At 35.5% G+C, this 72,089-nt stretch overlaps 2 protein-coding genes across 3 annotated transcripts; one reads left to right on the top strand and one right to left on the bottom strand.

Moving 5' to 3' along the window:
* The first annotated feature begins 14,791 nt into the window (after window positions 1-14,791).
* LOC306873772 (calcium uptake protein 3, mitochondrial-like) lies at window positions 14,792-63,839 on the top strand. Of its 2 annotated transcripts, none has more exons than XM_079423254.1 (14): window positions 14,792-14,975; window positions 16,274-16,354; window positions 40,350-40,426; window positions 41,599-41,630; window positions 41,783-41,861; window positions 45,897-45,944; window positions 47,501-47,583; window positions 47,686-47,757; window positions 55,748-55,842; window positions 56,018-56,189; window positions 59,852-59,960; window positions 60,101-60,258; window positions 60,622-60,690; window positions 61,047-63,839. In XM_079423254.1, the coding sequence occupies exons 3-13, from the start codon at window positions 40,378-40,380 to the stop codon at window positions 60,688-60,690; spliced, it is 966 nt and encodes a 321-aa protein (XP_079279380.1). In that variant the 5' UTR covers window positions 14,792-14,975; window positions 16,274-16,354; window positions 40,350-40,377; the 3' UTR covers window positions 61,047-63,839. The 2 variants fall into 2 exon arrangements, with proteins under 2 accessions (XP_079279380.1, XP_079279379.1); XM_079423253.1 differs by having other exon boundaries at window positions 14,797-14,975; window positions 40,279-40,426; window positions 61,047-63,838.
* LOC306873773 (fibroblast growth factor 20-like) lies at window positions 35,187-36,495 on the bottom strand (the record flags this gene model as incomplete). The annotated part of the gene is made up of 3 exons (XM_079423255.1): window positions 35,187-35,432; window positions 35,636-35,739; window positions 36,219-36,495. The coding sequence occupies 3 exons, from the start codon at window positions 36,493-36,495 to the stop codon at window positions 35,187-35,189; spliced, it is 627 nt and encodes a 208-aa protein (XP_079279381.1).
* Window positions 63,840-72,089: the final 8,250 nt, after the last annotated feature.

Raw genomic sequence — 72,089 nt, 5'->3', positions numbered from 1 at the left:
TGAAAAGAAACAAAAGTTGTTGGTGTTTTATTGCATCTAGTGTTCATTTTACCTGGAAACTGCAAAAAAAGTATGTATAGGTACATGTTTGCTGTTTTGTAGAAATGCAGGCAGAGTCACATATTTCCAATAAGCCTGGGTTGTCTAAAACATATGTTAGTTACCAGGTAAGCTGGTCTGTTTAGCAAGAAAGTGTATTGTAAGTTGTTTCACGAAAAGCATCTATGGTAAAATAGCAACTTCTTATCAGCTACATATCAGCCACTAACAACTCCTTGAAATGCATCATCTCAGTATTTTTCTGAATATTTGTTATTTCACCTTCTCTCGCCTTTGATTGTGTCTATTCCTCTCTAACCTGCAGCGCTTGGAATCCACCACAGTAAAATTACCCAAACATCTTGCCTCTCCATGCCCTCGGGGTACTTTGTTCTTGCCCAGCACTGACTGCTTTGATGGGTGTTTCAAAGGCCAGTGGGAATGAGCCAGATGTCCACAATGCTGGAATCTTTCAGTGGTCTCCTTGCCGATCCACTTTCCTGTGGTTCTGCTCACCACACAAACACCTACCACTCTCCGCCTGGCAGCTGTGGCATGGTCACACTCGGCCTTCTCTCCTCATTAGATTTCATGCCAGCTCACTGCTCTCATGTTATAACGTTAGCTAATTTATGTTGACCTGGGGGTTGTTGACTTTCAGACTCCCTATTTTGCCTCTGGGTCATTTGATTACACGCTACTTTCTGTTTCCAGGTCATTAAATTAAGGTATGTTGACACATCAGAGCAGCACTATAATATCTTGCCGGGCTAATACAATCTACACAACTCCATCAGCTACCACTCAGCGCACTTCTGCTTACTCCTGAAATTCTGCCACATCCCATCAATGTTTCTTGTTTGTTCATGTTGTACATTTAGGCCATTCAATTTGGTTGAGAGATATTCCCACTTGATATCTATGACTTCTGACCATGTAGCACTTTCTTGTCAGATGCTTGTATAAAGAAACAAAATAACAATGCTATACTTAGTTTTTCAGGTTTACAATTATCAACTGAAAATAAAAAAAAAATTGCACATCTGGCACTAAATGTTTGTTAAACAAGTTTTAGCACTTCTATGTTTTTCTATATATATCGACTGAGGCTAGTTTCTGATTTTTGTACTCATGCACTCCACTTGTACTTACTTTGCACCCCTAAAAGACAAATAATCAAGTGTTTTTTTCAGAAGCAAACTCAGGGCCTGGGGAATGACTTTAGCACCAAGCTGGATTTGTGGATAAGACCAGTGGATTTCAGTATTGCTTATTTGGATAAGTAAAAGGCTGCATCATGCAATGTTCCATTCAAAGTCAGATGTGGCATATTTCCAAATTCCAACCTTATTTTCTGCTGGCTGATGTTCAGGAGATGATGTATAATGAAACAAAATGGTTAGCATGGTTATGGTTATGCATGTAATTTGCTTAAAAGTGAAAGTTTATTAAAAATATATATATCTGTAGTTAATGTTCATGTGACCTCATACACTTAAATTTGTGCAAAACTATAAGACTGTGTCCACCAAAGCATTTTTTCCTGAGGGAGTTGCACATATTTGAAAATGCCAGCAGAGTGGCTTTCACCCTGTGTGCTTGGCATTATTTTCTGGTTGCTGAGAGCTAAAAAAAATGGATAAAATCTTTGGGTAAAGTGGTGCTCTCAGCACCGTCACTTTTTACCCTGCTGTCTAATCACAGTGGAGGAGGGGTGGGACAAATAACACCGGCCTCACATTCTGCTTGTACAATGATGAGACTACAATGAAGAATAAATAAATATTGCTGGTCTCTGAGTATCCATAGCTGGGTGTTTTCAAAAGAGCACCTGACTTTTTCACCTGGTGGACCTAATTGGCGGTACACAATGGTTCTTTCTCGAAAAACAAATAAATAAATACACATAAGTTTGCTTTCTTCTGTGGTTACGTTGCCCAGGGCTCGCAAAATTTCAAAATCCCTGGTAGCCCTTTGGGCAGGTACTCTTCAGATTTTGGTAGCCCGAAAATGTATTTAACTAGCCCAAATAAAAAATACCCTTTTTTTTATATAGAAAATCTGATAAGTCTAAATGTCAATCAAATTAAAAATCAATTTAAGGCAGTTTATGAAACTTTTTAAGAGCTGCACAAGTAAAATGAGCACTGGGTTGGACAATGTCTATCTATGGTAACATTTTAAGCCATAAAATGACTTGATTTACAGTTCAGATTCAAGTTTTCAACCAAAAAAAATCGTTTAAAATGTAATTTCAGCTTTTAAACCGTTTTTATGAAAAGAGACAAGTCAAACATATTATTCTATTTAGGGGTGCTCCAAACAGGATTTTTGAGGCTGATCACCAATCACCGATCACAGAAAGCAGTATCTGCCGATCCGATCACCGATACCGATCTTTTTAAAGCCTTATTTTTTATTATGTAGATTTGTTCATAGTGATGATCCAATCAATATTTTAGACATTTATTCAGGGTCTGAAATTAATTTTTGAAAATGAATTCCCCTCTTAGGTGACTTGTGAGGGGGATTTTTTTTAATTTAAGGGGTGGAGGGGGGCATTTTTTAGACATTTTTCAAAAATATATATTTGTCTCACCTAAATGTTGCATTTTTGCTTTGACAATCGTGCAATTGTTGCACAATAGTTTGCACACAGCATAAGCCTGATTTCATGAGTTGTATGTGAGGTGGCCTACACCAGATTCACACATACTCCGTTTGCAGAGTGTATGCGGTCCATAAGCAGCACGGACTCTCATTGTGCTTTAACACAGGAGTCTGCAACTGATCCATGGCTGTTTACTGCAAACATAACATTTACCCATTATTTTGATTTCAAATCCAAACATTGTTACTGGAAATGCTTTTTCAGCATTGTGATTCTTTTTTACACAGTCCAGTACAATCTTTCATAGATGTGTTTAAACACAATAAATATAGGAAACACATTATTCAATGCTTTTTACTTTTGCATTTACTTCTAGACTGATATAAGTTGCTCAAGCAATTGGTAAAACATTTAAACTACTTTTCTTACATTATCACAAACATTCTAAATTAAAGCTTACCATTGACAGAAACAGTCAGCTCTTCTGCCTTTTCTTTAGCATTTAAATCTTTATGACAAGCAGTCCTGCGGTTCATAAAGAGCTTTGTTTTCCTATACCTATCTATTATTGCCTTGGTTATCTAAAAGTGCTCTTTTCCTTTGACATAAAGAAGCATATAGCACCTGTATTTGGTAAATAAACTTGCATTTGGTTTTTAAATGTAAAGTCTATGAATACACTTTTACTCTGTCTATTCAGGAATATTCTGATACGATGGGGTAAAAATGGTTGATTTTTGTGTGGCACTGCACTAGTCAGTCTTATTGACAGAAACAGCCTTGGCATCGCTTTGAGTCAGACTCATTTAAATTGTAAAAAGAACAACTAATGCAATGATAAAATATGTGCATTTTCTCTGACCGTTTTTTTCTCAAGGCCATCCAGCAAACTATTATAACATAGAAGCAAAATAGGAATAGTCAAGATAAGTTATAAATAAATACTCAAAATGCAATTCATTCATAGAGCTGTCAACAACATCATGAGCTGGCAGTTAAGAATTGTGGGTTTTTGAGCTCATATTACAAAAGTTAATAATCTAAATGTACCTTTTCTTGCAGTATCCATAGATTATATCTAGAGTGTTTTTAGTCTTGAGTGAAGTCATTTGCATTGCATGATGTTACAGCCTGCTAGTTTTCCTCAGAACTCTGTAAAAATGAGCAGAAGAAAGAGTCATGCCCTCAGAGCGGTCAGGAACAGTCACCTCACATTATGCAACAAATTACACTGATTGTGTATGAAATCTGTCACCTGTAATGAAGCCAGTTAAAATGTGATAAAATGCACCATGCAGCTTTCTGTGTTGTAGCTGCAAAGAGACACTGAAGCTGTTTACACCATGAAGAAGAAGAACTTTATTTTTTATTTTCATGTATTTATATTTTTTACGAGATTTTGTTTCGATAACTTCGAAAGTTTTGAAAATCCAAAAGAGCAGATATTTATTGGAACTGAGCATCCAAGAGATATAGTTCATTAATCTTTTTTTTTTTTTTTTTGACAAAGTATGCTCATGTAGAAAGCTTTCAGTGTGCAAAGGTGTCTCTTCTCAGTAACTTTTAATTCAACTACTTTCCAAAACTTAATAGAAACATGTATACTTTCCTCCTCGTAGCCATAAAACTGTCAAAAGTACTTTCCAAATCAAGAACAACCAGCATGTGGCGTGAAATATTGTTCCTCGGAGCCCTGCCTAATGTGCTTGTGCAATTTCAAACTTCGAGAAACTTTTGTGATCAAATTTTACTTCCAAATCATAATCCCACGCTGAAGAACCATGTTAGGGTTGTTTTGAGTCTCGGAGCATCGCAGTGTGACCGCCGCAACTATATCACATATACAGCTTTCATGTTGTAACATGAAAATCTCTTGGCTTTGGCAGATGCATATGCAAAAGCAAAGCCACATCCTCCTACCCAACCCCATAAGAGCAGGGCATAAAGGCATTATTTCAGAGGGGGGAGGATATTTTCTCAAAATAAAAGCAATTGAAGAAGCCAGCCCAGGAAATATAAAGAGGTAAAACTTCCTGGCTTCTCCATTATAATGTCTAGGGAATGCGAGGGTATTATTTTTCTGTTTAAAGCTAGAATGGGAGTGAAGTGCATTGTCGTCTGTTTATATGTAGGATTCTTCACAGTCGCCTGTATTTAAGACAAATATGTGAGAGGATACCGCCCCAGTGCATACTGGGACTGATGTCTGTTGTGTTGTCACTCATTCAGTCTTGTCGTTTATCTCTTCTTTTTCTATCTCTGTCTCTCTCTGTCTTCTACCTCACGTTTTTTTTCATATTATTTGGTTCACTGAGCCTTTAAATGAATACATCTATGTGGAAGTAACTCTTGCAGACATGCCAATGGTTTACACACACACACAAAAAAAAAAAAATCTTTTGAAAAGACTATGGAAAGTTCAGTGAATGATTCAGTTCCCCCTTTCGTGCTCATGGTATATTGGCAGGTAGTCACTTGACATCAACCCTGTGTGGTATTCACAAACGTTTCATTTTCAGTATAATGGTGCCACCTACCTCCTAATAGGAAAACGATATTTTAAATATAATAATATTTTACAATAATACTTTTTACTGTATTTCTTGATCAAATAAATGCAGAATTAATGAGCATAAAAGACTTATTTAAAAAAACAAAACAAAAGAAACTACTGACCCCTGTCTTTTGAATGGTAGTTTATATCAAAATTATAACTTATTGTAGTATAATTTTAATTGCTGGATGCTGTCAAAATGGTCAGGACCTCTGATGTTAGACAGGCCAAAATCCTTGTTTTATGGGAGATACAGAAATGCTTTTAAATGTATTTAGACAGCATTTTTGCATCTAATGTTTTTAAAAAGGGAAATAAATGTACTATATGGAAAGGGCGATATACACTCCTGCAAGCCTCAAAAGTATCTTATACAGTAACGAACATTCTGAAATACACGTGAATGAGTGATATTTCATAAATTATACTTGGGAGTTGTAAAACATAGTCATCATTTGACAGCTGAATGCACAGTGCTGATAACTCATAGCACAACTGGCTGAAAAGCTCAAATAGATTTTCTGTTAAAAATGTTGATAAAACTTATATGAAAAGCACATTGAATTTATAATTTAACGTTCTTTAGGAAGATCTTTAGGGAGTCTCTTATGCTCAGGCTTCATTTTTTTAATCAACAGTACAGCAAAAACATTAATGTTGTGAAATATTACCACAATTTTACAGAAAATCAAAATTTTCAGCAGCCATTACTCCAGTCTTTAATGTCACGTGATACTTCAGATTTTTTTCTTATATGCTGTTGGGTGCTCAAGAAACATTTCTTATTATCATCATCATTAGTGTTGATAGTTGTGTTGCCCAATATTTTTGTGGAAACTGTGATGCATTGTTTTCAGGGGTCTGTAAATTAAAGGTTTAAAATAACAGCATTTATTTAAAATATAAATGTTATGTAACATTACAAATGTCTTTTTTATCCCATTTGATCAATTTAATGCATCCTTGTTGAATAAAAGTATTAATTTCTTTCAAGTAAATTATTTTGAATGGTACAGTCGTTATAAAGTCTGACGCAACTGAACACACTCATGGCTTAAATGAACTGAAAACTGCTAACAAGCTTTGTGACTTGTGACTTTGATTCAATTTTTAGTCGGTCCAATTCAATTATTTTGATCAAATCAGCTCAGACAGCCAGTCTTCTCCATGTGAAACAAATGTGAGTCATTTTTCACCCTCTCTTTCTTACGTTCTCTGGAAGTTTCATAATTTGTATCCAGGATGTGTGCTGCAGGCTGTGCTCCTGCCTTCCTGCACACTTGGACTTGACTACACAGTATACTGTTCCAGAGATGAGTTCTACCGTAGATAGAGGAGATAGAGAGGAAGAGATTGAGAGTATCAGGCTATTTTCACAGCACCATCTGTCTCTTGTCAGAAACTCCTCGATCGTCTACTGTGCTCACATACAACCTTCACTACAAGAAGAGAAAGAGAGAGAGACTCTGCTGCCATGCAAGATAAATGTCTTTTTCCTGAGTTTCTGTGACCCACTTGAAAGTAATCACTTCCCCCACTATCTCTGCCTGTTTCTTGTCTGGGATGAAACATTTAATCATCACAATTGTAGTAAACAGAGGTGTTGCCGGTCAGCACTCTAATACAATCAACCAGCACTGAACTGTACAGGGAACAACACAAAGGATTTCATGTGCTATGTTTAAAGATTTTTATTTTTATTTTTTTTACTCTTTGCAAAGAAAGCAGGGTGGCAATAAAAGTTTAGAAAGCACTAGGAAAGTACTGATATTACAGAATAAAAGCGGCAGATATGTGAACCTGTAGCTCAGAGAGAAGTCAAGCTGTCACTGTAACCATGGAGCACTTTGTTTTTTAGCCTTGATATTGATATTTATTATTATTTTTAACAGCCAATTAGTTTTTTTAGTCCAAGTTAATGTAACTGAATTTACTAAATTTAGAAGAGAGAAGGACATAAATATCAGCCATAACTGGATTTATTTTAGATTGAAGATTTATTTTATTGCAGATTATTAATTTATTTTTTTCCACTATCTAAAGTTAACATTTTTAAAGCAAAGCATGCATCTTTAGTTAATTTTTTGCATTTAAAGCTGCTTCTTAAAATACACACACACACAATTATATACACACACATTTTAATTTTAAGGGTTTCTCTATATCTATTTGTTTATTTAGTCCAATATGGCCACACACACACACACACAAAACAACAACAACAGCAGAAAACAACATAGAGAATATGATAGAGGGGCAAAAAGTGTGGAGGGGCAAAATTGCTGTTAGCCCTTCCTCCCTGTCCCAGCCTCAGATTTTTCAGTTTTTGTATTATCAAAGCATTATTATCATGAAGGTTTCAGGGCAGGTTAAATATTTAGTAATCTCTCTTCCTCTGTATCTCTTTCTGTGCTGTATGTATTGTGTAACTCCAGTCACTAACAGATAGCCCCTTTACGTTTGACTCATTTGAGAGGTAACACTTCCCAAAGTCATGATTCCTGACAGCAAGACAGAGAGAGAGAGCCACTGGATCAATATTACCTGTGAAACTGTAGTATTGGTTTTCACCCCCACATCAGTGGCTCTATAACACTAGTCTGGCTACAGCTTCCCTGTAGGATTTGTAACAAGTTTCCAGCTGTGTGTCCTATCCTTTCCCAGACAGACATTGTTTGACAGACATTGTTACTGTGTTAGCACTCTCTGTCTGATCTTAGTGGCAGTATTCTTAAGGACTCCTGTACATCTTTAATATTTTATACTTTTTTCCCTCCCTTTCTTAGCTGCCATGAACACATTTCGTATTCTCTCACATTTATCTTTTATACCTGCTGAGCATATATGTGTGTGTGTACATGGTTTGATGTAAGGAGCCTTTTTCCATTTCCATAGTTGCAACTTATGCACTAACGCATGCCATGTGTTAAATTTGGCATGAACAACATGTCAAGTTGCAATTCCACCTCCACAAAAGAGTACAGTAAAAGACAGAGACAGTTTGTATGTGTGTGTGTGTGTGTGTGTGTGAGAGAGAGAGAGAGAGAGAGAGAGAGAGAGAGAGAGAGAGATGCATGAGAATCCATAAACTAGATGGACTGTTTAGTCCATAATAATTTCACATCAAGGCCCGGTTTTACAGACGGCTTAGACTAAGCCAGGATTAGGCCATTGTTCAATTATGACATTCAAGTCATTTTTATAAATGTGCCTTAGAAAAAAAAAACATTACTGGTGTGCATCTAAAGACAAAACAATGGCACTGATATGGTTTAAGATCAGTCATTGCAAGTTTATTTCAGTTGAAGCAGCTCAGACTTACATTTTAGTCTAGGACTAGGCTTAAGCCTTGTTTTTGAAACCGGGGGCAAATGTTTTCCTACTAAAATTATAATAAATAAAAAATAGTTCACAATAATTGATCATTTTTAAAATATTTGTAAATAGGTTACTTTCACTGTATCTCCTTATGTAATGCACCCGTTGTTTTGCCTTTGGATGTTTTTCTTTATTTTCCATAGCAGCTATGTCAGATTGTTTAGTCCAATTCGCAGAAAATCCTTCCCACTAAAACAATAATACAATAAAATAATAAATAAAAAAACAAGTTATTATTATAATTATTATTATAAGGCAAAACCAATTCACAGACAATAACTTTCCTACTAAACTAAACTAAAATAAAATAATAAATAGTTGTTGTTGTTGTTAGTTTAAAACATATTATATTTATTCATGTTACATTCACTGCATCTCCTTATGTAATGCACTTGTTTTGCCTTTGGATGCTTTTGCCTTTTATTTTTGATTAGGGAAATTTTCCATAGCAGCTTTAATTTATTTTCCATAGCAGTTATTGTTTGTAAAATCCTATTTTTATTCAGTAAAGTTGATCCAATTTTAATATCACTAAGGCTGCAGTTTGGTTTTATCCACAGGCGGGATCTTGCTCAGAGTAAAATTGTCTATCCTGACAGAAACACCTTTGATTACAGGAAAGCCAGGTGCACGTAGAGAGGTATTAAAAAAACCTTGTGATGCTGGCAGACGGCGTGACCCCTTAAGGGTGTGAGACACGTCAAATGATGAGGCTGTCGCATAAAAGTGCAGAGTCAGGGTAACACTGATGCATTATGGGGGTGTTGGTAGGCTGCACACGTATAGAGCGGGCATTAAAATTGTATTAGGGTTGAAAGTGTCCCCTACCCCTAAATTCAGATGGAAATGTATTTGCCCATGCAGTATAAAAGTCACTGACGCTAGGTGAAGTATTTAACACTGTATTGTCACCTGAGATCTGCCTCACTGTCATTAAACTATATGAAAAAGTATGCAAAAGTATCATTTTACAAATTAATCCTTTTATTTTTTACTGAATTCAGGTGATTGTGTGCATCACGTGCTTTTTGAATTAATTTCTAACTTTTATTTTATTTTTGTACATTTATTTAATACATAAATACAAAACCTGATATTTTTACACCTGTAATCAATTTTATGGGTCTTCATAACATGGTGACCAGGTATTCACCAATGAGAACCCCAACAGGACAGACTCAATGGTATCGAGCCATGCAAACAGAAATTCAACCAGAGCAAGAAGCATATGTGGAAAAGTATGCCAGAACCTGCATGGCCTGAAGATACATCAAGCAATGATGAATAATGTTGGGGCAGTTGTGGCCTAATGTTAGAGAGTTGGACTTGTAACCCAAAGGTCATGGGTTCGAGTCGCTGTACTGTCAGGGATTGTAGGTGGGGGAGTGAATGACCAGCGCTCTCTTCCACCTTCAATACCACGACTGAGGCGAGACCCTTGAACATGGCTCCCTGGGCACCACAGCACAAATGGTGTGATTGTTCATGTGGTATGTGTTTGTTCACTATTGAATTATAGACAAGTTGGTTGTTATAGACAAGATGGCACCGCACACGGCAGCCACGGGGCTTCGCTCTCCAGTTGTTTAGTGTTTTTGGTAGTTTTTCCTGTTTTGTTGTTTTGCAAAACGATCAGTTTCACCAGGGATGAACTGCTGAACATTCCCGTAATTAGTTTTTTTTGCATATGAGCCCAGGGCTGACTCTACGCCACTGATCCAATGACCCCAAGATACATCACTGATGATGTGTCCCTGTGCATAATGCATAATGATGTTTCAGCTATGAATGTTTTTTGGGATTTACAGTATATTGGAACAGAATATTATATGTTTTAAATGTTGTAATTTTATTTATAAACTTAAACGTATTAATTATAGTACATTTATAACATAAATATTTATTTATTTATTTTCAATTTCATTCTTTTTTAATGAAAATGATTATACCTAGGTTATAATAAGCAATTTAATTACATTTAATTCCCATTGAGATGTAGGATGACAGTGTGCCCCAGCAGGTTGTCAAGGGTCAAATGTAGAATCAGTGGAAAATTCAGTAGCTTGTTTGTAGCCAAGACTTTAAGGAATGGACGTATGCAGAAATTATCTTTCAAAAGTAAACCTGTTATTCAGATACAATATATTAATATTTATAATCCTAGATTGTATTATTATTATTTTTATAATTTATATTAAATTAAATTTTGGTGATGAGTTTTAGGCTCCAGGTCTGCATTTGAAGTCACACCAGAGGTGTTCAGCTGAGATTAGGACTTTGCTTTATGCCGACCAGTCAAGTTCTTCCACACTGACTGAATCAATCATTTCTTTTTGAACCTCGCCTTATACACAGAGGCACTGTTATGTTAGAATAGAAAAGGGCCCTGTCCAAACTGTTGCTATAAAATTAGAAGCTCACAATTCCCTAGAATACCATTATATGCTTAAACATTAAGATTTGTACTCATGGAAATGACTAAAGTAGTCAAACGTGTTCATTAGAAGGGGGTGACCCAATACTTTTTGCAATATATTGTAGTTTTCATTAGGAAAAAAAATATAGTAGCTGTAATTTGTTGGATAGTCCATTTATTCCTACTTTAAACAATAATAAATCAAATAAAACTAATAAATAAAAAATACAATGCTGCCCTCTGTTGATCCAAAGACATAACTACAGTTATGTAGTTATGTAGCTCCAGTACTGAAATCTGAAATCACAGCCTCCTGACAGCAGATGTGCCTAAAAGTAACTGTTTCCTGCTTTATAAGCCATTTATCGGCAGATGAATTATTTTCCTTCACCCTACTCCTCATTCATAACTTTGTAGATTATTTTTTGTCAAACCACCAGATGGCAACAAAGTCCTTCCAAAGAACTTTTACTTCTTGTAAATGTACATCACATTATATGCAAAACTCACATCTCACATTTCAGTGCGAGGTCAAAGTGCCACAAAGACACCAAATGCACTCATATACACATAACCGAACACATTCACTACCTTATTATGTGTAAATGCATTTAACGTAAGGATTTTTGGTCTAATTCAATTTAGAAAATAGCCTCAGTTTGGCATTCCTTGTCTGATAAATAACCCTGTCAGAAACACGTTTTTCTATTTACATAACAGGTTTTGGAAAATATTTGTGTCTTTCTGTTTTCAGTGAGGAATTGTTATACTAAACTTACGGTAGTGGGAAGAAACGCCCCCCTTAAGGATTGTGCAAGTTTCTTATTGTGAAACAAAAGTTAAATTTGTTCAGAAAAGTTATCATAGTTTTAGTGACAATGACATAAATTATAAAAAGTTTTCATGTTATTAGATTTTTAACAAAAAATGTATTTGTACCAAGGGGCGTTTAACCCCACCTATGGGACAAAATGCCCCCCAGTCTGACAAAGCAATTTGCTTTAAACCTTTACAGCAAAATCAGAGTACAGGCAGCTCTAGCTTAAAATGTAAAAAGAACATAATCAATAATTATGAATTGCAAAATTATAATAACCTATTTGAAAAAAAAAAAAAATAGCTGATGATAACTGGTTGGATAATTAGCTACCTGATGCTAACTTGAGGTAATTTTTAACTATAAAGTCCAAGTATTTTTAGTCAACCAATTATTTAGAATACATTTGATGGAAAAACAAAGGATTTGATGTTCAGGAGAGAATAACTACAGTAATTGCCCATTGACCCCCTATAGGGGCGTTTTACCCCACAGACAATTTTTTGTGTCATTCTGAAAATATAATTATATTTTTATTAAATAACACATACTCCCTATCTACAGGCCATACTGTTCTCATATCATATATAACAGTGGTTTTCTACAAAACAACAAGCTTTAAAAAAAAACATTCTTACTGCTGAAAATTATATAATTTACTGTGAAATCCGTTTTCTTTCCAGTACATCACCAGTGTAAGCTTCATGGTGAAAACTTCTACATCACTCTTGTCAACGTAGACCATAGTTACAATAAAAATGTATCTTGACATGATCTTATGTTTATTTTGGGAAAAACAGTAGGGGGGCTTTTCCCCCACTCTACCCTACATACTTCTGCTATATGGATAGTAGGCCTGTCCTGCCACCTGCTGTTTTGGATGATTACAAATTATCATGATACTGTAATTTAGTGTCACTCGTGACAATCCTTCTTACATACTTTTCCAATCACTACTGACATTATTATTATGATTAAAAATTTATAACAGCTTATTTATTAATCATCTTTTTAGTGCCTTTTAAAACAAATATGCTAACAGTACAACTATATCTCCTCTAACAGGAACAAATCGATTCAATATCTCTTATTATCTTTAAACCTGTCCAAGACTGCATGTCTATGGTAACGTATCAAATTGCTGAGATGTAATGAGGCAGCGGGGTCACAGAAAGGAGTGGATGAAGTGTAAAATGGGAGGAACGCGAAAGAGGGAGGACATGGGTAGTTAGGTAGCTCTTCCCTCCCTCATTTACTGTTCAGTAATTGAGCAGAACAATGGCCTGTTTTAGAAAGGTGGCTGACCTGTTCTCAACTTACTTGCAATATACAAACACTGTCTAATATGAACACACACAAAACCCAAGTTAAAGTGTCATTTTTTTTCTCAGTATGAGAGACTGGTTCAGAGCTGGAAAAGGCAAAGGCATTCATCTTTATAATGGAAAACGACAGGCAAGGGCAATACAGAAAGAAAGATCTCTGGCAGACAGTGTGGTCATCATTATCTTCTTTTCCAGGGTGTTATGTCTCTGTATTTCTGTCTATGAGCTTTTATGCTTTCTCTTGAAGTGAAGTTTTTGTTTTAGTTTTTTTCACAAATTCAAATTTTAGTTTTGTTAAAATTAATTAAAATAGTAAGATAATATTGACAATAATTTTTAAGGATTACAATGAGAATATAGACATGCCTACCATTTTTAGTAATGCTGATCTGTTTAAATAATAATAAGAAGAATAAAGAAGAGAAGGCAAAAATGTATCCCATATTGACAAATTTATTTGTAAGTTTTGAATTTGTATTATGCATGATAATTTTCTTTATTTTTATATTTAGATTACATTTACCAACACTTAACCTAATGTGACCTAATTCTCACTTAGAATTGATTAACTGTAATCTGTAACATGATTATCAGTTTTTCATATACATTGACATATACTGTACATTCATATTCATATTCATATTCATATACATGTACATTATAATGTTGTGAAGCCTGAATTTTTTTTTTTTTTTCTTTGCTTCTTTTTTAAGAAAAGTTAAATTTCCAGCTTTTTATTGTCTCCCAGAGTTTTAATATCTGTACAAATTTAAGTGAAGTGACATATGGCGTATGGTGACCCATACTCAGAATTTGTGCTCTGCATTTAACCCATCCAACGTGTACACACACACACACACACACACACACACACACACACACACACACACACACATGTTGGGTTTCCATGTTTTATGGGGACATCCCATAGGCGTAATGGTTTTTATACTGTACAATCTGTATGTGCTATTGCCCTACACCAACCCTACACCTAAACTTAGCCCTCACAGGAAACATGCTGCATTTTTAGATTTTCAAAAAACTTTATGCTGTATGATTTATAAGCTTGTTTCCTCATGGGGACCAAAAAATGTCCCCACAAGATTAAGATTTACTGGTATTACTATCCTTGTGGGGACATTTGGTCCCCAGGACGTGATGAATACCAGGTGCACACACACACACACACACACACACACACACACACACACACACACACACACACACACACACACACACACACACACACACACACACACACACACACCTTTTATTTATTTATTTTTTTTAGAAGAAAGTAAGTCATAGGTTTGGAATGACATGAGGGTGAGTAAATTATACATTTTTGTGCTACTGTCCCTTTTAAGAAGATTGAATTTAGTTTAAAACACTTGTATGGTCTTTTTTCTCTCTTATTCTTCATCTCTCTGTACCAGTCCTTTATCTGATGTCCCTAATCATCATAATTGTTATCTAATGATTCTGTTATCTAACTGTTATCTCATTCTTTCATTCTCTCACCCAGTCCTTCTCTGCCTGATTGATTTCTATCGCTTGACCTCAAGACAATGTAACAAATCCAATATACGGGCACCTCCTTGGACAGCCATATGCCACCCACTGGAGGTCAGAGGGGTCCTTGTGAGCCAGCACACATTCTGTCAGTGTTCCCAGACTCAGTGAGGGGCCTCACTGCATCCCAGTGCTCAGGCAGGACAATAACTGCTCCTGAGGGACATATCAAGGGCGGGAGTCTCCTGGCCCACCCAGAAAATCAGACCTTACTGTACAATATGGTGGGGAGGAACAGGAAATGTCTGCAAAAGTTTGCTGAGGTATGTGTTCACAGGAGGTGAACGAGGTGTCAAGGTCTGTTGAAAGAGAAAGGAATGGCTGGGTTAAAGAATTAGTTCATCCGAAATTTAAACTAATAATTCTCACTGTTGTTCCAAACCCATATGACTTACTTTATTCTGAGGAATATAAAAGTTTTATTGTTATTTTATTTATTTATTTAATTATTTATAGTATTGTAGAATGTTCATTTAAGAAATTACATGAGGCTGACAGAATTTTTATTTTTTGGGAACTGCTTTTTTAAGATGCAGGGTCAAGAAGACTAGATCGGTTTGGAAGTAAAGGTTTGGCTGGTTAGCATTGTTCAGATAGTAGTTGTTGTAACTAAACCATACTGTGGGCAAAATGCATCTTTCTCCATTAATCATATAAAAAAAAAAAGATTTTGAACAATGCTGGCAACCAAACAGTGGGCCCTCTTTATATTAGGTGGCCTTAACTACTATGTACTTACATTAAAATGAATCATTTGATACAGTGCACTTATTGTGGATGTACATGTTTTTACATTGTACTTATATTTTATAAATACCTGCATGTAATTGCATCTGGAATTACATTTTTAGTTTCACTGTTGACCCATTACTTGCACCTTAACCCACCCTTAAACCTATCCATACCACCAGACCTGTCACTAACCTTACCCGCATCCCACCTCAATAGCAGCAAAAGTGTGTTGCAATACAATATGAACACAATAAGTGCATTGTACTTATTTTTTTATGTAAGTGCATAGTAGTTAAGACCGCCTAAAATAAAGTGGGACCCAAAGAGTTTTGGTTCCCATTGATTTCCATTATGGATGTAAAATACAATGGAAGCCAGTGTTAAAACTGTTTGAATATCAGTGTTCTTCAAAATATCTTATTGTGTGTTCTGCATAAAAAAAGAGTCATATAGCTTTGGAACGACATGAAGATGAGTAAAACTTAGATAAAGTAAGACTATCCCTTTAAGCTGAAGTACTTAAATGAAAAACTAAAATAAATGTAAGAATAAGAATAGGGGAAAAATAAATGTACAAAAATATAATTAAAAAATAATACAAATAACAAAAGCACATAGCAATATAACTGGAAGTTAAAATTAAAATGAAAACAGAACATTTAAATAGCTAATTAAAAACTGTAATAGTAATTGTCAATAAAATGACACCGCCATTGTTGACCCTTGAAAAGTAGCAAATTCTTTCACCAGCAACATATAAGTTCATGTTAATTTAATATTTATTAATGCTGTATTGTTGCTTTGACAGTGTCTGATTTGTTTCTTTCAGGTTCAGGTTCTTGTGGTCAACAGCCAATCAACACTGGCCATTACAGCTAAAAGAACTGGAACTGAGCAGCTATGTGAAGAGGTAAGAAAATTCAGTGGCATGCAGGAATATGCCTAATACCTTACAGAGCAGAAAAAAATGTATATGTGACATCAGGAGCAAGAGTAGCAGCAGCTGAGGGAAATGGAAAGAATGTGAATGTGCAACTAAGTGCAAGTGTATAAGGCTGGTTTCACACTGTGAAATACTGCAGTGGATCAGCAGATGTCTTTCTTCAGATTTGTCCCTGAAGAGGTTCCAGGCTCCCATCTTCTGTCTCACATGTACACACTCTCACGCACACACTTACAAATGCTCTCAGTATGCCTCATTGGAAATCACTGGCATTGATCCAGCCTGATCAATAGAGACACAGAGCTACTGCTGCTCAAAAGGTTTTACTAATACACTCCACGCCAGCCATGACCTACACACACACACAAACAGACACAGTGTTAGTACACTCACCCGCTGCGTTTATATCAGGGGTGTTGTAGTCCCTGCAAGCTTGAAGTGAATTGCTTTTAATAAATAGTGTGTTAATATATATTATAAGTATTGGTTGATAGTTGAGTGTAACTTTTTCCAGGCCAAGAAATTCTGCACAGAAAGACAGAGCGGGTGCTATTGATTAAAATTACTATATTCTTGCTTAAAATTAACTCAATGTTCAATGAATGATCATTTATTCATATCAATTATTTATGAATAAATAATAATTATATAATAAACTTTTTTTTTAATTGCTTATTAATAAATGTTCACCTTTTGATTATTGCTGATGCCTCTAGTATTATGTGTCTGATTTTTAATTTACAACCTATTTTGGGTTCATTTTAAGCCAGCCATATTCATTTTTCAACAATAGTTGAAGGTTCGGTTAAACATAGGTTTGTTCATATTTTACCCAGCATTTTTGGAGTCTACATATTGCATAAAACTGGGTTGCATTTTATTGCAATATTAAAATGTTTGTGGTCATTTTGGAAAGAAAATACTTTTATTTAGCAAGAATGCATTAAATTAATCAAAATTACAGTTAAATTATTCATAATGTTACAAAATAATTGTTGTTCTTTTGAACTTTCTTCTCTTTCTAATATTTAAACTCAATTGTTTTCAATAATAATAATAATAATTAAATGTAAAGACATTTTTCTTAAATGCCAAATCAGCATGTTAGAATGATCATTTGACACTAAAGATTGGAGTAATGGCTGCTGAAAATTCAGATTTGCCATCACAGGAATAAATTATATTTTTACATAAACTGAAATAGAAAACAGTTATTTTAAATTGTAATAATATTTCACTATATTACTCTTTATGCTGTATTTTTGATCAAATGTGTGCAGTACCGCTCCCAAACTTTTAAACTGTGTCCTTTATAATGCTTGCATTTAAAAAACCATAACAATGGAGTATGAATTTATATTGAACTAAAATATGACAAGATGAATATGTTTCTTCCAAACTATTTTATTTCTATACTGTTATCAAATGTACTTTTAAATTATTCTTTAACCAGTTTGACCAGCACTTAAAAATATTAAATGGACTTCTGTGGTGCCATCAGCCAATCAGATGTCATGATGTAAATTTCCTGCATTTACAGAGTGATTAGTCACATGACATCTTCAGATATGGTGATTGGCTACAAAAATCATGTACTCTTCATGTGCCAACCGAACAATTGCCATTGCGATGTATGGGAATGTTAATGGATAATTTTCTGTAGGTATTATAGACCTGCTCGATTTACTATCTACTATTCCTACTAACCCACAGCGTGGCAGCACTGAAGAGTATGAGATCAGCTCCAGTTTATTATGTGTGTGTGTGTGTGTGTGTGTGATCCTCTGACAGAGATTTACATCTCTAGTTCATCTGTTTGTATCTTCCATCAAAGAGCCTCATCATGTTGGCCTGTGGGAGAGAGAGATTACCAGCATGCAAGTGTGTAAGAGCGAGCAAGCGAGAGAGAGAAAATCACTAGCCTGTGGCTAAAAGCAAACCTCTTCAGTAATGACAATCCACAACTTCCATTTCTATTCTGAGTCATAATGTGTGTAAGTGAGTGTCTGTGTCCCTGTACATCTGTATGTGTGTGATATGGGTGTGCGTGTGTGTGTGTGTGTGTGTGTGTGTGTGTGTGTGTGTGTGTGTGTGTGATGATGGCTGTAGCCAGGTGGGTGGGCAGTCGAGGCTCTCTGAGAGCACACTCAGCCCAGCTGTTGATGTGATCCTGGCTCTCTTTGAAGTGCGGCTATCGCCCGCCCAGCGCACACCCTCATCCACACACACATACACACACTCACCGGAGAAACTTCCAGACCTCTCCATGCCAGTCAAAGCACTAATAGCTGTTTTGACGTTATGTGCAGGTTTGCATGTGCATGCATGTGTGTTTCTGTGAATTTGTGAGTCATGTTTCTGTGTAAAGGATAAATTAGCTCAGGGGTTTTTAATATGTGGTCTGGGAACTAAATTGATATTGGATAAAATATCAAAGTTTGCAGTCAAGTGAGATATTTTGGTATCTTTGTGCTGATACCGAAAGATCTTACTTTTCAAACTTAATTTTCCTAGATTCTCTATATTAATTGTATATCTCTATTCTTACTGTGAAATTACATACAAATGGGTGTTTTTGCATGAAAATATATATCTGCATCATATTCTAGCAAAGGGTTTTCCACAACGGAGAGGCCCTTGCATGGATTTGATATTAAACTTTGGCAGAAATAAGACAGAAATAATGTCTTAACTTGATGAGAGAGGTTTTATTTCTTATCTTCACCTAGCAGATGTTAAAATGGGCAACATAGAAATCCCAAAAACTGATTTTGAATATTTGGGCTTTGGGCTTGAAAATTATTTGTGAAACTTTGGCCAATATGAAACCTTTTTTCTTAATAAATAAGTAAGTAAGTAAAAGAATAAAGACCCATTTGCCAGATGTGCATTATTACAAAGACAGCATGTTAGCTTTTATTTGTCATTGCATTCAAGTCAAATTAGATGTTTTTGCTAACTGATTTTAGAAAAACGTTTTTTGATCCAGTTAAAGTATTTGTACAGGACTGTTCATAAATAGCAATATATCTAAATCAGCTTTACAGAAAATAGTGGCATACAACATATAGAAAGCAAGTCCTTAGTTAAATAAATAAATAAATACATATATAGTTATAGTTTATAGATAGTTTTGTACATATTCTACAGTTCAAAAGTTTGGGGTCAGAATGTTTTTTTTTTTAAAGTAATACTGGCAGTAATTGACAGTAAAGACATTATTAATGTTACAAAAGATTTTTATTTCATATAAATGCTGTTCTTTTGCTATTTTCATATAAGAATCCTAAAATCATGCTTTCCACAAAAATGTTAAGATGATAATAATAAATGTTTCTTGAACACCAAATCGACATTCAGCTTTGCCATCAAATGAATAAACCATTCTTGAAAATGCATTATAATAAAACGGTTAAAAAATATTTGACAATATTTCAGTTTTTACTGTATTTTTTATTAAATCAATTAAATCAATGCAGCCTTGGTGAGCATAAGAGACTTTAAAAAAGTATTAAATGTACAATGAACATTTAGACAAATATTTTTGAGAAAACTATATGCATATAGTTTGAAATCCCTTAATTTAATAATCTGTTTAGAGATACACTGTGACTCCTGTCAATGAGTGGAAGATGTGTTCAGGTCAGCGGTGTGTGTAGTCTGTCCATTCATGTTGCTTTATGTATGCATGCATGTTTTTGTGCACATAATTGTGCTCCTAGTGTGTCCTTATTCCCATTTCCATCAACTGTATCTGCTGCTGAAATCTCTCCATACCTTCCACGCATTAGGGTCTTATCATGTTACCATGCACTTCCAAAAACTCTCTTATCTGCCTCTCTAATTCGCCACTAGCAATGCATGCTAATGTAGCTTTAAAAAGCTCTTCTCTGAGCCGACATGATACCTTGCCTTACCTGGGCCCCCTGGCTCCCATCTGCCAGTGGTTCCCAGCCTTCGTAACCCCGGTGAAGAGGCCTTTTGTTGGGTCGATAAACCCGTCATTGTCTCCCATCCCTCTGATTTGTAAACCACCGGGGGTATCAGCATTCAGTCGCCCCTCATCATCCACAACAACCAGGGTTCCCTTGTTACCTCTACTTCTTTTTCACATTCACCTGTTCCCTCAAGAGTTCTTAGTCAGACAGTGATGATGGGATAGAAGGAGAGAAAAATGTCTTTCACAGGACTTACGATAAGTACCAAATGGTATACCATAGTATTCCAACTACCTCATTACCATGATTACTTCTCTTCAACAAACTGCACAATTTGAGGTGTCATTCTTTGCTATAACCAAAATATGGCAGTTATGCATCAGTCTTGAACACTTAGGGCTAAGGATTTTGACAAACCTATAACTGTAATTATGAGTAATAATTAGGATGGTAGTACATCCCCTTTTTTTCCAATTGATGGGATTAACAGAAGCAGTCAAAGCAATGCAAATACAAACAGATATAACGTATTGGGACTGTAGAGAGTGTGTAAAACACAGACAAACCCCAGATATTTTAGACAATTTAGAAATCCCGCGGGACATTTTTGGAGGAAAAAAAGAATGTATTGTCACCCTAGCAATAATAGTGTCTAAATTCTGTGCATTGTAGCCAAAATAGGTAGTAGCTAATTGCTGATTGTTATGATTGTTAAGGATCAAGTCAGAGCCAAAGTTCTAGCTTTCTCTTAGTTTGCATTAGCTTGCTATTGGTTAGCTTTTACAATGCTGAGGAATTGTGGGAAGTCGTTGATATAATTATGTTAGGTTTTTATAGCATGCAGGTGGCACCAGGAACACTTCAAAAAGAATACATTCTTCTCTCTAGACTTTGAATTACACATCGCAACAACTTGGGAAATGAGTTTTGTAAGGATGTGTGACCTTGGCTTGTCTATTGACTTGCATCTGAAATAACAGAACCTTGAACAAATAACAGAACCCTTACTAAATTTCATCTCATGACCTTAATGGGCTTTAATTCACTGATTCTCAATTTGTGTCTGTTTTTGGATTGTGGTAGTAGAATAATAAAATGCAGCTCGCTTATAGTTATAAAATATTAAATAGGCTTATAAAATGCTTCCGATATCTGTTTTTATATCCAGTGACAAACAATTTTCGGGCCAACATTCACCAGTATGGAAAAATTATTTACATATCATTCCAATTTTGTGACTTGCTCACAAAATGTTTCAATTTTATTTCCGTATAATAATATGTGAAATTAATAACATGGCTGTTATTTTCCTCTTTAGACTGTGACATGTTAAACATTTTGTATATTGCTGAATAAACTTATTCTGGTGCAATGATTTTGGAATATGTTTTGGTGCAAATGCAGTTCACCAGTGTGGTAAATTATTTACATATAATTCCAGATTGTTACATTTTATTTCCATATTCAACTATAACATATATAACTGTTCAGTAATATGGCTTTTATATATTCATGTACAATATTATTTTGGTGCAATTATTTTGGAGCATATTTTGGTGCAAATGCAGTTCATGGCAATCTTAATATTATTATTTGTGTACTTTTTTGTATGTTAAACTACTTAGTTAAATTCTTAACCTGACATAGACTGTTGTTTTCCATTTTAGCCAGTCATGTTAAACATTTTATATTGAACAAACTTAATGATAATTTGATACAAAATCAGTTGGTGGTAAATTGAAACAATAATGCATTTCCTTTTTTAGCATTTTTGTTTGCTTGCATAAACTGTGTTGTGTTTGGTGACACTTAAAAAAAACATGTCATAGCTGATTCTATTTCTGCCTTTTAAGATTTTGGTAATTCGTTCTTAAAATCAATCAATTCACTTTTAATTTACACCCTCCGTTTGACCTCAAAGGGCCCCGTTGATGTCCTTGCTAGGTCAAAATTCACAATGCATCACAGGCCCATCGAACTTTGCAATCTCAATTCTTCAAAGCAAATAAATCCATACGCGTAACCAAGACTGATCACTTTTGGCACATCACCCATATGCCTACTTCTGGAGGAGCCCCATTGGGCATAGACTGTCAGTAAGACAGATGTGTTTAACAATCTTTTCCTTTTGTGAGTGACTAGTACACTAATGTTTGGAGGACATTTGACACTGTCTGAGTTTTGCTCACTCAGCATTATAGTTATTGGGCTGAACAGGTTCTGCTCATTGGCATGAAGCATGCCGGACGTCTCTCAAGAGTGCGTCAGATTGGCGTTTATGCCCTTGGGTGACTGTTATTGATAGATGCCTTGTCCAAAGGAATTAAATATTAACGATTTCAAATTGGAACTGCATGCGTGTGTGTTTTCAGCCGATGAATTTCTTGTTACCTATAAAGCAATCCCCACCCTCCAGTAGCATCTACAAATTTCCATCAGCGTGGCGTGTACTTTTGTATCTTTCCATTAGAGCGGCTCTGTATGTAGTAAAAGGTATACATATTCCCTTGTTCTGCTCATCCTCAGGCTTTGATTTATGTGTGTGTTTAAATTGAGATCTTTAAAACCACTGTGTGTCATTACAGTTTGTTTTAAGATCTGCAGCTCTCCAGGGCACCAGGAATTTCCCTTTAGACACTAATGTACCTCCTTCTCCCTCCCTACAATCCTTTCTATCTCTCTCTCTCTCTCTCTTGCTCTCTTCTTCTGAATGTGTGTACTGGCATAGCGGTTTGGCAGGCTGCTGTCTTCCTGTGTCTGTTTGCGGTGTGATTTGTTTGTGTCTGCGTGAGCAAGGGTGCATGCATGTGTATAAGATTCTCGCAACATGCCGAGACCATGCCGAGGAATGTTATCCATTCGAGTCAATAATTCGTAGCCATGCACACAGAAAGCTGACATCATTGCTCCTGTGAGACAAAAATGTGTTATTTGCTAGGTTGTTTGAACGCTTGAACTTTGTTGTTGGAATGCTTGAACTTCTTGAATTTTTCACTTAGTTTGACCAGTGGCAAAAAGTCTGGTCCCCATTGTGGCTTTTTTTTTTTAAGAAGAAGACCACTTGATTGGCATGGAAACTGGCCAATCACAGATTATTTTGTTTTTAGGTGCCATATAAAGGCAGGGTTTATATGAAATACATATCACAATTAAATAGGCACAAAAATTATGGATTTTATGTGAACATTCTATTTAAAAATATATCTAAAAAATATTTTATATATTTTTTTTACAATTATATTTGTATAATTTAGATAGATAGATAGATAGATAGATAGATAGATAGATAGATAGATAGATAGATAGATAGATAGATAGATAGATAGATAGATAGATAGATAGATAGATAGATAGATAGATAGATCCAAATATTCCTTTCAAACACTGTTAAAAATTGTGGAGAAATTAATGTACGCATTGCAAATCTAGTGATTAGTTTTTCTGAAAAGAACTTAGCATTACAAGCCAACAAATAAAAATGTGTGCCAGCCAATCAAAAAAGACCTGGTGATTTTAGCCAGCATTGGCGTTTTTTTTTTTTATTTTGCATTTTGCGTTTTGAATTTTGTATCAGACAGTCAGTGAACTGGCTGTGGGTGTGCCATGTGAGGCTGAGACCTCGGCGTACTTCACTTCAAAAACTGTCTGCGTATCTCTGCAGTCTCTCAATATCGCTGTCCTTTTTTCTCATCTCAATTTTGATCTTTCTTTTCTTAACCCCATCTTTGGTCTTTGTCTCCCTAGAGTTCTGTATCTTTCTCTCACCCGCATCCTGTCACCTCTTCACTGCTTGTCTGTCTCGGCGGCCACATCTCTCTTTGATATCCGAGACCAGCGAGTCTCCTGCACAAACAAAGGCCTTCTTTGTGTGTTTGTATCTGTGTATTCGCACTCCTGTCCTTCTTGCTGTTCGTCTGCAAGTACGGTCCAAACCCATGCTGAGACGTAGCGGTCCAAAATCGCTTCATAATCTCTAAACTGTATGGGTAAACTGCTACCGAATGAGATTGGGATCTGAAAGCGTAGAGGAGTGTGAAGGAGGTCAGACCACACCACTGTGTGTGTGGGTTTGTGTGTGGCATAAAAAAAAAGTATCTTGAATATGATACACTGATTGGCATTGGCATATTGTGAATCATAATTCATTACATTTGATACAGATAATGACTCATTAAAAAGAATGTAATTTAGCACTAACAGAGGATGGTTTGTGTTGCAGTTTAACAGCAAAATCAACCAACACACACACATGCAGGAATAATGGCCAGAAATATACTTTATACTACATGAGTATGCAAAAGAAGACACAAATGCTTGGCAAGTTCTCGCATTACAGTTGGCATAGAATTGATGTCAAATACCTGTGTGATTAAACCATATATGTCATTATTATAGCTATAATAACTAGACTCTCTTCAAACCAAAACATGCCTGTCGTTGATGGGAAAAAGAAGACCATTAATGTCCACTATAGCATCCCTTGCTGCAACATATACCTGGATTGCATAATAATTGTGATCTGTTTCGTTTTGGGAAGGGAAAAAATAGGTAAAATTGAGCTTGGCTGCATCAAAATTGCATCTGTTGCAGAGTTATTTTGAAACTGAATTTGTAATTTGAAAGCAGTGTGACTAAATGGAGAAGAAATTGAATGTTGTGTTCTGAAGTCTTCTGTTTCTTTGTTAGATTTTTTTCTTTTTTAACTTCAGAAAAATGTGATAGTAAAATTGCTCAGAAATTACTAGTAAAATTCACAAATAATAGCAAAAAATCCAGAAATAAAATTCATGGTTTCTTCAAAAATATTAAGCTGCACAACTGTTTTCAGCATTGATTTAAATAATAATAATAATAATAATAAATTGAGCACCAAATCAGCATAATTTAATGATTTCTGAAGACTGTGACACTGAAGACTGGAGTAATGATGCTGAAAATTCAGCTTTGTTGTGAATTGATTACAACACATTAAAATAGTTATAACATATTTAAAATTGTTGTATTTCCCAATATTTATGTTTATGCAGTTGTTAAATGCAGACTATTTGTTAAAAGTCCTATTGCCAATCGAGTCCAAATCATTTCATGAAATGAAAGATGTTAAATAATTGTAACACTAATGTTGTTTAGAAAATGAATCCCATATGCTGTATGTACTTCCAAAGCTGGTACCTTAACAAAACATATCTGATAATAAGTATGAAAGACCTACATTTGAGCCATTTAATTTTCCTTTAGGTGCATGCTACACAAAACAACGCCAGAATAATCGATAGGTGTTCAGCCTTCCCTGTGTGTGAATGATGCAGAGAGAGAGGAGGAGGAAAACACATTGCTTTGATTGTCTTGTTTGATCTGAAGTGGTCTCACATGGGTTCACACAAGCACTCTCTCTCTCTTTCTTTCTCTCTGTCATACACACACACACACACAAGTTCTCTTCCCCGGGGCTAAAGGTTGTGCAGGGTGGAGGTGGAGTAGTAATGCTCAGCTGTTTGCTTCCTCTCAGATAGACATGTTTGTTTTCACACAGCAGGGCTCAGAATGAAAAGACCTGTACTTGTCAGAGCAAATATAACGTTTATCCAGTCTGCCCTTGTGCACACACACACACACACACACACGCACGCACACAGGTACTCACGCATGCCAGCACACAAGCACAAACTCACACTTTGTTTCTCACAGTAGTTTGAGTCCAGGGATGTGTACAGTGGCGTCCAAATATCTGAGTGTGTGTTGAAAATCTAGGGTGCAAAATTTAATTTAGATCTGGACATAAACAGAACATTTAAAACTATTTATAGGTCACTAATGTAAGTAAATTAGCATGTAAAATTATTTGTATAGACCGTCAGATGTTCTTGCTTCTATTGAAGCACAAATGCTCTTTGGGTCATTCTCAAATCATGCTAGATATAACATGTTCATCAGGTTTTACAGAAACTTGTTAAGTTCAAGCAGCTCAAGTGCTGCATTTATTACAGCAAAATAAGAAGAAACTAAATGCTCATTCAGAAATTTATGTTAATAATTATGTAACATGTCACGACTGACCAATTAGAATCAAGTATTCTGTGGAGATGTGCAATAAACACTTTTAACATATTTTGAATAATGTTTTTTTTAATATTTATATGTATTAAATATACAAATATGTATTAAATATAAATGTAAACACACTTTTGGTATGTTAAATATATTTATAAAATATATTAATATTCTATATGTTCTATATATCTATATTCTATATATCTATCTATCCATAGTGCCATGTGCATCAAGAGAGACAGAGCGTGTGAGAGACGTTTCTCCACCTGGCTCTTTGCAATGCCTTTGGAATGAGATGACAACATCAAATAGGGATGGCCACTGCATAGCTGTCAGGGCAAGAGAATGGAAAGTGTGGCACTTACTCAGGTTTATGTGTGTTTGTGTAGGAAATACACTCGATGAGCTAATGTGTGTGTATGTCAAAACATATGCATACAAAGGGTTTGTGATTTAGGAGATTTGCACACTTTTCTATCACACTCATCATCACTTATGGGTCTGAGATATGTGACATGCAGAAACACAAGCGTGCACTCGCGCACACACACACACACACACACACACAATCAGTGATATCTTTGTTGCTTATCACAAGATCTAATTGTGAATGATCCTTGGTTTTCCCAACCAGGGATTTTCCTCTCTTTGCTGCGGCTTTTTTGAGCATGTGTGTATGTGTATGTCTGTGTGTAAGTAAAAAGTGGCTGCACGCCGCACCACCAGGCGCTTTTGAAGTGCACACACTCACACACGCAAACCGCATAAAAATCTGAACCAGATAATGTTTGTTCTCCGACAGGTTACAGCAGCCCCTTACGGTACATGTTGTTTCCCTTTGCACTCGCTGACACATACACACACACCTTTTTAAAGAAGTGATGACACACCATGGCAGGAGAGGGGAAAAATAGAGAAGACAGAGCACTTCTTTATCATTATTTTCTTTGTTCAGAATGAGTTGTTTTCCCATGTCGGCCATCACTGTTACAGTACTTGAGCAATGCCTGTCCACTCGAACCTTCCGTTATTACTATATTTTAAGCAAATTTTGCCCATCCCAGTAATGTTAGATAATAAAGGTTCACCAGATGTGGGCCACAATTATTGTTGTTTTGTATAAAGTGAGAAAGAAAGCCATGAACAGGAAGAGTTGCCTGTGTCAGTTGTGTTTCTACAGGCTTGCTGAGACTCGCTCTCCACCCCTTCCCCTCCTCTTGCTTGCTCACGCGCTCTCTGATTGTCTGATTGATCTCAGCACTGTCTGCACAAGCATTCAGTGCTGACTTTGGGGCCATCCACACATGTTCTTCAAAAACAGCTAGATGCAGCGCAGCAGAATAGAACACGATGCAGGGTGGCGGCAGATGTTTTTAAACCTTATTAAGCTTTAAGCTCCCTGTACAAAGAAAGTTGTTCCTTGCAGTTAAATTGTACTTTTTTAACAACCCTAGAATAAATTATTTTCATAGTTATTGCTTTTTGTGTATGTCATAGGTCAAAGAAATATCTACCAGCTGAGTTGTGTAAGCTATTTGTAATGCCTGATCAAGCAATATTTTTTTTAAAGAAGTTAATACATTCATTCAGCAAGTATGCATTAAATTGATCAAAAGTGACAATAAAGGTAGTTATAATGTTACAAAAGGTTTCTATTTCAAATGATTGTTGTTCTTTTGAACTTTCTATTCATCAAAGAATCGTATTAAAAATGTATCACAGTTTCTACAAAAATAATAAGCAGCACAACAAGTAAGAGATGTTTCTTGAGCACCAAATCGGCATATTAGAATGATTTCTGAAGGACCATGTGACACTGAAGACTGGAGTAATGGCTGCTGAAAATATATAAAAAATAAATATATTTTTAGAAATATGTTGTATATAAGAAAAATATGTTAAAAATAGATAACAGATCATTTAAATTGTCATAACCTTTCACAATATTACTATTTTAACAATTTTGATCAAATAAACAAAGACACCTCTCTTAAAAATTTTTTTTTTCAAAAATCTTACCAGGTTACAATCATTTGAAGTGTATACAAATTTATTCTTGAGCATTTGCATAGGGTTCTGGAGGGAGTAGTTCACTAAAAAATGAAAAAAAAAATGGTCATCATTTACTCACCCACTTTCTGTTCCAAACCTGTATGAGTTTGTCGAACATAAAAGAGGATATTTTGAAAAATGATGGTAATCAGACGGTCCTCATTGCCTTCCATATTTCTTTCCCTACTATGGAATGGGAACCAACAACTGTTTGGTTTTTCAAAATATCTTATTTTGTGTTCAACATAAGAAAGAAACTTATAGAGGTTTGGAACAACATGAGGGTGAGTAAATGACTAAATTTTAATTTTTTGGGTGAACTATCCCTTTAAACCCCACAATCTTTTTTTCACACAATCTTAAATACATGATGCTCATTGTGTGAGATGCTTAAAAACAGCAATATGCAATGCAATGGGCACAGACCTCCATCTGACTGTATTATGTCAACAGGCCCTTGCAGCTTTCGTCACATGTGTGCATGCGCATGCGGGTTGTTGTCGCTTCTTCAGATTTGCTTCTTGATCTCACTATGGTGATAAACTGCAGACCAGGAGAAGTAAAACGATAAAGACAGAGAAAGTAGAAAAAAGCAGAAAGAAAAAAGAACAGCTTTTTTTTAGTTATTTAAAAAAGTCTCCATTTACTCTCCATTTAATCTCATTTGTGTCCAGAAGAAACCACTGAGATCTTAAAGCAATCCCATCTGTGATTTTTCTTTCCTGTGGGTACAAGTATGTAAAATTGATCCGATAATTGTAAGGAGAAGGAAGACAACATTCTCTTTTAGTTAAAATCGTTACACAGAATTAAAGGCAGATAGTCACATAGCAGTTGTCTAATGTCTCAATTCAGTCATTTGAAGGACTTACAGATGATATACTCATATACTTATGAAAATTCAGAAAAAACTGTTAATCAGTAACTGTGTGTGTATATGTGTAAAATATGTATAGATATAATTGAACTACAAGGGGAAGCATATGCTCAACTCATGCAGTCTCATACACAGACACACATCCACATGTAGAGACACACTGCAGCAGCTTTGAGATAGTGCAGCAGTGAAAGTGTACTGTCTGCAATCAATATATCCTTACAAGCCATCACTCAGTGGGGAGCGTGTGTGTGTGTGTGTGTGTGTGTGTAAGAGTGGGAGAAAGACAGAGAGAGAGAGAGAGAGAGAGATGAGTTCAATATTCTTCAGTCCCCCTCCACTCTAACTAATTACTTTCACACTCTCTGTGTGTGTGTGTGTGTGTGTGTGTGTGTGTGCATGCACATCAGAAGCTGAGACAGGTGCCTAAGGACACTTCTTATGAGACTGTTTATTTTGCTTTGTGTGAGCTTCAATTTTTCAGGTTGTTTACTGTGATCAGAGGGGAGGAGTGAATAGGGGGACGCTACAGAATATAAATACCAGCATTCATTGTATAAATCCTCTTTTGTCCTCTACTCATCCTAAATGAAACTACTTTCATTCTTCCGTGAAACACAAAAGGAGACATTTAGCAAAATGTTTATGCTGCTCTTTTTCATTGGTGTGTGGGACTACAGCTCCAAAACAGACTAAATGATTCAATTACCACACAAGAAGTGTTAATTTAGTATATTATAGTATTTATTACTATTTTGAATAAACTGTTTGTTTGTTTTTTTGTTGTTTTTTTAGTAATTTTGTAATGTTATGTGCGTTTGTCTTATAAGTTTTTAGTTGTTTTTTTTATATTATTTTTTTTATCTTTAATTTGTTTATTTCAGTAATTTTTACAGTTTTAGTTGTAGTTTTAAACAATAACCATATTGTACAAATGGTCCATATGAGTTATGTGCTACATTCCAAATCTTCTGAAACCATACAATAATTTTATGTAATGAACTGACTGAATCTTTCCCTATGCTGTAACTCTAGCAACATATTTGCTTATGTTGTTCATATCAAAACTGGTGTAACGCATGTTGCCATTGTTTGAATATATTATCTTTCTTTATTTTGAGGAAGAAAAAAGTCTGTTTGAAACTAAATGAAGGTGAGTAAATAACTGAATTTTCATTTTTCATCTTTTCTGTTAAATAGACAGCAGTAGAATGGAGCACTTTACGTTCTCCTCAGCACTTCTTTTTCCTGCTCCTCAGCTGCAGCGTTTTATCCCATTAAGAATATAAGAGTGAACTGTAGGCCAGATCTGCTGCATTGACACAAGGCATGTTCTCAATAAGTCATGCAAATTAGAGGATCGTCTTTTGGGAGCGTGCTGTCAATCAACCTGAACCCCAAGGCAATACTCAATCTCTCTCTCCTCACAAAGCTTAAAGAGGAGTTCAGGATGGGGAGCACAGACTTAGTCTTACTCATCCATCATGCTAAAGCTGGCACTGTCACAGCCAACTTCCTCTCTTTGGATAAATGAAACTTCGTTATGTAGGTCTCTAAACATTTTGGATTAAATTTGTCTTCAAGGCAAAATATTAAGATGTGAATTCTTGATGAAAATTTTCAGTAGAAAATGACTCAAAGCATTTTAAATTAATGCAGATTGATTTAAACACTGCATATTAGGAAGAGGTGTAATCATTAAAATAGAAGTGTGTGCAGAAAAGAATAGCAAAAGGTACCATGGTTTTACTGTTTTTTGGGGGGGGAATCTATACTAAACCCATGTTTTTGGGACATGATATGGTAGTGTTTTTTTTTTGTTGTTGTTGTTTTTTTAAGTACTATATTTCCAGCTTGACTTTGTGGATATTTAGCATGGTAATGACCTTTTAGTACATTACATGCATACAGAGAAACAAGACAATAATTATTTAATGAGACAAAGAACATAGTGATTTAACATGTATCTTGTCTTTGCGTGTGTGTGTGTGTGTGTGTGTGTGTGTGTGTGTGTGTGTGTGTGTGTGTGTGATGAATTAGATGAATTAGTGGTTCAGATAATACCATCTTGGAAGATATGAAGGCACAAACAGTGATTATGTTAACACTGAACACTTATAATGAGCTTGTCAACCTCAAACATTTACAATCATTGTGGCAGAAAGAGGAACTCACTCATTTGTTTAATTTTTTTTTTTTACTTTCTCTCTGTAGTGTGCTTTCTTCGAAAACATTATCATAGCTCAGAATTTGCTCTTTCAAAGCTCAAGAGGCATATTGGAGATCTCAATAACATTGCACTTAACATGGCAACCTTTTAGATTTTTCACCTGAAATTTAGTAAATGTAAGACTGTGTGACTGGAGGCTTGCAGGTGTCTTTGCACTTTGTGACATTTTTCAGAAACACATATGAAATCTTTTTCTCAGGAGAAGAATCTGAGAAGCACAAGATTTAAGCAGAAGTCTCTATCTGATAATCATGTTGCTGTCTGGGAGATATATTCGAAAGAGTAAAGTTGTCTGAACATTATTTATGTTATGTTTATTTTCTTACTCATATTTTTAACACTAAATTCATGGTACTGGATGTTTATCCAGACTGAGATTATGCTTAAGAAAGTGTCTTCAAATTCCCAAATGTTAAAATGGCTCTAAAAAAAATAAAAGCTTGATTCTTCCACATTGCATATACGAGACAAAAATTTACAAACAAAAATGTTCTGTATTCCCATTTCTGTGTTTACAATTGGAAAAAGTACCTAGCAGAAGTACAATTCCCTCAAGCATCCACAATCTGACACTTCTCTCATTATCAGTGGTGTGTGTGTGTGTGTGTGTGTGTGTACCTTTGACGAGCCGCATGAACACCTGTGCAGTTTTTACCTGAGCCACAAAGACATGCAGGTGAAAGATCAGTCACTTCAACACCTGTCTTAGAACAACACATGTGTTGTAACTATCCTAACACACACACACACACACATTCTCACAAACATAGATATGTGACTACATAGTGTCTCTCTCTCTCTCTCTCTCTCTCTCTCTCTCTCAATTCAAGTGTGCTTTATTGGCATGACAAAAACTACACATTTGTATTGCCAAAGCAATTGAAGCTGGACTGCTTACAAAGTGCACATACGTATTAGCAGAAAGAAAAATAATAATAATAATGTATAAAAGTATTTAGCATGTAGTGCAAAATGAATTACTAATGTATGTAAGTATATAAAAAATTCTCTCTCTCTCTCTCTCTCTCTCTCTCTCTCTATGAGGTGAAAATAATGAAAAGTAGATCTGTCGATCTGGCCACTTCAACCTCACCACATCCTTTAGCTGTAGCAGTGTTTCTGCTTGGGGGAAACCCCCTGTGTGTGTGTGTGTGTGTGTGTGTGTGTGTGTGTGTGTTTATGTGGTTTATGAGGACACAAATTTGTATAATGACATGGGTATGACAGAGGTATTACAATATGAAGGTGGTTTATGAGGACACTGCCTATGTCCCCGTAATTCAAAATGCTTAAAAAAAATACTAAATGGTGTTTTTTTGAAAATCTAAAAATGCACAAAGTCTCCTGTGAGGGCTAAGTTTAGGTGTAGGGTTGGTGTAGGGCAATAGCACACACAGTTTGTTCAGCATAAAAACCATTACGCCTATGGAGAGTCCCCGTAAACCACAAAACCCAACATGTGTGTGTGTGTGTGTGTGTGTGTGTGTGTGTGTGTTGTAAGCTGGGGTGTGTGCAGGCAGACTGACTCTGTTAGGAGAACCCCTGGCTCATCATCACAGAGATTTAGAGATCACACAACATACAGAGCTTGCTGATATGCCTGCGCACACAAATAGAAATATCATCCCACCCCCCAAAAAGGGGAAAAGACACACAGTTCAGACACTCCTACCCTACAAAATGTCAGTTATGTAAGCTGTACAGTTATGCTGTGAACTTTTACACAGGACAAACTCTCTCCTTTTATTTCTCTGTCACATTGCTATTCAACATTTAAAAAAAACAAAAAAAACAATGCTGAGATACACTCAACAACTAAGTGAAACAAGGTAACCTCTAACTGATTCCTTAAAGGGATAGTTCTATCATGAAAATTCTGTCATGATTTGTTCATCCTCATGTCATTTTGTTTAATACGAAATTTTGCATTTGATTTATTCAAGTTATTATAGAACCTCAAAGATTATAGGCTACATTTGCCACAATTGTTAGCACTGTTGTGTTTTAGAGTTAGTGATGTCTGGCTGAACATCTTCACCCTTTATTCAAACATTTATTATTAGGGACTTTGTAAGCATGTTGCATGGTTGTGCTTGAACTGTAAAACTAATCTATGCACACAGTTGTTTCATTTGTAATAATAACACAATGAAACATGGCAAATTGTGTCATCCAAAGAAATTACTCACAACACATGGAAAACTTATGTTGTCAAAAGCAAGGAAGAACCAACAAAATATGAATAACTGATTATATTTTTTGCATTCAATGTATGTTTTTTCCTGTCAGCTTTGTTTTTCAGTGCATTTTCATTACATTCCATGATAAGATGTAGTTTGTAGTTATATACATATTTACATATTTAACAAAGTTAGTTTTTTAAATATTTAAATATTTTGATCTGATATATGATCTTGTAGGATCATTAAAAGCAAAAATGATGAGAAATAGCCTCTCCAGATATCACTTTTGGCCACTACTGTTTTTTAACGTATACCAATCAAACATTTGGGGTTGATTTTTATTTATTTATTTTTATTTTTAAAAAAATTGGTGAAATTTTTTGCTCAAGAAACCATTATTTTTATTATTATTATTATTATTATTCATGTTAAAAACAGTTGTTGTGCTTAATAAATTTGTGGAAACCGTGATACATTTTTTCCAGGATTCTTGATGAATAGAAATCAAAGGAACAGGATTTATTTGAAATACTTTTGCAACATAATAATTTTGATCAGTTTAATGCATCCTTGCTGAACAGAAGTATGAATTTCTTAAAAAAATGTAAATGGTAGTGTATGTTTTCTACCATTTTTTTGCTGTTTTGAATTCAAATGTGCATAAATTGCATCATTTTAGTGTTCCAGCTGACCCCAGTAATCCACTTGTATTTGACACTTATTTACACTTATTTAGAGAGTGCATTTTAATTTGTAGCATTTAAACAGGAAAATATTATATCTATATATATATACATTATATACAATATATAAGTGAGAGAGTTTGCAAACAAAATACATCCGGAAAATTAACAACTCATAAGAAAATACTTTCTTCAGTAGTTCTATCTCTAGAAGTCATGTCTCTATAGTGATAGAAATTAAAGCTCTCATGACGTCCTGTTACATCTTGCATATATTCTTGTAAAAATATTATTTTAAAATAAATAAATATATAAAATAAATATCTTTAAAAAACATAAATTAAAGGACCTAAAGAGAAATGTTTGGAGGAGTTTGTCTACTGCTTGTCCATGCCAGTGTTTGGAAGAGTATGAAATCTCAAAAGCATTTCAGAGAATTCCTTCGGAAGCCTTCTAGAATTTTCAGTAGTAGTAGTAGATGTCCATCATGCTCTGGCAAGAAGTACACCAGCGCTCTCTTTTAATCCAAAATCCCTTGTGTCCTACTGACAGCAGGTGTGAGTGGATCCAAAACAGTGTTCTGTTCTCCAAGAACTATCCAGACCTTTGATTCCTGCCACTCCAACCAAGGGCTTTCCATCTCCTGCTAATGCTCCAACCTTGGCCCGAAAAAGAGGGCCTTTTTTCCCCCCATCTGCACTGCTTTCTCCTGAGACAGGTTCGTCCGAGGGGGATAAAGAGCATGCAGGTGCTTTTTTGGGGTTTGGGTTTGATGTTCAGTGGTTTCAGCTGTGACCTAGTATCTCCTTGTACAGCTCAGGAACCTGCTCTGGATCCACAGGCCGAGGCAAGAAATGCGTGAAGCGCTGGTGCCTCCGAGAGCGAGCTCCATCTCGAGACGTCCCGTCTTTGTTGAGGGCTACGTAATAATGGGATCCTCGCTCACCATGCCGATACAGGTTAGAAGAGTAAGTGTTGTACCAGTTCTCCTCAAACTGCTCCCTGAACACACACTCTGCTGTCAGCTTTTCCTAAGAGAAAAAGAGGCAAGGCAAGGGTTAATCACACTGCAAATGGAAGAATAAACTGTGTCCAAAGGCTATTTGAAATTACACCATAAATCCCTCTCTCAGTTTATAGCACGACCAGGCTATGAAGGAAATTAATTGTTGCATTATTCAAAATAATATACAGTTGACACAGTACCAGTAAGAAGAAAATGTGCTATACTTACAGATCCATACAGTTCGCCCTTGTTGTTCATTCCCAGATACAGTCCACTATCCACACCACGGATGCTCACCATCCCCACAGCGAGGCTAATGAATTCCAATATACCTGTGAGAAAAGCACAGCTGTTAGTTCCCAGTTGAGACAGCAGGACAAGCACCTGCAATAGTGGCATCAAACTGCCCTATACTTAATTCATGACGTCTTTCACACTTAATCACTGTGTTTTGCTATATTATAATGTTATTCGAGCACAGTGTGACAGTTAGGTTTATGAAAATAATAATAATCACTGTCGCCATGATATTATCACATTTTACATTAAAGTGCAATTACATAATACCAATAGTCAGCAATTTCATTATTAAATTATTTATAATGCATATAATATGTTTTTAATTTGATTTCAGAGTTTACCATTAAAATCATCAGATCTGGTCAATCTCTTTACTTAAGAGAACTACATGTGCAATTGTGTTGTGGATATGCTTTTAAATACACAGTGTTGTGTGGTTTTTATTATTATTATAGTGTGTTAGCAGTATAGACTATATAATAATAATGAAACAACGATGAATAATACTTACCAAATCTGCTGTGGTCTTTCCTCGTGCCTTGCACCGAACCGTCCGGTAATATCTCGAGGTGGTAGCCGGTCCTGCAGTAGAGCTGCCGCCGGCGGAGGATCCCTTTCAGATGCGTCAGGTCCGGTAAAGTGCTGCGTGACAGGCGCTCGGCGGAGACTAGGTGCTTGTTCATCGGAGCACCGGAGTCCCCGGGGGGCGTGAGGACAAAATGAGACCCGTGCGCAAAGCTTTCCAAGCCGTGAGAGAAGCTGCCCACCAGCTCGCCGACTGCACCCATCACCGACACTCGAAGAAAAGTTGCCTTGAGGAGAACCCCTGTGGTTTCTCTTTCCCTAGTGCTTGCGGCTTTGACAGTCAATGCGTGTTTACATCCGATTCTCTCTCTCTCTCTCTTCTGGTTTTAGCACATGCTCTCTCGACCTTCCAGGCTACTCCCCTTTGCTCCGGTCCCCTGTGTATCCAGTACTCTCTCTTACGCACTCCAGCACACAAGCTTATGCGTCTTCTCTCCTCTTGTGCTCTCTGGATGTGACTGGCTCTGCTCTGAGACACCAGCCTAAATATGGGCCTTATGTAAATGCCCTCTTGACATATGCTAATTGAGTCCTTTATAGATGACTGTTTGAAACGTAACTCCTTGATCGTTTGATCCTCTTCTTCGGTCTTCTTTGATGATCGGTTTCATCTGCATCCACGCGTTTAATCCATTGATGTATTATGATAAAAGTACAGAAAGCAACATTGTGGAGATCAGTGTACAAATCTTTGCAACGAGGAAAAGAAAAGTGCAGTTGGATAAAGAAGAGGGATGCGCGCTGTGTACCGATCCGTTCCGTTCCCCGGGGTTTACGCGCACTGACGCGCTCTGGCGAATCTCTAGTGTGAAGCAGGTGGAAGCCAAGGAGGAAAAAAAGGAAAAGAAAGGGGGCGGTGCTCGTTAGAGAACGAGAGAGAGAGGGGGAGAGAGAGAGAGAGCGAGACAAGACTTCAAGGTGCGTTGTACGTCGTTAGTAGTTTATGCCAAAAAGTGTCTTCTTCTTTATTTACGATTTGGTTTATACACTGAAAAAATGGTTTAGTAGAAACGATTTTCTCTCAGAAATTGCCAGTGAATTTATTTAACAATTAATTACAAAGAAACGGCCAGGTACTAGAATTGTAAAATATTAAGTTAAAGACTGAAAGTTTTTTTCTTGTGAAACATAGCTTAATTTATTTACATAGATTTAAACTTTCGCTTGGATCCCTTAGCCAGGTGTAAATTTATACGACCTAAAAAGCGTGCATGTAACTGGATTTAAAAGAATAAAGGAAAAGTCAAAACAACCTGCACATCTGTGCAAACGCCACCACTCCACTGTCAAATCTGACTGATGTCAAAGTGCCTTTGAACAGTTCCAGCATAACATGAGTTGAGATGAAGTATCAAAGATATCAGAGATCAAAGATTCATTACGCACAAAAGCAGGGTCATTAACACAAAGGAAACGAACTGTTTGATGGCAAATCGTTGATACTATGAGTGATTGATATAGAAATTTTCCAGCCCAACAGCTAAGAACATGCCTCAAAGTAGAAAGATCATTTGAAAGATAACTTAGGTATGGATTTGATGTTACCTTATTCATTTAAAAAAAAAAAAAAGATGCGCAATCGACCGCGCTATTATACAAGTCTCTGGAGACCATGTATTTTTGTTCATCGTATAATGTTTATTGTTTTCATTAATTCATCCATCTATCAATCCATTCATTCATTCATTCATTTATGTATGTACTGTATGTATGTGTGTATTTATTTATTATGTTTATTATAACATATTTAGTAATAATATAACATGATACAATCGGCTATAATAAAATTTTATACGGTGCACTAAACAGTATAATCATCTAGAAACATTTAAGTGCCAAACCCCTTCTTTGCTATGTCTCTGGAGGATAGATCACTTCCACGTATTCTCTCAAGGGGCACGTTCTCCCACGTCGTTCCCCACTTCCCGCTCATTAGTATTTATGATCTCCAAAAATACCTTAAACCAAAATCAATGTGGTCAGCTAGAGCAGGATCAATCCACAGGCGCAGCGGATCGATCCATTACAATAGACATGTCAGTTATGTGCCAGATTTCGTGGTGACATTGACAGTTTGCTGCATGGGTAAACTTAAAACAAGTCATAGCAATTTGGTGTTTTTCGTTAAAGCACCACATAGGCTCTGATCAGACTTTGGGGTCAAAGCAGATGTGCGCATTTGACTTCAAATGACTGTACTGTAATTAATTTGCGTAATAACACTACAATAGTTATTGAACTATGTGTGAATAGATGTTACAATTGTCTGAAAATGAGAAGGTTAAAACGAGTATGGTTGCAATATCTATAATATATAAAATTTATACCTATAACTTCATTTAAAACGCATACTTATATTGTTTTGTCTTCTTTTGAGGGGTTCAAATCTGGTTGTTTGACCCGCCCCCATAATTATAGACATCCATGTGCGTTGGAAACCGCTTTGATTTATTCAGAGTGAGCAAACGTGTACATTTTCCATGTAAATTCATTGGACTCGCTGTTTCTCTGGTTTGGGTAATCCCGGTGAGGGAGCAGCACATCTCGCGATGAATGAATGAGAACTCGAGAATCTTGCACAAATTCTGTCATACCAGCAATAATGGCCGCTGTGCGCAGACTAGGAGTCATATTTAGGAGTTTGTCGCTGTCGTCAGCTACACGGAATGCGCTTTTTCGTTCTCCGGTAAAGGAGAACCGATGCATACGCCGAGGAATAGCGGTTGCTGTTGGCGTTGCGGCCGGAGGAGCGGTGTTGTATTATTATTATTCAGAAATGTGCGTATTCAGAGGGAGGAAAGCCCCGATAAATGGGATAAGATGTCGGGCTCTGCTGCCTTCACTACCCGCTGTAGCCGCCAAGGAGAAGGTATGACTGTTCCCTCTGTTCTCAGTGCCACGTAACACTGCTTCCTATTAGTCCTTTTTTCCTGGCGTCAAATTTATGCAACTGCTAGTCAGACCGGGATTGTGCACTGTTATTAGGCTTTCATGTTGTAGAGTTTGGTGAATTGTTGCGCACACAAACAGTCTTAACGCTTAGATGACAATGCGCGTTTGTGTGATGCTGCAGCAAGAAGAAGGCGCTTTCCTCAGTCATGGTGCTGAAATGACTGCGCGCGCGTTTCAGATCACATATCCGAGCGTCACGGTTGGATAAAACAGCTATGTACCTATCTATCTGTGCTGTATCATAGAGGCCTGTCAAACAGTAATCTGCACCCTATCAGCGTTGAGCTGTCATGTCTAAGTATAGAATTCTTTGGCACGTGCATATAAACATATTTTTGGAATTTTTGTTCCTTTGGCAGACAGTCAGGTTTGGTTTCCATGAGCTGCCAGATGTTTTGGTCTGACTTTTCCACTTAGTAACTAAATGTTTTCCTGATTGGTGTGGAAACGTTGCAGTTCAAGTTCTTTCATTCCCTGTGTGCGTGTTACCACGTTAAATAAAACTATAATAAAAACAAGTATTTTATGGCATGATTCCATAGAGATTTTCATATTTTGAATGAACAAAAAATTTATGTTACTACAAATTAAATTCAAAATACTTAAATACATACTTATTTTATGCTTATGTGTATAAAAAGTTATTTTAAAATTATTTCAATTTCATTTTGTAGTATTAAATACAATCTAAATGTATTTTAATATCTACATCTTAAATTAAATATTTTGATTCAGTTATCAATCTGTGCCATATAGCAATAATGTGTACCCACAAGTGTACCAGTAAAATCTTCAGTTTCATTCAATAAAAGGGCATAACAATTACAAATGATGCCTTTTATTGACCTTTTGATGTCTTTCAGAGATATTATCCATTCAACCTGACTGAACAAAGACAGTTTCACTACAATTAGTAATTAGCCATTCAACACTAAACTTTTAGTTTGGGATTCATGAATTTAAAGAGATAAAGACAATGGCTTTGAAAAACAGAAATATTAACAAATTGTATTGCTGGTCATTGGTTCTTACAGGCTCCACTGTTTGATTTTGATGAAAGTGACGTGTACATGTCGTCTCATGAGCATCGTTTCCGTCTCTTCAGCTCAGTGGAGTATGAGGGACAGCTGTACATGACTCCTCAGAACTTCATCGAGTCGGTCACCATGAGCGAACCCCGCGGTGAGTCACATGTTATTTTCTGATGTGAACATGTGCTCCATCTAAATCCTAAAATTATATTTCAAACAGCAGCAGACTGCAAAGCTGTAATAAAATCTGATTAGATTAATTTACTTCAAATTGCAAAATGACTAAACATGATTATTTGGGCCAGTAATTTCATATCTTTCTTTATGGAAGTACTTGATGGTTTTTGAATCAACTAATGTGGTCCTCTCAAACCGTTTAATCTAACGTGTTACAAATAGACTTACCTCAGATCATTGTGTTTGTACATTTACTTCATTTAGAAGACACTTTTATTCAGCGACTTACACATGAGCAAGAAAGACATGGCTAGGTGCCCTTTTACTTAGTTAAGATAAAAATTATAAAACAACAATCATATGACATGTTATATAAAGGGAAATATGACAGGCTTCTTTCTCCCCAGTACTTCATAGTGCACAAAAAAAGCATTTTTGTAAAGTATTTAAATCTTTATGGAGATGTAATGTTTAATTAAATCATCATTGTGAATTAAATGGTTTGTTGTTGGGGCTTAATCTAATAAATGGATTGCCAGCATGCTAATGAATAAATATTAGAAACAAAAGTCATTAATGGGTCTTAATGGATCAGATCAAAGCTGTGCAAGAGAGCAACAGAAGTGCTTAGTATTTACTTAGCTGAATTCAAATCAGGCTTTGAAGTGCATGTCTTGATAGAATAAATGTCATTATGCTCCACAGTAAACACAACAGGCATAGTCTCATGCAAAAAGAACGACATCCATTAATGCTATACCTGCAAATCCCCTATTGTTTGTACTTGCTCCATGTTTTGACAAATGTTGAGTATGTGTAGCAGGAGGCGAATATATTTCATAATTTTTAAGTGTTTTAAAGATCATTTCATTAAATCCAAATAAGCTTTACAGATATTTAATATAAAGGTTTTAAACAAACAATATATATATTGTAGTTGTCCTGTGAGCCAAAAATGATTATTGCACATGGTTTACAGGTGTTTAAGAACTTGCAGCTGTCTTGGAGGAAACAGTTTAATAGTTGCATTATGTCTGAAGAAAATCTTGTTTTTTCTGATTGTTAAATATTATGGGATGAAACCCCCATCCTGATCTTATCTCACCGGCCACCCTCTTTCTGTTTCTCTCTGTCTGTTGTCCTTAGTAAGGAAACCTTGGAGGTCCCTCACCAAACAGGTATGCTGTAAATCTATTTGTAATGCATACTATGATAGCTCAGTTAAATTATTTATTATTTATAGATAATACTTAGGTTTACATTTCACTGTATTTACAGTCCTGAGAGTGAATAATTTGTTCCAAATAGTATGTTTTGTCATGATTTACAGGAGCTGGAAAAGATCTTGTCTGACACTCCACCAGTGTGGAAAGGAACATCTAAGCTGTTCCGGAACCTTCGGGAACGAGGTGAGTTTGGCATTCCAGCTCATTATTAGAAACACTTTATTGGGTCATATCAAAGCAGTGAGTGTATATATATGCAAAAATATGAAGGTAAAACAGCAATGGCTATCTTTCATAATATACACTACCGTTTGGGGGTCGGTAAGATTTATTTAATTAGAAACAGTAAAAACAGTAATGTTGCGAAATATTAATGCAATCTAAAATTGCTTTTTTCTGTTGTAATATATTTTAAATTGTTATTTATTCCTGTGATAGTAAAGCTGAACTTTCAGCAGTCGTTACTTCAGTCTTCGGTGTCACACGATCCGTCAAAAATCATTCTAATATACTGATTTGCTACTAAAGAAACATTTCATATTATTATCACAATTAAAACAATATACTGTATGTGCGGCTTAATATTTTTGTGGAAACTGTGATTTTTTTTTTTTTTTTAGGATTTGTTATAAATAGAAAGTTCAAAATAAATGCATTTAGAAATATTAAAAAAATTGATACTGTCATTTTTGATCAATTTAATGCAGCTTAAAATAAAAGTCTTCCTGATCCCACCCCTTCTTTAGTGCATAATTATATCATGTAAAAATTAAAAAGAAAAAGAAACCAGGTATAATTTTGTAAGTATACTGTTCTTAAAAGTATAGCTTTACCATGTCTTGTTTGTTTGTTTGTTTTTGTTTACCATGATATCTTTTGTCCTCCTTTGAGTTATCTATTCCATGTAAAGACCATGCTATATATACTCATTCACTATCAGTGTACCACCTGATACCATCAGTGTACCATGGTATCACATTATGTATTTTTGTAAGAGCATGGGAAGACAGAAAGGGGGTAAAAATATTGTTTCTCAGTTTTGTGGAGGCTGTACAGAATCATATGAAGTATGATACTTGAGTGGTGCTGAATTGTCCTCGCCATTCCTGTCTCTCTTTCTCTTTCTCTCTTGCTCTCTCTCAGTGGGTACCAGTCAAGCACCAGTTAAGCATGGGCCTGAGGCTTTCACTTCCTGTGAGCACTCCTAAAAATAGCTCAGTTCACTCTCTACGTCTCCCTCTCTCTCACTGTTTGCATTTCCTCTCTCATTCTCTCACTGGGACCAGTGCAACGTACATTCTCCAGGCAAAATACATGCTTGCTGACCAGAACGGAGAATAAAACCTAAAAACAGAATGCAGAATTGCATTAATACCTAAATAAATATTGTTGAAATAACTGCCAGAGCGAGCAGTTCTTCAGCAGCAGAGTCACAATTAAAGTATTTGCTCGTGAGGTACATAGCAGCACTTGCTCACACCACCAGCTAATTCCCAGCGGTGATAATTATACACACACACACACACACTCCACCCTCTTACACTCCAGCAGCACTCTAAAAATAAACCCTCTGAATTCTGTTCTTCCTCATAGTAATTACAGTTTTTGAAATCATCACCTTAAATTGGCGGCGGAACATTTATCTTGTTGGTTTCACTGATGTGGAGCCATGCATCCAGCAGATGCTCGTGCACGAGAAACTTCAGCCTGACACGCCGTCTGATCTCAAGCTGTGGTAATGATAGCATGCAGATGTTAATTGAGGAAGCTATGCTAACGAGATCTGTGCACGTGCTCTGGTCTCTAAGGAGCAGTTTCTAAGAGGATGCGAACTCAAGGGAAGTCTTAGTGAAGAACTTGAAGGAGGCGTGGGAAGTTAAAAAATGTTGCAGTATGACTTTGAGCAAACCCTATATAGCAAGGAAATGAACACCAAGTAATGGTTGTTCTGGTCTAACAAATCAATATGTTCTGTTATGTTCTATTTCCATATTTTATTTTTTATTTTTTTAAGAAACAGTAGGAAAACTCTTCCCATACCTTTTGTTCCTCATGTCAAGGGTCATTCGTCCAATTAAATATTATTTTTGCAAAAATTCTGTCAGTCAGTAGAAACGAACCAAGGGTTTCTACAGGTCTTAAAAAGTTTTAATCCCCCCTTCCACTTAAAAAGGTCTTAAATCAGAGCAGAAAGTCTTAAATTTGTCAAATGTTGTAATGTCACAGCATTAAATGTTGCATACAGTTTTCCAATACAAATTTCTAAACATTCTTAAATCAAGGTACATTTGATTGAGATGCAAGATATTAAGTCTTGTTTCCTAAGAAAATAAACAAAATTGATTTATACCTGAAACTAGAACAAATATCAGTGGGTATGAAAACGTGTTTTCTCTTTTCATGTTTCTGTATTATTTCCCTTAAATTTATTCCATCAATTTTCTTTACTTGGTCTTTAAAAGGTCTTTAAAAAGTCTTAAATTTACCTTTAAAAAAACATGCAGAAACCCTGACCAATCTAGACAGGTTATGTGACATCCTCATCCTCATCTTCATCCTGAAGTTGAACCTGTGCAGTTTTGATTAATAACAGTTGAGAACAACTAATTTAGATTGTAAACGAATACCTTTTAGAGCTCATTTGTGCTGTTTGTTTTTTTTTATAACAAAAAATTCTGCAAATATTTTCCATTACTGTTGTTAAGCATCCAGATCAGGAACCAGACCTTTCGTCTCATGCTAGTGTTTTTGCATTATAAATTGAGTATGATTGGTATGTGAAGCCTTAAAAGTATGCATCATCTCATACAAACACATCAGATTTGGCATTTAAACTCTAGGCGACAGACTTAGTATTGAGACCGTATTGAACAGGAATGAATGGAATGTAAAACAGCGCCTCTTCATTTAAGGGGCCCTGCTCAAAACAAAGATTTACTACATTTGTAAGCACCATGTAAACATTAACAACATGTCTGCAGATAAAAAGCCGTGTTTTACCAGTTTAAAGCAGCTTTTAGGCATCTATTAATGTCTTTAAATTTGTTTTAGATCGTCAGTGATAACCTTTGACCCCAAGTCTTCAACTCTAACGTCAAGCCACAGAATTCACAGTGGATTTTAAAGCAACAGTTGCCTAAAAATTAAGATTTGTTGACCTCTTTAATGTCATTATTAAACCTTTATTATTTACTTTATTCCATGAAGCACAATAAGAGATGTCGGAGTTTCAAATGAGGGCAAGCGAGATTTGAGAGAGGAGCAGACTATCAGAAAATAACTAAATAATACCAATTTTCCAATCTGATTGTCTCTTCTGGCTTGAGTTGTCTTGCTCAGTGGACTTTGAATGCCTCTGTATTGCTTGAGTGAGTGTGTGAGACCGCGGGTGTTGGGTTGAATTTTCAGTGTCGGGTTTTCCTCCCGAAGGCACACAGGCAGTGTCCCGTAACACTCAGTCCACTCACCCTGAACTATCTCTATGCCTGCTACTGTCTCCATGTCCCCCTTCACACAGAAGCTGTGGAGAGGAACAATTCCAAATGGAGGTGTAGGAAAACGTATCCCTTCTCCATGCCCTCCCCCAGTGCCTTTACATAACAGAACTTCCATCTTTCCATCAGCCCACCTCGCTTTGTCTCTTTTTTGGCTTTTCTTTTGACTCTCACTCTCTCTTTCCTTCCTACTCCACTTTGCCACTTTTCTCACGAGTCTAACAAAAGCAGGGACAGTTCCCTGTATAAATGGGGCACATCTCCCAGTCCTGACGGATGCCTCTAGAACACCCTTATCCAAACAGAAGCCTTTGAACACAGCCTCCGTCTCCATGGCGGTCACTCACAGTGTCAAAGTCTTCAGCTTCGGTGTGTGGGCCAAACGCAGGGCAAATGTTGCCTAAATGTAGACGGCCACTTTAGCCGAGAGGCAACTTTTTAGATGTTATCATCATGAAAGGGGGGATTACTTGTCCTTTTTTTGGAGCAGGACAAGAAGGGAAAAGGGTATGTGACTCCATCTATCTCTGGAGGCCCCTAGCTTTGAAAATCAGTAAACATTTTAATCCAAGCTTCAGATGAGCCGCCTCCCGAGTTTCAGTTTAGACAAAGAGTAAAAGAAAAGGGAGAGATTATAAAAAGGGAAGACGAGGCCATTTGTAGGTTGTTAGTGTGTTACTGTACATTAGCAGAATGGATGTGACCCTTTGATATCCTTTTTCAGGCATCATCGCTTACACAGAGTATCTCTTTCTGCTCTGCATTCTGACAAGTGAGTATGACCTCTATCTCTCCATCTTTTCTCTCTCTGTCTCCTTCCCTTAACCTTTCGTTCTTATCCCATGCTTTAGTTTTCTGTGTCCCTCTCTTTTAAAATCAGCACATTATGCATGTATCCTATTTTAAACATGAATCAAAGATCGTTCTGGTCCATGGATGTTTTACATCTGCAGTGTGGCTCAGACCTCAGACAAGGCCCACCCAGACTCTCACCCTCACCAAAAAAAGTTTATCTAAAGCCACATTTTACACACTGCACATTTAAAGTTTCAGATTTCAGGCCAAAGGAAGATTTTGCTGCTCAGAGTTTGCTCATTTTATGAGTTCTGTGTTATATTTTATTTAAATCCCTTACAGAAAAAGCACATGAACTTCACATGTGCAATCATAAGTGTTAAAATCATATGTGAAATATATGTGAAACACACATGAACAATTTCACACATTTTTAACATGAAAATGTTCCAAAACCACATTTCATGTGAGTTTTTCACGTTTCACATATTTCACACGTGATTTTAACATGTGATTGCACAAGTGAAGTTCATGTGCTTTTAATGTAATATCAAATGTTTCTCAGAAAATTATTTGGAATAAATATAAATACATATATTTGAATTATTTAAAGAGCATTCTTGAATTGACAGTACTCAAAAATTTTATAAGTTCACAAAATGGGAAAAGTATTTGCATTTTTGAAATCAATAGAATTCATATAAAAGTAAATAAAGAATGGATGTTGATCACCTACAGGATCAAAAGTATACATTTATCCTTATGCATATAGGCCTATATGAAGTTCCATGTACATTTGTAATCTGGACCCAAATGAGACAAATGTTACGTTACACTAACTGTATAGAGATATGAATGAATGTGGATAGCATAGTCCAGATAATTTAGTGATGGAAGAATTTGCTAGAAATACGACTTCAATAAAATCACAGACTTTGGAATCTTGGCAAATTTTGTGCCAAGAAGCACAGTTTGTTACATTGTTGAGATTTCTTCTGAAACATTCATGTGTGAGATAGCTCTTTATCTCAAGATAAAATGTCTGTGAAGTAGGAGACTTCAACAAAAGTCTTCCATTCACTATTTAGGGGGAATAACTTTTAAGTAATTTATGATTTTCCTTTTGTACAGAGTTGTCTATGACCGTTTGACTAAGCTAGTGTCTTAAAATAGCTGTAACACAGAAGCACGCTGCCTAACCTATTCTCTTCTGTTGCTTAGGCAACATCACAAAGTGAAGACATGTGGCTCTTGACGGGTTCAAAAACACATGAAGAGAGTGATGAAAGGAAAAGTGGTGAAAGCAAAAGTGTAATGCAAGTTCTTGGGGTGATAAAAGGTTCTTAGAAATGTGGGCCTCACCTCTGATCTGATCATTGCTTTAGCCACCTGGTGGCTTAATGTTTAATAGTGGTTTACCAGATTGACTGCAAAATTTGCAGTGCTTAATGAGCAAATACATTTATACATTGTATTGTTTTATTGCATTTGTACTACAACTTATAATACATTATTTTCGCATCTGTTCTTTAGAGCCTCATGCAGGCTTTAAGATTGCTTTTAACATGTTTGATGCTGACGGTAACCAGATGGTGGATAAACGGGAATTTCTCGTGGTGAGTTGATAAATTGTTGATTCTAGCCCTTGATTTTTGTTTTTAAAAAATCATTACCATTATTTATTTTCGTCCTTTTCTCTTCTCTGTTTCTTTTTATAGTTACAAGAAATCTTCCGAAAGAAAAATGAGAAAAAGGGAAGAAAGGGAGATGCTGAAAAATCTGCTCAACTGGTAAGTTGATATCGGGATCTTTGTTTATAACAATATTCAAATCTGTTTTTCAGTCCTAGTTCTCCCAAATTGTAAATTTAAAATTATAATCCTGTATTTTACACATTTGTACATTCAATACATAAATGAAATCACAGAAATCAACAACAAAAAAACTATTTAGATGTATCCAAAATTATATTCTCATAGAACATAAACCTCCTGGGCTTGATGGTCAACATTTCTGATGATTTTCATGGGGGGTGGGGGGGGTTTATACACTATTTTGTTTTCTGTTTGTAGAAAGTGTCATAAACAGTATATTTAATTACTAATTAGGTGTGGACAGTATCTCACTGTTGCATATTAATTTTGTCACAAAGGTTATTTTTAAAGGTACGGTTACTGTATATGGCTTTATAAAACGTGTAGTTTGTTATGCCAAATCAGTAATGATCAGTATTGTCCAAACTAGATAAGAGTACTGGATAAGAGTTTGATCCAAAATCCAAAAATGAGTTTTAAGGGTTGCTACTATCTCTCATAAACTGTTTCTTCAGAGCCATGAAAACAAGAGGATTTCATTAGATAAACAGGGTACAGAGAGTTTATGGCATTTACTTGGAATACAGCAGTCTATGTTTCTCCATTTACAACTTTCTCTGTCTTTTGTTCAATGTGATTGGGGAATCTTATTTAAAATGATCTCTATTTTGTTATTCTTCTGTGTAAATGGAAATGGATACTTTGTCATGACATGATAATGTTTATTTATGTTTTGTCCCATGGCAACCAGTATCAGGGCATGGATCACAATATTTCTAGTGCTATGCTGCAAATGTACAATGAGCCAGTGATTTAGGTCATATTAATCAAACCTAACAGTGGGATTAAGATGCTTGTTTGTCAGATGACAGGGATAAAAGTGTTGCCATTTTGTGAAAACTTAATCAGAGGTATTGTAAAGAGATCATATAAATGTCTTTCAACACATCATTACTAAATTATATCATGTTCTGCATAAGATATAGAAGAAGTTACATCCATTCACACTCACTGGATTCCGCGCTCTTTGAAAGAGCTTGGAGTGAGATAGTGGTGCTGTAACATGTAATTAGTGGTGTTTGCATAAGTATTTGTTTTGCTCTTACCTGGAGTTAGTGATATAAATAAGTATTAAACTTTGGCTGTTGAAGAGGAGTTATGGGATGCACTGATATAAAATGTAAAGTTTAGGGCTCAGTAAGTTTTTTTTCTTTGGTTTTGTTTTTTTGTAAAGAAATGAATACTGTTTTTCCACAAGGACATAATTTGATCAAAAGTGACAGGAAAGTCATTTATATTGTTATGATTTTTTGTTATATATTTTCAATATTGATAAGAAAAGTTTCTTCAGCATACGTATTAGAAGGATTTCTGAAGGAGGATCATGTGAATAATACATTAAATAATAATAAATTAAATAATAAATAAATACATTAAATATATTAAAATAGAAAGTGGTTATTGTAATAAAATTTCACAATATTTATTTTTTAAATTTACTAATGCACTTTTGATCAAATACCACCTTGGTGACCATAAGATTAAAAAAAAAATAAAACATAATAAAAAAACGTACTGCCCCCAAACGTTTAAACTCTAGTGTGTGTGTGTGTGTGTGTGTGTAGTGCATCCCTATTTATTACTTTTGATCAGAATTACAATTTTCTGCTTTAGCCAGATGACAAATTGGATTAAAAATCTCATTGATGGCCATTGAACAAAAGACCTGAGACATATTTTGACAACACCCTAGCACTAGAACACCATAACAACTGCAAAACCATGCCTTGACAACCAACCACAACAGCCTAGAATCATAACTGCGAGTTTTGCACAGGCAAGCACAATTAGCATTACCTTTAGAAGATGTACAATATATATATACTGTATGTATATATATATATATATATATATATATATATATATATATATATCCTAAAAACATCTGAGTACATTTGGCCATCCACTGTAAACTTCCTCTAGACTATCTGTAATTGTTTTGCCTGTCCCGGATGCATAACCCTTCTTATCTCATTCACATGTCCAGTTTCTCAAGGGCTGTCTGAGAGGGAGCCAGTCGCGTTATCCCCTCTTGGAAGCTTGTGAAAGTGTACCAACTGTCCTGTGGTTAAACCACTTTCTATTCTTTGCATGTTTAACCTGTCTTTGTCCATCTCTTCTTATGTCGTTCTCTCCTTCCTCTCCTCTTCCGCATGCTGTGACCTCTCCTCTCGTCTCTGTGTAGAGTATGCAGCTCTATGGATATCAGGTTGCCCCCGTAAACAGCGTATGTATCACCCCCGGCCCTCTGACCTGTGAACTATAACCTCTGTGTGAATCTTGAAATCATGGCAGGAATGATGGGAGAATGAGAGAGATCTGCAGATGACTGAATGAAAATGTGAAGGGAGGTGGAGTGGACCTCAGAGGTCAGAGAGCATGTGGGTGTTTTGCCACAATCAGTCTAATTTGATTCTTATTGATTTTAGTTTCTTTAACCACAATGTGTCAGTTACAAACTTCATCAGTGGGCTATAAAGAACAGGTCTGGGTAAGAGTAGGTGGAGTTTTTGATGTAAAATGTGTTTTCTATTGAGCCAGCTCTGGAGTCTTTCACATTCACTTATTAAATCACTTACATTACATCTCTCAAATGAGGGTTTCTTCTAGACAAAAATGAGATTAAAGGGATATTTAAAAGTCAAACATTTTTTTTCTCAACTCTTTCAAGATTAATGGATTTATGCTATCATTATATACTTCAGTGTGAAGTCAATACGATTTTAAAATAATTTATATTTTATTCAGCATGTATACATTAAATTGATTAAATGTGCAAGTGAAGACATAACATTTATAATGTTCCAAAATATTTCAAATTCAAATAAATGCTGTTCTTTTGAACTTTATATTCATTGAATAATCATTTAAGGTATCACACAAAGCACAATGTGGCACTGAAGACTAATATTAGAAGACTGTAGTAATGGACTAATAGCTGCTGAAAATTCAGCTTTGCCATCACAGTAATATATGATATTTAAAATAGAATAAAATAGAAACCAGGTTTTTTATTGTAATAAATAATATTTTACAATGTTACTGTTTTTACTGTATTTTTTATTAACCTTATAATTAATAACTAATAAATGCATTGGTGGATGACACTGCATACAACAGAAAATATAAATGAGTACAAACTAAAAAAATATTTTATTTTATTTTAGTTCATTCTAATTACTAACACACAAAACATTTTTACAATTTAACAAAATGTATTATTTATTTTATATTATTAATAATGGACAATTCTGTCCTCACAAAATCAAAAGCATCCACTTCCACATGTTTAGATCAAGTACAAACACAAACATCTATACAAGAGTTTTTCTAGTTCTGTGATGTTTGTATGAAGCCACTTTTGTATATCTGTGAATCCCAGAGAGTGACAGAGTATAAGACAACGGTCTTCATTGTCTATTAAAGTGGCTCCTTGCACAGGACTGATGAGAGAAATATATTTCCTTTCCTTAATTAATTCCTTAATTTCCTTTATTTTCCATAACCTGATGTGTCACTTTTAGTCTCTCAGCCTCTGTATAAATAAAACTGATGATAAATCATTGAATTATTGAATGCACATGCTGTCATGTTGTGAAGTGCATATGCAGTCATTTTCAATTATACAACAGTTCAGAATCAGTTATTCTGCTTAAGTCATGGTTACTCTGTGTGTTTATCACAAGAAAAAAATTATCTCCCCCAAAAAACCCTTTCTTGTGCCAGTATATTGCTTAAGTCTGAGCCACTGTTATTAGTTCAAAAGTGTCTGGAAAGAACATGGTGAAGTGATATGCATTTAAAAACAAACCTGAAAATATTCATAGACTGAACCAATCATAATCAAGATTTTGTGTTGTAAATTGTAAACTGAATACTGTGAGTGAATGATGACACACATGAGCCATTTCACAGAAGATTCTGTGATATATATGCTGATAAAACCTTTCCATCTTGGTTAATCTCCCAGATTTTTTTTTATTATTATTGATCACTCACATCATATAACCACATACAATTAGCATTTGGCTAACATCAACAAGTCCCCTCTCCCAATCTTCATAGTTATCTTTTATACAGTATATTTAATTGGTTTAGATTGATAAATTTGCAATATATCTTTCATGATTGAGAAAAGGACTGAGAGACCACCTGACACATCCTCTTATTAACCATGTCTGTCGAAACTAACACGATAACAGCTTTTCATCTCATGCTAACCCCTCTGCAGGTGCTAAAAAAAGAGAGTCAGGAGTTTGTGCCCAGGAGCTACTGGGACATGCTGAGACGTGGCGCGAGCCAAGCCCTGTTTTCTGACCTGGCAGAGGTACAGCCATAGCCCTCTGTCCTCCAGCCTCATCCCATGGTTTTATTTGTCCCTAGCCATCCCTAACACGATGCTCTCACCTGGAAAATGTACATCGTAACTGTCATTCCCCCTTCCCGTTTTAGCATCCCAACCGTATAACATCATTGTCATTTAATGACCTATGAATATCCTTTTATTTTTATTAGTTTCATCCCTCTTTTTTATGTATTTTATCAACTGTTGATATTCTAGTAAATCTGTTTTTGATGCTTCACTCCAAAAATCAATCAATCAACCATTCAGTATTTTTGCCTTGTTTTTCAGTAAAAACGCAGAAACTTCCTAAAACAAGATACTTTTGTTGATAAGAAAAATAAAAAGTCTTTCAGTGAATGTCTTAATTTTTTTAATTCTAAGAATGGAAGTGTATTTTCCAAAAACTCTGTTGGGGTGTTTTAATTTTAAATATAAAAAACCCTCACAGCAGTAAGATATAAAGCTGCAAGGGTTAGGTTTCGGTTTCACGTTTAACATGATTTTTGAATTTTGCAAAGAATTACAAAATGGCTTTGTTAATGCTTCATCAACTGTTTTTGTAATTATGTCATATCAATGTCTGTGTTTAGTTGTTTTTCTGATATTTTGCATGTACAATCTATGTGTTGAATTGACTGCGAATAATAACATAATATCGAAAGTGCTCTCAATAGGCAGGCAAGCACATTAAAGGCCTTTGTTTGTACACCGAATATGTCAGAATATGTCTGCTCATCCTGATGGTGTGTTTGTGTTCTAATGGCTAATAGAGGGCGTCTGTAGGAAGCAGTAGTTTAATGATTGTGGAGAGCTGTGTGTAGATGCCCTGTATTTACTTAGTCTGTTATTCACAATGAAAGGGTAATTTCAGCTTGGCTTCCTCGGATGACACAGCATTTAGACAGGTCTGTTTGTCTGAGTTGACAACTGCAGGGTACCAGACATTGTGTGTTTGTGGGCTAAAGGGTGCATGCTAGCATGTGTGGAAGTGTGATTGGGGTTACTCACCTTAGAGGTCGACAGCAGTAATCACTGTTTTTACCGCTGTTTTTAGATCAAAGAGTAAAACGCTTCAGGCAGTGTCTAAGTCACACTGTGGGCCTGGCTGTGGTGTTACATAGAATGATGACCTCACATTAATGGTTTCCTGTAACCACAGTGTTGTGATGTCACTCTTCCAGCAGACTGATGATGAAATTGTGAAATGAGAAAAACAGCTATAAATGTTTTAGATAAAAGAGCGATTCGTTTATTAATCCGTTTCTGTCACATGACTTTTCTGCTCATCTGCCATATTTATGACCGCCAGTGGGCAAAGTAATGGGGGCGAATACAAAAACACATGAACAAAGATACCAATTAAAAAAAAAAATTGGAAATTTGGATTTGATCCATTCCAGATCCCAGAAAACATTTACAGATCTAAAGTTAGAATATATCCTACTAAATTTAACATTTGCGGATATTTATTTAAGCTACAATGAGAAAAAAAAATGGATTTGGTAATAGTAATTTTTGTTTTTTTCAGTTATAGATTTAGTTCAGTTTTTTCCAGTATTGTATTTTAGTATATAAAATAAATATATTTAGCATGTAAAATATTCTACCAAATCTAACATTTGCAAACATGTATATATTTAATCTACACTGAATAAAAAAGTGGTGTAGGATTTACTTTGAAACTAGTTTTACTCAAGAATTGCTAGCAAATGATTACACAAAAGAAGAAACGGCAATTAACTTTGAAGTTTAAAGACTGAAATAGTATTTTCTTCTAAAACATACTAATCACTGTTTTATCACCTTTTAAGGCAGCATCCTAATCGGTATGAAACCTAATAAGTGCTTGATGTAGAGCGTTCTTAAGTAGCAAGTAGCAACTGTTAAGGGTCACTTATACATGCATCACACTAATAATGCCCCTCACCTTACACTTACAGTTGTTTCCAACAGAGCTGTAATGTTGTGAATATGTACAAAAATGATAAGCACACTCAAATATTGAGTGAAATAGTGTGTTTTAATTAGGTGGAACTGCTTTTTTGTCAGTATTGAATGAAATATACATGTATATTAAGAATCTGCTAAATTTCCTTTCGACATTCTACTTGGAGAAGCTGCAGTGTATTAGGGTGTATATGATGCTACCTTTGAATTTAGCTAGGTATCATAGAAGACGGCATACTTGTATACTTTTAACTTACTCTTTTGGAACAACTTCTGAGTTGAGAACATGCCTACAATGCTTTTGGAACAGTCTCTTGTATGGAAGGCTGTTAATTAATGAATGAAAAGGTTCCACAATTGTGGTTTTATATATCACAATTGGGACTTTTTTTTATTTTAAATATTATTTCACAAATATGGTCATTCTATTATATTATATTCTAGAAACAGACTTCCATACTCTTGGGATCAGAAGTTAACATTTCCACTGCACTGTTTTACAGTCACCGTGCAGTCCAAAATTTTGTGTTATTTTAATATTGATGTTGATAAAATACCAAACCTCTGTGACACTCAATCTATCTGGCTAGTGTAAAAGAATCATTGTTTTTCTCTTTATAACTACCCACTGGTTGTATCTCCATGGATAGGATTTTAAGCTAGAGGTACAGCATGGACTTGCATTCTGGCCCGCTTTATTGCACAGAGGCCTGTAGCCATGAGAAGAGCTGTTTAGTGTTTATGCCTGGTTGTACCTTGTCTAAGCATGATAGGCTTTTCTTGCAGATGAGGGTGAAGCATGGGTAGAAAAGAAAAGAAAAAACAACCTTTCGGCCACCATCTTCCAGGTTTTTGGATGCCGTGCCACTGGCAATTTTTTATTAATTTTTTTCACTGGTGAATGAACAACATGAACGCCTTTTCCTGAGCTCCACTTGATAAAAAAGGATTCATTATACTTACAAGATAGCTCAAATTGATCTTTAACTTTAGAGTTAAGATGTTTAAACAAACTGAAGATTGCCTCTAGAGAAGGAAAGATGGAATTTGCTCACGTGTGAATTTCTTTCACAAATCTCTTGCAGATACGCTGTGTGAAGGTTTGCTGCAGAAATGCATGCGATATGAATGCTTTGTGTGTCTTTGCTTTTGTTGTCATGTCTTGGTGTCCTGTATTTTCACTGTTTACATCTGGTATTAATGTCCGATCCTTACAAGCGATTTTTGTGAACGGCTCTCTTAAACCACATTCAGTGGTAATTGAATATACCAGATGTATACAGGGGGTCTATATGTACACAACTGGCATGTTTGTGTGCATTTCTGTGTATCATTGCTATTTGGGTTTTTGTTTTAGTCTAATATACAATCTTTATGCCATTCTCACCCACTTATGGTATAAAGATCTGCACGTCTTCTCAGAACATGTCCTATTTAGACTCAGGGAAGAAATTATATATGGATATACACTTTTAAGGGCTGGATGGCTGGTACTCTGAATGGCTCAGCAAGCCTATGATGGACTGATTTCTTATTGCAGAGACAGAAGGAGTTTTGTCATAGTTTCTTCTTTCTCGTTTTGCTCTCTTTACTGCCACTCTTCACCAATCACAGCGTGCCGATGAGAACATGATGATTGACACCACTCTGCTTGTGCACTTCTTTGGCAAGAAGGGGAAGGCGGAGCTAACGTTTGACGACTTCTACAGGTATGACAACTTGAGTTGAAAAGAGCTCTAAAAACATGCCACTAATTTGTCTCCACTTGGCAAGGATGGATGCATGAGAACCAATGTCCATCAAGCAGGTAGAAGGAGATGTTGAATATGATGCATGATAAAATGACAAAAAAAAGTTTTTAAAAACATCTCTTTGCTCTTTCAGATTTATGGATAATCTGCAAACTGAGATGTTGGAGATTGAGTTCCTGACCTATTCCAAAGGCATGACCACCATCAGTGAGGAGGACTTTGCACGAATCTTGCTGCGCTACACTAACGTAGAAGATATCCGCAGCTATCTGGAGAATGTGCGGCAGTGCATACCTGATGAGAAGGTAATGAGTAACGTCACCTAGCCTCTAACTTCATCTAAAAAGAAGGTGTAGGACAACTGTGACGACCACCTCCCCCATGCTCACACTTTCACTCAACATGTTACTTCTCCTCCCAACAGCATTACATGGTTCAACACTTAGAAATTGTATATTAAAAATACAACTACAAATAATTTTTTATTAACTTGCATACATATTTGTCCTATGCATGTATAAAGTTCTCTTATTCAGCCCAAAAACACACACATTTCCACACCTCGAGTGCTCATTCACACTTGAATGCTCAAGTACCCCATAGTGAGTGTGGGACACTTACATGTATACTGCTGTTTAATCTTATAGTCTTTCTGTTCTCACCTCTCTACAATTTAGGTGATTAAACCTTTTGATCCTGCAGGTGGCCATCTTTCTTACTATTACCATATTTATTTAAGAAGTGAGTGTCAAACTCACACATTGTAGTCAAGTGGAACTGGTCTTTTCCCAGGCCCAGTTGTTTTAAAGGAATAGTTAACTCAAAAATAAAGATATGCTGAGAATTATTATTATTTTTACTATTTCTATAATGTAAAGAACTATTTATTTAATGCAAATGTTATATTATGTGTCTCTTTGTTGTCTATTTTTTATTTGTTCAGTGTACTGTACTGTGCCCCTATATTAATTCTTAAAAAGAAAGAAGAAAAAACAAGCTCTGTTCAAACTGTATATTAATCCAATCTTTAATGACTGTCAGAAGAAACCTGATCCCTTTTTTCCAGATATTATCATCAGTATCCAGTATATAGTATATAGTAATGGTGTAATATAGTCAAAGAAGGTCTTAGGTGCACACAAGATGCAGGGTAAGTTCCAGCTCTATTACAGTGTACAAAAACTTCCTGTATTCTCTCTGTTATCCCTGTTTATCACACACTGGAAGAAAGCAGAGGTTTGTCCCTGCCAGAATGATTCATCGTCCCACAGCTCTTGATCAGATCGTGTTTTGTTTGGATTTGCCTTTTATTTTGTTTCAGTTGTTTTCCCTCTCTTTGATTTTGTGGCACATGTTCAAGAAAGTAAATTCCCTTTACTTTCAACCGGCTAAGATTATCTTGTTGTGAGAGCTTTCAATATATTTCTTGAGTTTAAATTTTATTAAAATATACAGTGGCCCCAAAAAGAATTTGGTTTCTTCATCCACACTTAAATTATCTATCTATCTATCTATCTATCTATCTATCTATCTATCTATCTATCTATCTATCTATCTATCTATCTGTCTATCTGTCTATCTGTCTGTCTGTCTGTCTGTCTGTCTGTCTGTCTGTCTATGTATCTATCTGTCTACCTGTCTGTCTGTCTATGTATCTATCTGTCTACCTGTCTGTCTACCTACCAGTCTACCTACCTATCTACCTACCTGTCTATACCTATCTACATGTATACAAGACTATCTACCTGTTTACCATGCTACATATCGATTTGTCTGTCTAGCTACATTGATGTATTTGTCTACCTCACTACCTACCTACCTACCCTACCTACCTGTCTATATGCTTACCCTACCTCCCTACCTGTCTACCTATTGTCTACCTGCCCATTTACCTACCTACCCTGCCTACCAGGCTACCTACCCACTTGTCTACCTACATATGTGTCGACCTACTTGTCTACCTCTTTACATGCCTACCCTACCAATATACCTGTCTACCTACTTACCTGTCTGTTTGTCTTCCTGCCTGCCTGTCTACATACTCACCATACCTACCTGTCAACCTACTTACTTGTCTACCTCTCTACCTGCCTATACCTACCTCTCTACCTACCTACCTACCTTGTTATCTGTCTACCTACCAACTTGTCTCTACCTACCTGACTGTCTGTCTACCTATATATATATATATCTATCTGTAATATATATAATTAAATGTCTTCATTTATAAGTGAAGTGTCCAAATACTTTTTTGCCCACTGTATTTGTGTGGGTGTGGGATGTATATGTGCTTGGGGCAAAGTTTGTGTTTTAATACAGATTGTCATCCTGTCCATCTATAGAGGGTCACCTGATGTAGGTTTCTCCATGCCTGACTGCTCTCTTTTAGCTCTTTCCCAGTCCTATCTGAGGGATCTGTTTGTGTTGAGGGTATCAGGTTTTGGGGCCCCTTTGAGCAGTTTGTACATTTGGCTAGAATGACTTCACCCTCCTCTCAAATTCCCACGGAATAGACCCTAAACTCACTTTTATGGCATTTTATGGCTTTCCACCAGAGTGCCAAGTCCTGAACTCAATCCAACAAAATCCAGCTTTAAACATCAAACATACTCAACAGTTAAGCCTAATGTGTAACTAGAACTATGTTAAATACTCACCAGAGAGGTTTATGTGGATTACCATGGCTGTGACAAGCCTTTCCTGTGTTTGTTTAAGGTATTTTCTACCTCATTACCCTTTATTTTTTTTCTACAGCCAAAAAGCAGATCTGTGTTAATACACACTGACACCCTCAGGGGAAAGATTTAATCATAGATTTCGTTTTGACAGGCAGGACAATATGCTGCAGAATTCTATGCATTCAATTCTAAAATTTAAATTCCTGTCATCATTTACTCAACCTCATGGCATGATCATTTCTTTCTTCTGTGGAACATGAAAGAAGATATTTTGGAAAATATCTTGGGTGCTTTTGTCCATGTTTTGTCAAATGTTATAAAGATATTAAGTTCTTCAAAATGTCACAGAAGAAAGAAATGCATGGTTTGAACAACATGAGTGTGAGTAAATGAAGACACAAATATAATGTTTGGGTGTACACTGTAAACTACTGTTCAAAAGTTTGGGGTCAAGTTTTTTTGTTTTTTCATTAAGGGCACGTTTAAAGGATTAAACTGATTAAAGACTTTTGCACTTTTACAAACAGTTCTTTCGTTTCAAATAATAAACAGCACAACTAATTTCAACATTGATGATAATAGGAAATGTTTCCACAGCATCAAATCAGCATATTATGATTTCTGAACGATCATGTGACCCTGAAGACTGGTGTAATGCCTGCCGGAAATTCAGCTTTGCCATCACACGAACAAATCTAATTTATTTTTAAAATGTATTCAAAAAAATATAAAAATGGGTATTTTGAATTGTAATAATATTTCAAAATAATGCTATTTTTGACTAAATAAATTCAGCCTTGTCGAGTATAAGAGATTTCTTTTTAAAAAGACCCCAAACTTTTGAGCTGTTTTTAAGACATTCTTGGCGTTCTGTTGTCAGTCAAAATGCAAGTTATCTCTTTGATTCCAGTCTATGATGTCATGCTGTTTGTTTTCGCTTCTCCGCATTTAGACAGGCTGACAATTTTATGACATTGTGCTGTAAAATGACTCATGCCTTTCATCGTCGCATGTAGCACAAAGAGCAGAACACACATCAGCAAACAAGCATGAGTGGCACAGCGTCTGATTTCATTTGCGGATATCAAAATGTTGATTTCTTTTTGTCCATCATTGCATTCGTCTGTTCAGAAATGTGAATTGTGCTTGTGCTTTGTGTGTTGTCATGTGGCTCACAGAAATGGAATGGAATGTCAGTTTATGGCAGCTCTGTCTGTTTAGGTTGAATGTCTCAGATTAAAATATTTATTTTGCCCCTGTGTCTTTTTGCTCTTTTCTTTCATGATCAGGGTATCACCTTTGAAGAGTTCAGGTCTTTCTTCCAGTTCCTCAATAACCTCGAAGACTTCGCCATTGCCATGCAGATGTACAACTTTGCCTGTCGTTCCATTGGACAAGGTGAAATACTTTGGACCTGCCACTGTATACTCGAAATACTACAGTACAGATTAAGAAAACTAAAAAATAGCTGATCTGTTCCATTAAATTTGTGAGGCAAATTCACTATCTGAATGCGTCTCTCTCTCTCTGTCTTCCAGATGAATTTGCTCGGGCAGTGTATGTTGCAACAGGCCTTAAGCTGACCCGTCACCTCGTTAACACCATCTTCAAGATATTTGATGTGGATCACGATGATCAGCTCAGTTACAAAGAGTTCGTTGGAATCATGAAGGACCGGCTGCACCGTGGAGGCAGGGTAAGAGAGGGGTGTAGGTGAAAGAATGGTGCATTATTTTTAACATAGATTAGTTATTTCAAGCATTCAAATGTAATAGTAAGAGGTAAGGACAGTATCACTGCATTATAGCGCCACCTAGTGTTAAGTGGCTATATCTGTACAGTGAAACATATAGCTTCCTGGTTTTTATCATTATTGTTAGGACTAATTGCAACATTTTCTTCTTATAATGTACTATCAGAGCAAATTTCTTTCTGCAGCATTAATTTAGTCTTTTGTTGTTGTTTTTAAGGTTTTTTTCATATTTTTTCCATGTAATTTAGTAGTTTGTTGATAGTAAGTTAATATTTTTTTATAGAAATTGTGTCTCTCTTTCTTCAGGGCTATAAGGCTGTAGAGCGTTTTACTTCATTTAGATCATGTCTGAAGAAGGAATTGGCAGGCAGATAAGTATATACATACATACTACATTGAAAAGTTGAGCTTGAATTTTTGTATTTTTATTTTTTTTTATGTTTTTCATAAAAGTAAACTTATGTTTGTGAAGACTGTATTTATTTTGATCACAAATAGTACAATAGTAACACTAAAATATTATATTACATTATATTTCAAAAAACTTTTGATCAATTTAATGCATCCTTGCTAAATAAAAGTATTAATTTCTGACCCCATACTTTTGAACAGTATTGTATACAATCTTACCATCTATGTTATATATTTTGTACAGGACAATCTTGATTTAATGAGTGAATATTTGAAACGTTAAAGTTTTAATAGCTCTTTTCCATTTTCCTTTGCACCAGGTGAATGGCAATCAGGGACATGGTTTTTCTTTCTCAGAATGAAACTGATTTGTCTGCTCTGGAAATGTTTGAGAGAGAAGACATAGTGCTAGAGATTCCATCATGAAATCTACCTCCGCCTCTTCTGATTTTGAATCCCTGGGAAACTTGGATTGGGATAGTGTCTCTGCAATCAGCGCTCTTCACTGCATGCTCTATATCTGCACAGGCCTGCATGATCAAACTGTAATCAGCTATTAATCTATTAATAATTTGCATGTAACCTGGAGGATGGCATATCTCTCTGCTGTGTATCTGAATTTCAGCTGGCACAATTTGTGTATGTTTTGAAGTTGCAAAGTAAATAGATCATTTTCATGCATTTTTAATAGAAATGTTGTAAGCAAGATTATGACCTTTTATTCATTATATTTATACTATATTATATTGCATCATACCGTACATTTCATTATACTAATTACAAACAAAGCTATCTTTTTCCATTTTCAGCATTGTTTAAATACAGTGCCTACACTGTAAAAAAAACGTTGAGCCAACTTAAAATTGTATCTTTTTTTTTACTGTGTAGAAAGTCTTCATACGCCTTCATTTTTTTCACATTTTGTTAAAAATGTTGTTTTTGTTGACATTGCAAATTTTGTTAAACTGCTTTAAATTACTTTTTTTCCCACATAAATCTACACCCCACTTACCATAATGACAAAGCAAAAAATGGATTTATCACAACTTTGCAAATTTCTTAAAACGGAAATACTGAAAAAATGCTTTCCTGTAGCTCAAATAGTAGAGCATGGCACTAGCAACGCCAAGGTCATGGGTTCGATTCCCAGGGAAAGCAAGAGCTGATGAAATGTAAAAACTGTCATTTGAATGCAATGTAAATCGCTCTGGATTAAATCGTCTGCTAAATGCATAAATTACATTGCACAAGTCTTCATACCCTTAAGTCAAAACTTAGTTAAAGCACTTTGGCAACAATTACAGCCTCAGGTCTTTTTGGGTATGATGCAACAAGCTTTGCACATCTGCATTTGTTTGTTTTTTTGCCATTCTTCTGTTTAGATCATCTCAAGCTCTGTCAGGTTGGCTGGGGACCATCGGTGGACAGCCATTTATGGGTTTCTCCAAAGATGTCTGATTGGTTCCAAGTCCCAGCTCGAGGACATTCATAGAGTCGTCCCTAAGCCCCTCCTGTATTGTTTTGGCTGTGTGCGTAGAGTGATTGTCTTGTTGGAAGGTGACCCATACTCTGAATTTGTGCTCTGCATTTAACCCATCCAACGTGCACACACACACACACGTTGGTTTTTGTGGTTTATGGGGACTCTCTATAGGCGTAATGGTTTTTATACTGAACAAACTGTGTGTGCTATTGCCCTACACCAACCCTACACCTAAACTTAGCCCTCACAGGAGACTTTGTGCATTTTTAGATTTTCAAAAAAACACCATTTAGTATGTTTTTTAAGCCTTTTGAATTACGGGGACATAGGCAGTGTCCTCATAAACCACCTTCATATTGTATATATATAATACCTCTGTCATACCCATGTCATTATACAAATTTGTGTCCTCATAAACCACACACACGCGCACACACACACACACCCGGAGCAGTGGGCAGCCATTTATGCTGCAGCGCCCGGGGAGCAGTTGGGGGTTCGGTGCCTTGCTCAAGGGCACCTCAGTCGTGGTATTGAGGGTGGAGAGAGCGCTGGATATTCACTCCCCCCACCTACAATCCCTGCCGGCCCGAGACTCGAACCCGCAACCTTTGGATTACGAGTCCAACTTCCCACGACTTGGTTGAGCTCCATGATCTTTATAAGATCATGGAGCTCAACCAGTGTGACCATCAGTGTCTTGATCACCTCTCAAACCAAGATCCTTCTCCTTCAATTGCTCAGTTTGGCCAGGAGGCTAGATCTACGAAGAGTCCTGATTGTTTCAAACTCTACATCCATTAAGGATTATGGAGGCCAAATGCTCCTGTGAACCTTCGACATAGCAGATTTTTTTTTATTTATTTATTTTTTATAGTCTTCCCCAGATCTGTCTCAACACAATCCTGTCACTCAGCTCTGCAGGCCATTCCTTTGACCTCATGGCTTAGTTTTTGCTCTGACATCCATTTCAGCTGTTAAACTGTATATAGACAGGTGTGTGTGCCTTTCCAGATCATGTTCAATCAATTGAATTTGCCACGTTAGTCGGTGTATAGAAACATCTCAAAGATGATCCAGTAAAACTGGAATGCTCCTGATCTAAATTTCAAGTGTCAAAGCAAAGGGTATGAAGACTTGTGCCATGTCATTTTTTCAGTGTTTCCTTTTTAATAATTTTGCAAAGTTGCGATAAATCCGGTTTTTGCTTTGTCATTATGGTGAGTGGGGTGTAGATTTATGTGGGAAAAAAGTCATTTAAAGCAGTATAACATAAGAATGCAACATAACAAAATGAAGGGGTATGAAGACTTTCTATAGGCACTGTATCATACTGTGTGAAAACAGTAATACTTTATGGTAATAGGCTACCAAAATCATAAATTGGGTTTGAAAGAGATTATGTAGCTCATGTAGCATTAAGCCCAATAATGAGCATTGCCTTAATCTTAAAATTTTTATTTTCTCATTTATTTTTGAACAGGTATGAGTGTACAAAGATTGTACAAGATTGACTTGCCATCTGAGGCAAACTAAGCACTTTTTAAGACTGTACTTTAATGCAAACACTTAACAAATACAGACTTGATATTCCATGTAATGCAAGTCAATAAAGTGGTTTCAATATACAAACTTCTCACTGTGTTGTCAAGGTTGTTGTGTCCAATGATTCTGAATGGCATATAGGTTACTTATAATCTTCATATAGTCTGTACACACAGGTTCTTATATTAGAATATTATTTCTCCACAGATGTATTCTATGAATATTTAAAACTTATTTATTGGAAAAATAGATAATCTGCTCAGAAAAAGTTTACGTCTGTGAAATTTTGAAACGTGCTGCTGGCTGTATTTGGTTATTACATTTATCTTAAGGACATATGTCTTCAGAATACCGCAAGTGCTGTTTTCTGGTTTATAACAAATATTCAAAAATGACCTGAATGAATAAAAATCTGAGGAGTTTACGCTCTTGTCGGAACTTTTATAAAGAGTGGGCGGTTTCGCACCGGACATTTGTTAGTGCTGTACCAATTCACGATAAAACCCTACAGACACATGCTAACTTAAATAAAATGTATATTCTTTATGTACCGTCATTTTATATGTATTTCTACATAATATTTGTGTTCGAAAGTCTAAAATGCGATGTTCTGTCGATTTTATTGAGGAATACGTATGCTCTCTCTTGATTGGTTGCTTTGTCTCAAGTTGTTTGACTTGCATTATGGGTAACTGCATGTTTGACAGTAATACAAGTATATTTATATTGTTACTACAATAAGAACAAAGTATTTGACATTGTTTATAGTATATATAAAACGGGAACAATAATAACAATGTTACAAATTCGGTTTGAATGTGATGGTTGTTTTTATCATCGATGATAATGGTGAGCACTACTGAATATGGAAATATATCTCATTTTAACCGAGAAACCGTGTTGAACAGATATCTGTTGAGTCGATAATTGTTGTTTGTATTGCAAATCTGTGAAATGTTGGTGATTATGAAAATGTCAATCTTTTTCGATGTTACTTTACTAATCGCTGTTTGGTGAACCTCTGATCACCGTCTATGAGACTCAGAGTGTTAGAATAGACTCGAGCTGGTTTTAGTCAGTTCAGGTTAAGACTATACTTTCAGGGATCATTTCTATAGTTCTTAACTAGGAAATGTGTTTCGAAAGTGTTGCGTCTCCCAAACCACGATGAAGAGCTTTGATACTCCTTTCTGAGCGTGAATCGGGTGTAGAGTAATGATTCACTTCATACGCTTTACATCATTGATGAACGTTTCTTATTGCTTTCAAGCAGTGAGAAGGAAAGGGGTATGATCAGAGTGGTTTTTATTGAGAGTAATAATAGAATAAATACTTTTAAAATAATGTTATTAGTCATTAGGTCGAATATAGTACTGCTTTCTTTAATTAGGAATTGAGCCATAAAACCGATTTTAAATTAAACATACAAACAGGCCTATACAAAATTGCAAAAAACACAATATATAATAGACAATTATGTATGTACAGTTATGCACATATCAGAACTGTATATTGTCTATTTTGTATATATATTTTTTTTTATTATTTGTGTCGTCTTGTCATTCTGGTGCACTGTGGAGCTTCTGTCACTAAAACAAGTTCCTCGTATGTGTAAACACATCTGGCAATTAAGATCATTCTGATTCTGATTACAAAACATCATCTCTTCTCAGGTGTTTGGTCATCTCAGATCATTTAAGGGTTGGTTCCAGACTGAAGCTTCTGTAATTAGTTAGCTAGCAGAACCAGAGAAACAAATAGAGACATAATAGTGTAGCTGCTGTATCCAAGCAAAAATGGTAGATAATTCCTGCTTCTCGGCTAATTCAGAAGACCTCCGAGAAATCTAATCCTGTCCGCCTCTGAGATTCATTGCGAAACAATAACATGAAATCAACAAGAAGATTTCGATCACGGAAACTAATAGCAGAGTTAAGTAAGAATCTAGTCGTATTGCAGTTTTCTCGATTGTTAACATATAACTGATTTTAGTTGGGACTTCCCCCCAAAAATCATTAATTCAGTTTTCAAAACAAAGACACATTTCTCAAAAAGTTTAACAATGAGTTAAACATTAGGTTGCAAAACCGATGGCTTACCAATCAGAATCTCTGAGCTGAGCCAATCCTCTACATACACATACAGCATAATTATACAGTACAGTACCAGTACATTAGATCATGGAAATTGTACTATTCTATATGTACAGTAACTGTAGCACATGCTGTACACCTTCAAACATGTGACTGTCAAATGTGATTTGTAACCATTTTTTATGTGTACTGCATGTTTGCAGAACTGAGAAATGACTGCCTATAGTCTTGTGTCAGGAGACCAAGAAACTGCTATAGTACTGTATACTGTAATGAAATGTGGCCAAATGTGCAGAGGCTGCCAAATTTACTTCTTTTTTTTTTTACTGTACTGGATTGTGATGCATACCAAGTTTATATACAAGTGCTTTTCATCTACTGCGAGATTACTTTACAGTAGTAAAATGAAAATATTTTTTTCCCAAAAGTTCATTGCTGAATTATACATCTTTATCTGTAATTTATGTATGCCGTAATAGACATTGAGCTGCAAAAATAATTCCTGAATCCTAGTAAGAGTTTTTTGTTACAGTGTTATTGATCAGTGTTCACTGGGCAGGAAAGTCATCTGTGTATTTGAATTGTGTGTAAGCATTTGCAATTTTTTTCAACTGCTTACACACAAAATTATTACTTGTCACACAATTTCTGAAAGCTGACACTCAAACAGCAGAAGCACTCACCAAATCTGCAAAACCATACATTAATTCTCAGCCTTTGACTCAGTTTTCAATTTCATAAAACACTTTTTGCAAAATTCTCTATGTAACACACAAAAATCTAACAGGAATTAATATTATGGCAAAGGTGTTGCAAATGTTTGCTTTTGAGAAGTGATATTTTGAATGCAGTGCTTCATTTTGCAAGAGATGTGAGGCATTTTGCATTTTTGTGTGCAATTCACAAAATTCATCCTTAAAAAGAAAATTGTTCCTCTTTTCTTTAATCTTTCTCTGTCTAGCTTTTACTTATTTGAACAATGGTTGAAACTTTGTATTATGAGCACTTCCTGTCTATTTGCCTCTTTAAGATGAATCGCTTGATTTATTCCCCAATTGTAAGTCGCTTTGGATAAAAGCGTCTGCTAAATGAATAAATGTAAATGCAAGATTTGTGTGTAAAGTTTTGAAAAAGCAGTTGAAAAAAAACAAAACTAAGAAAAACTGTAATAACTATTTTGAAAAGTTTGAAAGACAAATTTATGCTGGCTTGTCTTAAAGTCTTATCTAAAAAACGTAGATGGGTTGGTCAGATGTTCTAGATGTTTGCTAAAGTGTTGCTAGTTGGTTGCTAGGATATTCTGGGTGGTTGCTAGGCTCTTGCTATGCAGTTGCTGGGGTGTTGCTAGAGTGGTTGATAGAGTTTGTTCTGGGTGATTACAGACACTCCCACCTCTGTTAACAGAAAATCAAACATTGTTTTCAAAACTGATCCAGATCCGCCCCTGATCAGAGTGTTTTTGTTAGTTTTTTATATTAAAGAACTATACCTTTTCTTAGTGTTTTTTTCTTTCTTTCATATTTCTCGTTTTATAAAGAGGATTTACAACTGGAATTATTCAATCTGTAATTATTATTTTATTTTTTATTTTTATTTAAAAACAATGTTGTTTCAGATGTAACTTTTCTCATCGCAGTTGTTAGGTTGTGTCACCATCTTTGCGACTCAGAGTGTCAGAACTGACCAGAGCTGGTTTTAGTCAGTTTAGGTTAAGACTATACTTTCAGGGATCATTTCTATAGTTCTTAACTAGGAAATGTGTTTCGAAAGTGTTGCGTCTCCCAAACCACGATGAAGAGTTATGAAACTCTTTTCTGAGAGTGAATCGGGTGTAGAGTAATGATTCATTTCATACGCTTTACATCATTGATGAACGTTTCTTATTGCTTTACAAGCAGTGAGAAGGAAAGGGGTATGATCAGAGTGGTTTCTATTAAGATTAACAATAGAATTAATGTTTTTAAACTTTGAAAATATGGGATGAATTATCATTTGATCATTACAGCTATATAGACCTGCATAACAATTGAATATTAAGTCACTCGGAGCTGCAAATGTGTGCAATATAAGTGAGCACTTTTAAAGAGACAGTCTCTGTGATTTAATTTTTTTTATTTATTAAAGATATAACTAGTCTTCTAAAATCAGTACAGTAGGTCTAATATAGTACTGGTTTCCTGGATTATTTTAAAGGATTGAGCCACAAAACCAGTCATTTAATTTGTGCATAGCCTATTTATAAAAGTATAAATAAAAATGTTACAGAGAAAATATATGAACATTTATTGCTTAAATGCACACTAAAGCACATTAATAATAATATTTGATTCGATTTGATTTGATTGGTCAGATTTAATAAAAGCTGTTTTAGTAAACAAAAACATTTAAAATAGGCCTATATGCAAAATAATAATAATAAAATATTGTTAATTTTAAGGTTTTCATTCCCATTATCCACACATAAAACCCCAGTTCACGCTGATGGGCTATTTGGTATTATTGTCTTATTTGTCACCGCAGTTGTTCTTTAAAATAAAACCATTTGCGGGTTTGTCCTATGTTTTACTGAACTACAGTGAATGATCATCATTTCCTAAGTTTGTGCTTCTCCACCGATCATAAAATAATGAATATGGGCAAAGAATAATATACAAATAGGCCTATACAAAATAGCCAATATATAAAATAGCAAAAAACACAATATATAACAGACAATTATGTATGTATAGTTATGCACATATCATAACTGTATATTATATATTGTCTATTTTGTATATTATTCTTTTTATCTGTGTCTTATCTTGTCATTCTGTTGCACTGTGGAGCTTCTGTCACTAAAACAAGTTCCTCGTATGTGTAAACACACCTGGCAATTAAGCTCATTCTGATTCTGATTACAAAACATCATCTCTTCTCAGGTGTTTGGTCATCTCAGATCATTGAAGGGTTGGATCCAGACTGAAGCTTCTGTAATTAGTTAGCTAGCAGAACCAGAGAAACAAATAGAGACATAATAGTGTAGCTGCTGTGATATTATGAATGCAGTGCTTCATTTTGCAAGAGATGTGAGGCATTTTGCATTTTTGTGTGCAATTCACAAAATTCATCCTTAAAAAAAAACTTTTTCTCTTTTCTTTAATCTTTCTCTGTCTAGCTTTTACTTATTTGAACAATGGTTGAAACTTTGTATTATGAGCACTTCCTGTCTATTTGCCTCTTTAAGATGAATCGCTTGATTTATTCCCCAATTGTAAGCCGCTTTGGATAAAAGCGTCTGCTAAATGAATAAATGTAAATGCAAGATTTGTGTGTAAAGTTTTGAAAAAGCAGTTGAAAAAAAACAAAACTAAGAAAAACTGTAATAACTAGATTGAAAAGTTTGAAAGACAAATTTATGCTGGCTTGTCTTAAAGTCTTATCTAAAAAACGTAGATGGTTTGGTCAGATGTTCTAGATGTTTGCTAAAGTGTTGCTAGTTGGTTGCTAGGATATTCTGGGTGGTTGCTAGGCTCTTGCTATGCAGTTGCTGGGGTGTTGCTAGAGTGGTTGATAGAGTTTGTTCTGGGTGATTACAGACACTCCCACCTCTGTTAACAGAAAATCAAACATTGTTTTCAAAACTGATCCAGATCCGTCCCTGATCAGAGTGTTTTTGTTAGTTTTTTATATTAAAGAACTATACCTTTTCTTAGTGTTTTTTTCTTTCTTTCATATTTCTCGTTTTATAAAGAGGATTTACAACTGGAATTATTCAATATGCAATTATTATTTTATTTTTAATTAAAAACAATATTGTTTCAGATGTAACTTTTCTCATCGCAGTTGTTAGGTTGTGTCACCATCTTTGCGACTCAGAGTGTCAGAACTGACCAGAGCTGGTTTTAGTCAGTTTAGGTTAAGACTATACTTTCAGGGATCATTTCTATAGTTCTTAACTAGGAAATGTGTTTCGAAAGTGTTGCGTCTCCCAAACCACGATGAAGAGTTATGAAACTCTTTTCTGAGAGTGAATCGGGTGTAGAGTAATGATTCATTTCATACGCTTTACATCATTGATGAACGTTTCTTATTGCTTTACAAGCAGTGAGAAGGAAAGGGGTATGATCAGAGTGGTTTCTATTAAGATTAACAATAGAATTAATGTTTTTAAACTTTGAAAATATGGGATGAATTATCATTTGATCATTACAGCTATATAGACCTGCATAACAATTGAATATTAAGTCACTCGGAGCTGCAAATGTGTGCAATATAAGTGAGCACTTTTAAAGAGACAGTCTCTGTGATTTAATTTTTTTTATTTATTAAAGATATAATAACTAGTCTTCTAAAATCAGTAGGTCTAATATAGTACTGGTTTCCTGGTTTATTTTAAAGGATTGAGCCACAAAACCAGTCATTTAATTTGTGCATAGCCTATTTATAAAAGTATAAATAAAAATGTTACAGAGAAAATATATGAACATTTATTGCTTAAATGCACACTAAAGCACATTAATAATAATATTTGATTCGATTTGATTTGATTGGTCAGATTTAATAAAAGCTGTTTTAGTAAACAAAAACATTTAAAATAGGCCTATATGCAAAATAATAATAATAAAATATTGTTAATTTTAAGGTTTTCATTCCCATTATCCACACATAAAACCCCAGTTCACGCTGATGGGCTATTTGGTATTATTGTCTTATTTGTCACCGCAGTTGTTCTTTAAAATAAAACCATTTGCGGGTTTGTCCTATGTTTTACTGAACTACAGTGAATGATCATCATTTCCTAAGTTTGTGCTTCTCCACCGATCATAAAATAATGAATATGGGCAAAGAATAATATACAAATAGGCCTATACAAAATAGCCAATATATAAAATAGCAAAAAACACAATATATAACAGACAATTATGTATGTATAGTTATGCACATATCATAACTGTATATTATATATTGTCTATTTTGTATATTATTCTTTTTATCTGTGTCTTATCTTGTCATTCTGTTGCACTGTGGAGCTTCTGTCACTAAAACAAGTTCCTCGTATGTGTAAACACACCTGGCAATTAAGCTCATTCTGATTCTGATTACAAAACATCATCTCTTCTCAGGTGTTTGGTCATCTCAGATCATTGAAGGGTTGGATCCAGACTGAAGCTTCTGTAATTAGTTAGCTAGCAGAACCAGAGAAACAAATAGAGACATAATAGTGTAGCTGCTGTGATATTATGAATGCAGTGCTTCATTTTGCAAGAGATGTGAGGCATTTTGCATTTTTGTGTGCAATTCACAAAATTCATCCTTAAAAAAAAACTTTTTCTCTTTTCTTTAATCTTTCTCTGTCTAGCTTTTACTTATTTGAACAATGGTTGAAACTTTGTATTATGAGCACTTCCTGTCTATTTGCCTCTTTAAGATGAATCGCTTGATTTATTCCCCAATTGTAAGCCGCTTTGGATAAAAGCGTCTGCTAAATGAATAAATGTAAATGCAAGATTTGTGTGTAAAGTTTTGAAAAAGCAGTTGAAAAAAAACAAAACTAAGAAAAACTGTAATAACTAGATTGAAAAGTTTGAAAGACAAATTTATGCTGGCTTGTCTTAAAGTCTTATCTAAAAAACGTAGATGGTTTGGTCAGATGTTCTAGATGTTTGCTAAAGTGTTGCTAGTTGGTTGCTAGGATATTCTGGGTGGTTGCTAGGCTCTTGCTATGCAGTTGCTGGGGTGTTGCTAGAGTGGTTGATAGAGTTTGTTCTGGGTGATTACAGACACTCCCACCTCTGTTAACAGAAAATCAAACATTGTTTTCAAAACTGATCCAGATCCGTCCCTGATCAGAGTGTTTTTGTTAGTTTTTTATATTAAAGAACTATACCTTTTCTTAGTGTTTTTTTCTTTCTTTCATATTTCTCGTTTTATAAAGAGGATTTACAACTGGAATTATTCAATATGCAATTATTATTTTATTTTTAATTAAAAACAATATTGTTTCAGATGTAACTTTTCTCATCGCAGTTGTTAGGTTGTGTCACCATCTTTGCGACTCAGAGTGTCAGAACTGACCAGAGCTGGTTTTAGTCAGTTTAGGTTAAGACTATACTTTCAGGGATCATTTCTATAGTTCTTAACTAGGAAATGTGTTTCGAAAGTGTTGCGTCTCCCAAACCACGATGAAGAGTTATGAAACTCTTTTCTGAGAGTGAATCGGGTGTAGAGTAATGATTCATTTCATACGCTTTACATCATTGATG

This window comes from Barbus barbus, assembly GCF_936440315.1.
Source record: "Barbus barbus genome assembly, chromosome: 8".
NCBI classification, from domain to species: Eukaryota; Metazoa; Chordata; class Actinopteri; order Cypriniformes; family Cyprinidae; genus Barbus; species Barbus barbus.
Note: the sequence above shows the minus strand (reverse complement) of the source record. Positions and strands in the feature narration are given on the sequence as shown.

What these genes read in the sequence shown, in the direction of transcription:
- LOC306873772 (XM_079423253.1), top strand. Translation starts at nt 14,934, where the DNA reads ATGGTGGGGAGGAACAGGAAATGTCTGCAAAAGTTTGCTGAG. An exon ending in TCTGCTCTGCATTCTGACAA is followed by an intron (nt 45,945 to 47,500) that starts GTGAGTATGACC and finishes TCTGTTCTTTAG; the next exon opens with AGCCTCATGCAGGCTTTAAG. An exon ending in AGTGCATACCTGATGAGAAG is followed by an intron (nt 56,190 to 59,851) that starts GTAATGAGTAAC and finishes TTTCATGATCAG; the next exon opens with GGTATCACCTTTGAAGAGTT.